This window comes from Bubalus kerabau, chromosome 20, assembly GCF_029407905.1.
Source record: "Bubalus kerabau isolate K-KA32 ecotype Philippines breed swamp buffalo chromosome 20, PCC_UOA_SB_1v2, whole genome shotgun sequence".
In the NCBI taxonomy this organism is placed as follows: domain Eukaryota; kingdom Metazoa; phylum Chordata; class Mammalia; order Artiodactyla; family Bovidae; genus Bubalus; species Bubalus kerabau.
The window spans coordinates 17,400,380-17,472,468 of NC_073643.1; the positions used below are offsets into that span (position 1 = coordinate 17,400,380).

The 72,089-nt window shown below is 45.5% G+C and overlaps 1 long non-coding RNA gene across 1 annotated transcript; it reads left to right on the top strand.

Moving 5' to 3' along the window:
* The first annotated feature begins 17,311 nt into the window (after window positions 1–17,311).
* Window positions 17,312–24,898, top strand: LOC129635259 (uncharacterized). Its single transcript, XR_008706188.1, has 3 exons — window positions 17,312–17,511; window positions 19,457–19,677; window positions 24,653–24,898. It is a non-coding gene; the product is annotated as an uncharacterized LOC129635259 (long non-coding RNA).
* The last annotated feature ends 47,191 nt before the right edge of the window (window positions 24,899–72,089 follow it).

Here is a 72,089-nt window from a genome sequence, read left to right on the forward strand (position 1 = left end):
TTTCTGTTAATTGCCAAGCTGTTTTAAGCATGCAAGAGACAGTTTCTGGCCCCTCTCCTATGATAAGAGGGGCTGTCCTTTGACTAGTGGGTACTGTGATTTGGGCCTGTGAACACTTCTTAAATGATTGTCAAAGAGGTTTTCTCTATTAGTAAAGAAGTAAAATGTTCAGTGTCCGTGAGAATGGAGGGAAATGGGCTGTCGTTCCTGGGAGGACTGTAAGGTGAACAGTCTCTAGGGGCGCTGTGGAGCATACCGCTGTACGGAGTTCCTCTTCTTGGGATCCATCCTGCATAGGTGCTCACACGTGAGCACAAAGCTGCCGGCTCTTCATCACCTCCATTTTTGGGCGATGACTCCCAGGATCCCTGGTCAGGGGATCTTTGAAGAGACATGACCGGTGGCTCTGGGGACCCACCGTTAAGTCAGCCTCTGTGTGTGTCACTCTCTGACTTCATGCATCTTCTGGATCATGTCCTGCCTCTGCCTTATGAGTCAGCCTCCACCTTCTGCTGCCAGGAACTGATGAGGTGGAAACAGTCATTGAGCCTTCGTGTTGCCCTGCTGGCCCCTGGACCAGTGCTTGCCTTGTCACTCTCCACTGAACCTAGTGGTGTGATTTTGCTTCCCTCCCTCGAGATTGCAGAATGTCTTGGATGGGTCTCATGTCCCTGCAATGGAAAGTACCGGCCAGGAGAGCGAGCTTAGTGCTTCTTGACAGCATCAAGGCCACACTGGCATTTCTGTGCATTTCAAGCTGGAACTTGGCCACACGGGACCACTGCAGGTCCCCTGAACCCAGACAGAACTCTTTCCATCCATGACCTTGAGCATTTGGTTCTTGTCATTCCCTTCAGCCTTCCCTGACCTCTCAGGGCGGGCTTGGTCCCTGCTGTGGTCTTCGTCTGTGCCCTCCTGTGCATCTGTCAGAGCTTCCAGCACCTTACCTTCTGTCAGGTATTGCTTTGCTTGTTTTCCTTTGTGATAGCGTTAATCCGCCAGCATGTGGTCAGAACTGTGTTTGTTGACGGGATGGATGAATGATGCCATGTCACTGTGGGCTTTGCCCTCAGCACTTGGCCTTCTCTTCTCTACCAGCTGAAACTTACTTAGGGCAAGTGACAAAGATGGGAGTTTGGATCCAGCTTCCCGTGGCCTCTGCTGTGGCCTCTCTGTGTCTCTTGTGTCTGCCTCCCTGCGTCACTCTCCAGCTCCCTGGCTTGGAAAATAGGTCTGAAGTCCAGTTGGAAAAGGGGCCTTGTCTTGACCAGACTGTAGGAAGTCTCTGACATTTTTCAGTCACTGTCTCACTGTCACTTCATTTGCTGCTTGTCTAGGTGACCACTTCCTCCCCCTGTGAACCAATGGATCACAGAAGATAGACAAAACTGGAGGCGTTCAACCCAGAGGAAATGTTCAAGTGTCACTTATCCCCAGTCTCTCATTTCTGCCCTTCTTGCTAAAGATAGTGCTCCCAATTCTGTGTTTCTCTTCCACAGAGTTCTCCAACCTGACACATTTCCCCCTTGCTAGTCCATAGCCTGGCCCTCCAGGAAGCCCTAGGGATGTTTGGTGGCCTACTTTTCTTTCCTCCCTTTGACTTCCCAGGACATCCAGGAGAGTGCCAACAGAGCAGAATCACAGAAGCCAGAATTAGGGGTCTTCCAAGCATTGCTCCCCACCCTTCCCCATGTAGCTGTAGGAAAGCCAGGGGGAAGCATGCATAGCTTCTGGCTTGGGTTCTGTTTTGTTTTTCTTTTTTCACCTTTACTTTTTTTAGATTTATGTATTTTTAATTGAAGGATAATTGCTTTACAATATTGCATTAGTTTCTGCCATACACCAACATGCATCAGTCATAGGTACACATATGTCCCCTCTCTCTGGAGCCTCCCTCCCATCTCCCACCCTTTCCCAACCCTCTAGGTTGTCACAGAGCCCCAGTTTGAGTTCCCTGAGTCATACAGCAAATTCCCATTGGCTATCTATTTTACATATGGCAGTGTATATGCTTCCATGCTAGTCTCTTCATTTGTCCCACCCTCTCCTTCCTTCCCTCTTCCCATGTCCATAAGTCTGCTCTCCATGTCTGCATCTCCATTGCTGCCCAGCAAATAGGTTAATCAGTACCATCTTTCTACATTCCATATAGATGCATTACTATATGATGTTTGGTTTTCTTTTTCTGACTTGTTTCACTCTGTATAATAGCCTCTAGGTTCATCCACCTCATTAAAACTGACTCAAATGCGTCACCTTTACTTTATGTTTTGATTGAAGTATAGTTAATTCACAATGTTGTGCTAGTTTCTGGTGTACAGCGAAGTAATACATCTATATATATATTCTTTTCCATTCTTTCTATTATAGTTTATTATAGAATATTAAATATAGTTATATAAGTTATATAACTATATAAATATAGTTTATAGTTAAAAAATTTTTTAATTGGATTACAGTTGATTTACAATGTCATGTTAGTTTAAGGTGTACAACATTGATTCAGCTATATATACATGTATATGTATATATATATATACATTCAGGGAACAATATCTTGTTATAAACTAAAATGGAAAAGAATCTTAAAAAATGTGTGTGTGACATTTTAATTTGTAACAAGACTTTGTTCCCTGTGCTATACACGGCTGCCTTATTTTTCGATTTCTTAAACGTTAGTTTGATTCTGCTCATCTCAAACTCCTAATTTATCCCTCCTCCCTTGAGCTATGTTTTTCACATTGGCAGGTTAGACAAGTCTTGGGCAACTTTGAAAACAAAAATAACAAGTGTAGCTGTGAAGGGAAACAGTTACTAATGCACTCCTCCTCGCTGTTGTCTGCACTACGGATCCCATTCTTTGAGATGAATGGAGAGAGGAGGCAGCCACACCAGCCTCCACGAACGTTTGATGAGTCATCATCGAGATCAGGGGTCCAGAAAGTGGGGAGGGGTGTCCACTCCACTGATGGCCTGGTTCTGGAGCCACCCCACAGGCTGCTTTGACTCCTCCCCCGATCCTGTGTTGCCCCACATACACCCACTTATTTGAGCATCCTCTGTCCCTCCCAAGGCTGACAAGAGGCAGCCCACTGGAATCAGTAGGTGGAACTTGGACGGGGACAGCACATTTTCTATCTTGATGTTCTACCAGGGTCTGTGGGAGTGATGACAAGAATTTCCTTCTGGCTGTCTGAGTTCATGGCTCTCTGAGGCCAGGGACAAGGCAGTTAATCTCCTAGAACCTCACTTAGCTCATCCATACAAGGTGGGTGTCGCAGGAGTGGCCATCTCAAAGGGCTTCTGTTGTTGTAGTTGTTCAGTCACTCAGTCGTGCCTGACTGTGGAGTCTTACTCCCCAGCGTGCCTTCTGGTGACAGCTGTTCTAGGCCGAGCAGGTGCTCCAACCCCATCTTTCCTTCGAGGTGCCTGTCTTTAGAATTTGAGTTAATTCTTTAACCAGAGTCCTCAGTTTTCTTATGGGTTCAAGGGAAGTTGTGGGTTTGCACAATGTTCTGCTTTTTTCTTGTTGTAAGGTGAGGAGTGATGTTTTCCCAGCTTTTCACATCTGAAGTGGAAGTCAGAAGTCCATCTTTACTTTTTTCATTTGGCAATGGCACCCCACTCCAGTACTTTTGCCTAGAAAATCCCATGGACGGAGGAGCCTGGTGGGCTGCAGTCCATGGGGTCGCTAGAGTCAGGCATGACTGAGCGACTTCACTTTCACTTTTCACTTTCATGCACTGGAGAAGGAAATGGCAACCCACTCCAGTGTTCTTGCCTGGAGAATCCCAGGGACGGGAAGCCTGGTGGGCTGCAGTCCATGGGGTCGCACAGAGTTGGACACGACTGAAGCGACGCAGCAGCAGCAGCATAGTTGATTTACAAAGTTGCTGGTGTTCAGCAAAGTGATTAAGTTATATGTATGTATCAGTGCAGTTCAGTTCAGTCTCTCAGTCGTGTCCAACTCTTCAACCCCATGGACCGCAGCATGCCAGGCCTCCCTGTCCATCACCAACTCCCTGAGCTTGCTCAAATTCATGTCCATTGAATTGGTGATGCCATCCAACCATCTCATCCTCTGTCGTCCCCTTCTCCTCCCACCTTCAATCTTTTCTATCATTAAGGTCTTTTCCAATGAGTCAGTTCTTCACATCAGGTGGCCAAAGTATTGAAGTTTCAGCTTCAACATCAGTCCTTCCAGTGAATATTCAGAACTGATTTCCTTTAGGATGGACTGGTTGGATCTCCTTGCTATCCAAGGGACTCTCAAGAGTCTTCTCCAACACCACAGTTCAAAAGCATCTTCTGTGCTCAGCTTTCTTTATAGTCCAACTCTCACATCCATACATGACTACTGGAAAAACCATAGCCTTGACTACATGGACCTTTGTCAGCAAAGTAATGTCTGTGCTTTTTAATGCACTGTCTAGGTTTGTCATAGCTTTTCTTCCAAGGAGCAAGCCTTTTAATTTCATGGCTGCAGTCACCATCCACAGTGATTTTGGAGCCCAAGAAAATAAAGTCTGTCACTGTTTCCATTGTTTCCCCATCTATATGCCATGAAGTGATGGGACCAGATGCCATGATCTTAGTTTTTGAATGTTGAGCCTTAAGCCAGCTTTTTCACTCTCCTCTTTCACCTTTATCAAGAGGCTTTTGAGTTCCTCTTCACTTTCTGCCATAAGGGTGGTGTCATCTGCATATCTAAAGTTATTGATATTTCTCCCAGCAATCTTGATTCCAATTTGTTCTTCATTCAGCCTGGCATTTTGCATGATATACTCTGCATATAAGTTAAACAAACAGGGTGAAAATATACAGCCTTGACATACTCCTTGCCCAGTGTTGAACAAGTCTGTTGTTCCATGTTCAGTTCCAACTGTTGCTTCTCGACCTGCATACAGGTTTCACAGGAGGCAGGTATGGTGATCTGGTAAGAAAGAGCTTCTGAGAGAACCAAAAATGATATTTATAAGAAAATACTTTATTAACCATAAATCAGACTTTTGCTTCTCCCTTTCATGCATTGGAGAAGGAAATGGCAACCCACTCCAGTGTTGTTGCCTGGAGAATCCCAGGGACGGGGGAGCCTGATGGGCTGCCATCTATGGGGTCGCACAGAGTCGGACACGACTGAAGTGACTTAGCGGCAGCAGCAGTGGACCTCGGTGTATGGTCTGTGAACACCAGTGGGCTCTGAAACCCTTGTAGAGTGTCTCAGAGGTGAAAACAATCTTTATAAGCACACTGGGACCTCATTTGCCTTTTTCACCAGGGCTGCCATTTTCACTGTTGGCGCAGATGCAGTAGTGGGTCACGCGCTGGCACTTTGGTGCGAGTCAAGTGAGTGCAGCGAACTATGGCAGCGGTGATCACATTCTTCACCACTTGAACCTGAAGAGAAAAAAAGGCCAGCTGCAGTTAAGAATATTTTTGATGAAAACAAGAATATCTTTGATGAATCAGTGAAAATATTAATTTTATTGAATTGTAATTCTTGAATACATACCTTTTTAATATTCTATATGATGGAAAGGAAACTATACATAAAGCACTTAAAGGACATTCTAAAGTTCATCTTGAGGAAAAGTGTACAGTTATTTGAGTTTTGAGATGAACTAGCCACTTCTTTTATGCAACACCATTTTTACGTAAATGATCAACTTAACATTCATAGGTATTTGGCAGATGTTTTCTCCAAGATAACGAAGTGAACCTGTCACTTCAAGAAAAATAAATCACAGTTTTTTTTTAATCAGTGATACAATCTGAGCTTTCATGCATAAACTAGAATTTTGGAAAATTTGTATTTGCCTTTGTAAGCTTGGCAGTGTCCCAATGCTTTAACATTTTCGTGATGCTGTTTTAACATACATAATGACATCTTTCAAGGTTTGAAAGATCTGCACTGAGTTCATTAAACCGATCATGTCTCAAGTGACTAATGCATGGTGCTATGGTATGTGAAAGATCCATTGGAAATGGAAGATTTCAATGAAAATGTATGATTTTACAATTACTTGTCGAGTTTTAGTATAGTATCAAAGAATAGCCAGAACTTTCTGAAAAAGCTATTTTAATACTCCTCTCTTTTTCAACTACATGTGTACCTGAACCAAAAGAACATTTTTGCAGTAGATAGAAGGCAGAAGCAGACGGGAGCTGCTACTGAGCCAGATAGTAAGAAACTGAGAAATGTAAAACAATGCCACTCTTCTCTCTATATTTTTGTTTTCAGAAATATGATCTTTTAAAAAAATATTATTTCATTTCAACATGGAATATTTTATGATATTTTAAAAGAAATTCGTAAAGTAAATATTTTAATTTATATTATGGTAAATATTTGTAGATAAAACCCATATTAAAAATGTTCTATTTGTGTCTTAGGAAATTTTAAGAGTATAGTGCTCCTGACACTAAAGGTTTGAGAACCATTGCCACAGAAAACAGTATACATTTCAGGTCTTTTTAATCATTTATCTCCCAGTTCTTAAAATGGATTTCTAATGGTGACCTCAGGCTACAGCTTCTCTTCTCAGGGAAAGAGTCACCTGCTTGCTTTCATTTTACAAAGTAAGGCTGAGGAGCTTTCCTTGAGACTGAGGGTTCCAGTAAAGTCTTCCGTAAAGGGGGCACTGTCGTGAGTTCTCCTCAGGCCACACAAAGGCAGAGGAGCCATTCAGTTTTGTAGCAGGTAAATTTCCTTAGCTGCCATCATGGGCTCAAGAGTCCATCTTCAAATAACATACAAATGTGGCCATTCCAATCCACATCTTCATTATATTTAGGCTGGGCAAACTTGGTGACCTGCTCCTCCCCCTGCCCCTACTTCTGCCTCTTCCACCAGCTGCATGATTACTATGGGGACAGCCACTTTGCAAACTGTGACCTTCCCCTGTGGCTACAGTTGTTTGGCCAATTGAAGTATATCTCTGTGATTTTTGGACACGGGATTCAGAGGGTCAAATCAGCCTCATTCCAGTTGAGTAAAGATATAGCACGTAAAACTTGAGAGCCTTTATTGTCCATGTTTGCTGCCACGGACTGAGGAGCAGAAGATGGGGACGAAAAAGATTTGCAAGGAAAAGTCAAGACAAGAGATAGCAGGAGTAATGTTCTGCATCCTAGCCTAGTTGCAGTGTTTCCTCAGACCCAGCCACATCCCTGTGAGTCACCCACCGCCCCCGCCACCACTCCCAAGCCCCAGCTTTTGTTTGCTTAAGCAGGGCTGAGTTGCTAATCAGTACCAGAGAATACTGTCTTAGTAGCCTCAGCATGGCACACACTCAGGAAACAGTAATTTGCTGTGCTAAATGGATGACAGATAACTTTGCATCCAATGGAGGCAGCAAATCAATTGTCCTTGGGTTTAAGCAGAACCTGCTGTCTGGCATGTTGTGAGCTCGTCTGAGTCCAGGGTGATGCTACCTGACTCCACACAGTAAAGTCCTTGGAGGCTGGAAAGTGCAATTATCCTAGAACTTTCCGAGGAGTCACGTGTTTCCTTGTTCTTATGAAATTCTGGCTAATGAGCGGGTAGACGAAGGTTTGTTGCCCTTACCACTTCTACCATTTCTTCATGCTTTCGGAGAAAGATTATTTTCAAACTCAGAGGCTTTACTGAGGAACACAGAGGTATTCTATCACTATACAACTGGCTGGTTCAGAGTTCTTAATCTGAGATATGAGAATAAAATTTAGGAATCTGGATATGAATGGGAAAAAAATTACTTCTACATTTTCACTAATCTCTAACTGTAAATTAGCATCATCTTCAATTATTCATGTCAGTAGCAAACCACAGCCATTTAAGCAAGATCCACCTATAATAATTAAAATGAGTCCAGACCACCTGATCTACCTCTTGAGAAATTTGTACGCAGGTCAGGAAGCAACAGTTAGAACTGGTCATGGAACAACAGACTGGTTCCAACTAGGAAAAGGAGTTCGTCAAGGCTGTATATTGTCACCCTGCTTATTTAACTTATATGCAGAGTACATCATGAGAAACACTGGACTGGAAGAAACACAAGCTGGAATCAAGATTGCTGGGAGAAATATCAATAACCTCAGATATGCAGATGACACCACCCTTATGGCAGAAAGTGAAGAGGAGCTCAAAAGCCTCTTGATGAAAGTGAAAGTGGAGAGTGAAAAAGTTGGCTTAAAGCTCAACAGTCAGAAAACAAAGATCATGGCATCCGGTCCCACCACTTCATGGGAAATAGATGGAGAAACAGTGGAAACAGTGTCAGACTTTATTTTTGGGGGCTCCAAAATCACTGCAGATGGTGACTGCAGCCATGAAATTAAAAGACGCTTACTCCTTGGAAGGAAGGTTATGACCAACCTAGATAGCATATTCAAAAGCAGAGACATTACTTTGCCAACAAAGGTCCGTCTAGTCAAGGCTATGGTTTTTCCTGTGGTCATGTATGGATGTGAGAGTTGGACTGTGAAGAAGGCTGAGTGCCAAAGAACTGATGCTTTTGAACTGTGGTGTTGGAGAAGACTCTTGAGAGTCCCTTGGACTGCAAGGAGATCCAACCAGTCCATTCTGAAGGAGATCAGCCCTGGGATTTCTTTGGAAGGAATGATGCTAAAGCTGAAACTCCAGTCCTTTGGCCACCTCATGCGAAGAGTTGACTCATTGGAAAAGACTCTGATGCTAGGAGGGATTGGGGGCAGGAGGAGAAGGGGACGACAGAGGATGAGACGGCTGCATGGCATCACTGACTCAATGGACATGAGTCTGAGTGAACTCCGGGAGTTGGTGATGGACAGGGAGGCCTGGCGTGCTGCGATTCATGGGGTCCCAAAGAGTCGGACACGACTGAGCGACTGATCTGATCTGATGGGTATGAAATGTATAGTGTATAATGTATATAACCTGTAACCATGTGATACATTTATATGGTGACATATAACTAGACTTGTTTTGCTGATCACTTTGAAATGTATAGGAATATTGAATCACTGATGGTAACATGAAGTAACATAGTGTTGCAGATCAATTATACGTCAAACAAACTCATAGTAAAGGAGATCAGATTTGTGATTACCAGAGGCAGAGTGAGGAAGGAGGAATTAGATGAAGACAGTCAAAAGGTATGTCAGCTTAAAAAATAGTCACAACCTAAAAGTTGAGAGTTATGTTTTATTCAGCAGAAATTTTTAGGACTTAAATCCAGGAGGCAGCATCTCAAGTAGCCTTGAGAGAACTGCTCCAGGGAGGCAAGGGAAGAAGCCAGGGTTATATAGAAGTCTTACAACAAAGGGCAGGTAGACAGAACATCAAAAGATTGTTGTAAATAAAAGAAACCAGTTATCCCAAGTTAAGGACTTTAGTGCTTTTCTATGTAAGGGACAATACTAGAGTCTGGGCTCACTGAAATCATTCTTTTCATATGCACCTCAGCTATCCTGGGCCAGTATCCTGAATTGTTCCTCTGTGCTCCCAATAGGGAGTGGCTGCAGCCTGATGGCTGCTGCAGCTCAGGTATTGTTCTCCTTCCTGATTGCCATTGGGGCTCAGAGATTCACATTTGGAGGGCTAAAATTTCTGATGACTGTGACATCCTTGTTTACTGATATGGCAGGAAATACTTCATTTCTCAGGCATGAAATTCCACCTGTAAAATAAGTACTAGGGATATAATGTACAGCATGATAAATATAATTAACACTACTGTATGTTTATATATGAAGTTATTAAGAGAGTAAATCCTGAGTTCTCATCACAAGGAAAAATTTATTTTTCTATTTCTTTAATTTTGTGTCTATATGAGATGACAGATACTCACTAAACTTACTGTGATCATCATTTCATGATGTGTGGAAGTCAGATCATTATGCTATACTTATACAGTGTTGGAACGCAAAGTCAAATGGGCCTTAGGAAACTTCACTTCAAACAAAGCTAGTGGAGGTGATGGAATTGCAGTTGAGCTATTTCAAATCTTAAAAGATGATGCTGTGAGAGTGCGGCAATCAATATGCCAGCAAATTTGGAAAACTCAGCAGTGGCCACAGGACTGGAAAAGGTCAGTTTTCATTCCAATCTCAAAGAAAGGCAATGCCAAAGAATGCTCAAACTACTACACAATAGCACTCATCTCACACACTAGCAAAGTAATGCTCAAAATTCTCCAAGCCAGGCTTCAACAGTTCGTGAACTGTGAACTTCCAGATGTTCAAGCTGGCTTTAGAAAAGGCAGAGGAACCAGAGATCAAATTGCCAACATCTGCTGGATCATCAAAAAAGCAAGGGAGTTCCAGAGAAACATCTACTTCTGCTTTATTGACTATGCCAAAGCCTTTGACTGTGTGAATCACAACAAACTGTGGAAAATTCTTCAAGAGATGGGAATAACCAGACCACCTGACCTGCCTCTTGAGAAACCTATATGCAGGTCAGGAAGCAGCAGTTAGAACTGGACATGGACCAACAGACTGGTTCCAAATAAGAAAAGAAGTACGTCAAGGCTGTATATTGTCACCCTGCTTATTTAACTTATATGCAGAGTACATCATGAGAAACACTGTGCTGGAAGAAGCACAAGCTGGGATCAAGATTGCTGGAAGATATATCAATAACCTCAGATATGCAGATGACATCACACTTATGGCAGAAAGCATAGAAGAACTATAGAGAGTCTTGATGAAAGTGAAGGAGAAGAGTGAAAAAGTTGGCTTAAAACTCAACATTCAGAAAGCTAAGATCATGGCATCTGGTCCCATCACTTCATGGCAAATAGATGGGGTAACAGTGGAAACAGTGACAGACATTTTTTTGGGCTCAAAAATCACTGCAGATGGTGACTGCAGCCATGAAATTAAAAGACACTTGCTCTTTGGAAGAAAAGTTATGACCAACCTAGACAGCATATTAAAAAGCAAAGACATTACTTTGTCAACAAAGGTCTGTCTAGTCAAGGCTATGGTTTTTCCTGTGTATGGATGTGAGAGTTGGACTATAAAGAAAGCTGAGCACAGAAGAATTGATGCTTTTGAACTGTGGTGTTGGAGAAGACTCTTGAGAGTCCCTTGGACAGCAAGGAGATCCAACCAGTCCATCCTAAAGAAAATCAGTCCTGAATATTCATTGGAAGGACTAATGTTGAAGCTGAAACTCCAATACTTTGGCCACCTGATGCGAAGAACTGACTCATTGGAAAAAACTCTGAGGCTGGGAAAGATTGAGGTCAGGAGGAGAAGGGAACGGAGGATGAGATGGTTGGATGGCATCACTGACTCAATGGACATGAGTTTGTGTAAACTCCGGGAGTTGGTGATAGACAGGGAGACCTGGCGTGCTGTGATCCATGGGGTTGCAAAGAGTCGGACACAACTGAGTGCTGAACTGAACCGAACTGAATACAGTGTTGTATATCAATTATATCTCAGTAAGACTAGAAGAAAAAAATAAAATCTTTTCTATAAAGGAATGCAAAGTAATAGGGGAGGTGAGTCAAGAGAAAGTTAAGATGGAATGTAATTACATTATATTCATATTTTCCCATTTTTAAACATTAAAAATGTAGGGGAAAATATTACAGATACTTCCATGTCACATTAAAATGCTGCAGATATCAGGAAATTTGCTGGTGGTTCAGTGGCTAAGTCTTTGTGCTTCCAATGCAGGGGATGCAGGTTCAATCCCTGGTCAAGGAACTAAGATCCCACATGCCACATGGCATGGCCAAAAATAAAATTTAAAAGATAAATAAATGTTGCAGATATCTGGGAAAACTGAATTCATCATACTCCAAATTTATGGCATTTATTAGACCTTCCACTAGATTCTATTATCTCACACATATATTTTTTTCATTAAACATTTTAGTATTTTGGTTGACTACATTTGTTTATTTAGTGCATTTTGTTTCATCCAGTAAAAAGCCTAATTCTAAGAATGGACTGATGGAATTCTTTCAGCTTCAAAAATAGAACAAACAAAACAGGAAAAAACCCCAATACCCTAAACTAGACACTGGTTTAATTTACCTTCTTAGAAGCAGAATAACACATAAGAAGTAGAGATATGGTAGAAATACTACAAATAAGACTTCATGACTACATAGGGTGGATTTCATTCATAGTAGTATTCTAGTTATTTAATACTGGGTAATAAACACTGAAGTTAAGTGTCTTAAATTAGCAAGAGTCATTTATTTTGCATATGAATTTTTAATCTAGGAAGACCTTGGAGGCAGTAGCTCCTCTCTGCCCCACATGGCAGCAGCTGGGGAAGCTTGACTGTGGCAGGAAGTTCCACTTCCAAGATGAGTCAGTCAACTGGCTGGCAAGTTGATCTGGCTGTTGATGGAGAGGCCAGACGGGGCCGTCAGCCAGGACCTCCGCTTCCCTCAATGGAGGTCTCTCCATTGGTCCCTCAGGCTCCCAACTGCATAATGTCTGGATGCCAAGAGATTATTTGAGACATTGAAGGCTGCTGTTGCTCAAGACCTGAGCCTGGAAATTTGAGCAGTGTCCCTTCCACTACATTTTCTTGCTAAGTAGTCAGAGGGCCCAGTCAGCTTCAAGGGGGCTGTGGGGGATGTCAAATAACTTGTAGGCAGCTTTTATCTGTCACAGATGTGAACTACGATTTCCCTTGGAACTTCTTTGTAAGCCATTTTTTTGAATTGAAGTATAGTTAATTTACAATATTGTATTAGTTTCAGGTGCACAACAAAGTGATTCAGTTATATATATGTATTATATATATGAACTCAGTTATATAATAAATTCAGTTGCATATATATTCAGTTATATATATGTATATGTACATATATATATTCTTTTTCCGATTCTTTTCCATTATAGGTTATTACAAGATATAGCTCCCTGTCTGTGCTGCATAGTAGGTCCTTGTTGTTTATTTTATACACAGTAGTATGTATATGTTAATCCCAAACTCTTAATTTATCCCCCTCCCTTTCCTTTGGTAACCATAGTTTGTTTTCTGTGTCTCTGAGTCTATTTCTGCTTTGTGAGTAAGTTCGTTTATATCTTTTTTTTAGATTTCATATATAAGTGATACCATATGATCTTTGTCTTTCTCTGTCTGATACTTCACTTAGTATGGTCATCTCTCTCTTCTGTATTGCTGCAAGTGGCATTATTTCATTCTTTTTTGTGGCTAAGTACTAATCCTTCGTATATATATACTACATCTTTTTCCATTCATCTGTTAGTGGGGAATTCCTTCCTTTATAACATAAGATTTCAACACATTTGAAAAGTGTTTAAAGTGGCTAGTTTAGTAGTCTTTGCAGATGAAATTCTCTCAGGTGGGAGTGGAGGGAGGGGGACATTTTTATTCCTTTTTTAATGGAGGTAAATGCTTTCTTGGTAAGCTCTGTTGTAGGAGGCAGGAAGCATTTGGAGAAGGGATCAGGGGAATAAACTGGGTCAGAAGCCACTTGGGTTTGGGTGGATGGTTTCTAAATACTTTTTCACCAGCTCTCCACCCAGGGGAAATGGGTTTGCGAGGTTAACAGGAAGTCCTCCCTGTTTCAGGTGGAAACGTGATGCCTTTCTTGCAATGACCAAGCTCCTGTCTTCACCCAACTGACATGATCAAGTGCAGGGCTGCCTGTTTGTTTTTAATCCTCTGCCCTACAGTCCATGGGGTCACAAAGAGTCAGACATGACTAAGTGACTAACACTTTCACCTTCTGTCCCACTTAGAGCCTGGTTTTTGCAGAGATAGAGGGTGTCCATTAATATTTTATGGAGCAACCCAAGGCCAGTGAGGGCAGATGCTGAGGATAAATACTGCCCTCTTCCATTCCACAGTCACACCAATTCTAAAGCACATTCCTCCTGTCCCATTTCCTCCTATACCTGTTCCATCTACATCATCTGATATAAACTCATTCTCTTGGGCTCCCATTTTTTAAAATATTTATTTGGCTGTGCTGGGTCTTCACTGTAGCATGCAGGATCCAGTTTTCTGAATGCGGATCGAAGCCAGGCCCCCTGCATTGGGAGCTCGGCATTGTAACCACTGGACCACCAGTCTGTAAGCTACCATTTTTAAAGAATATGGTTTGGAATTTGGGTTATTCTTTTTTTTTAATCAATGATGTGGCTTTCTTGTCTGTCCTTTTTCTCTCCATTCTTTATGTGTGGTTTGAGAGGAGAGTGGGCACACGGATGCCTCCATTTTTAAATTTTTTTTTGTTTTAAGTTTCCCCTACTTATATCTTATCTATATTTTTCTATCTGTGAGGAAGCAAATCAAGTCCTTGCTTTCCAGGTCGCTATGCTTTGGACCAGCCCGCATTGTTTTCTTTCTCTCCAGTGATGTCTCTGTGAAGTCCCTGAGTACATGAAAGCAACATTTATAAGAAATCCAGGTCATCACAAAATCACTACTTTTGAGAAGCATATATTCTTCTCTGTCTCACACTCACAGACACATATGGACACAAACACACACACATACAAAGTCAAAGTACATTAGCACACTAGCAGTCGAACGGGAAATGCAGTAACCCAGTTTCATTTATGGCCTCCCCCTGAGTCTAACCCAAGGTCACAGTCATGTCCTGAATTGTTTTACTCTTTAAAACCAGGCTTTGACTTTTCAAAACTTTTGAGTTATTTTCACATAGGTATTCATATCAGATGGTACAAAGGGCTTTTCTCCAGTCAGCGCAGACTCACCCTGGTCCCACTCTGGCCTCTCCATGAGGCAGTGTCTCTGCCCAGCAGGACCTTGGGCTCGGACCTTCCCTCACCGCAACATTGGTGAGCCAACTTCCTGGCCTGGGTTCTAGCCCCTCCAAAGGTAGAAATCACCTTATAAACATCCACTGCTCTGCAGTGAAGGAGCCTTTCCCCAGACAGGAGGAAATAGTTTAGTTTGGCACTTCCCAGGACAGGGGCAATGAGGGGCTCTTCACCCACCCAGTTTGGAAATCATCATCCCCATGTATCTAGAACATAAAGGATCCTAGGATATAAAGAGACAATTGTCCAGGGCTTTCATTTTCCACTTTAATAAACAGAAAGACTAAGGAGGCCTGTCTCTCTCTCTCTCTCTCTTTTTTGACTGTACAGCATGTGGGACCTAGTTCCCTGACTAGGGCGTCGAACCCCTGCCCCCTGCATTAGAAGCACAGAATCTTCACCACTGGACTGCCAGGGAAGTCCCGAGGAGGCTACCTTAACAGGCAGTGGTTGCTGCTCTCACTCGGTGCAGGAGCCATTTATGGGGAATGAGAAATATTCACCCAAATCCAGAAAACTCTTGGAAGATCTGGTTTTCCATCCACACCCCATCGGCCATATATCTGGGAGACAGAGTGGATAACAAGCTGCAGCTGAGACTTCCCTGAATCCATCAGGCCCTCCATACAGGCATGGTGAGGCCTGTGTCAGTGCCCAGAGTTCTTGCCCCACGTGGGGATGTATTTCTTATGTCTCCAGCACACCTGAGATTCTCTGCAGGAGCCAGGAGTACATATCAATATTACGGTGTCCCTCCTTCTGTGGGGGTAAAAACCATGCCATAGCACCAGGTGAGGACCAGGGGTAGGACTCTGTGTTGGCCCACCGGGGTCAGGGTGCTGACTCTGGCACTTACTTCCTGTGCGATGGTTAAAGCACTCTTCTCTCTGCCTGTTTCCTCCTCAGTAAAATGAGGACTGTCACAATAAGACCAGCTCATAGGATTGCTGTGATGGTTGATGGGAGCCAAGGCAACATTTCAAGGCACCTTGTCAAGACAAGACAGAGGCCGGGGGGACTTTGGGGGGAGAAACAAGGCTAGAGATGCCTGGACATGTTGGAGGAGCAGAAGGCTGCACACCTAGGCCCGTTTATCCGTTACAGCCCAAAGCATCTGCAGCGCCACCGCCTGTTTGTATGGTTCATGGTGGAAATGGTCATTTTTGCTCTGCTCTCCGCTACCTGCTCTACACACTTGTGGTTATAGTCCCAGAGCTGCATGTTGGCATGTGTTTGGGCACATCCTTGTGGAGTGAGGTTAGAAGTAGTGAGTGGATATTTTTTTTTTTTTTTCAAATAACTTTTTAAAATTAATTATTTATTGGGCTGTGCCAGGTCTTAGTTGCAGCATGCAGGATCTTAGATGATCATTGCAGCGTTGTGGGATCTTCAGCTGCAGCAGGTGAGATTTTTTTTTCTTTTATTTTCTTTTTTCAGTTGTGGCATGTGGAATCTAGTTCCCTGACCAGGGATCAAACCTGGGTCCCCTGTGTTGGGAGCATGGATTCTTTCTTAGCCGCTGAACCACCAAGGAAGTCCCAGTGAATGGATGGTTAAACAGCCCATCAAACCTCAGACAGAGCCTGCCCTCGAGGAGGCCAGGCAGGCAGGGAGAGGACAATAATAATGGGGAGTGGCGAGAAGCAAGGTGAACCTGGATTTTGGTTTTGAGACAGATGTAAACTGGAAGCGTCATAAGTCTCATCCACCCCCATACTTCTCCTGCTCGAGCAGGAGCGGGTTGAGGGACTGGCCTCTGCCTGTTGAAGAGGTGGTTCCTCAGCATTTCAGATGGCGAAGGGGTGGACACTGCTAGATTTCAAGCTGAGAACTTCCCCTGGGAGGGGAGGGAGGGGCTGGGAAAGGAACCCTGCCATGGTGGAGGAAGCTGAGTCTGTGGAGCAGCACTTGAGTGTGAAGAGTCCAGTATTGGTCTCTACTTTGATCCATCTACACTTCTCCTTATTCAGGGCATCTGGCCTTGTTCTCTCTGTAAGGTGCCACCTTGCTGGGTTTCTGGGTGCAGGCCTCAGTACTGCAGAGGCCAGTACTGAATGTCCTAGATAAGTTTCTTCCCCCTTCTCTCAACACCCAACACTGTGCCCCTGGACTTCTCCCTGAATTATTCTCCAGCCCACACACCTTCTCCTAATTATTCCCACTTATTAATCAAGTCTGAGATGAGTGATCCTTCTTCATCAAAGCCTCCCTGATGCCCAAGCCAGCTCATGGTCCTTTGCTGTAAGCTTTCTGAGAACACTGCATTCTCCTTCAGGCAAACAGGGCCTGCTTCCTCCTGGGTCGTTTCTGTCTTCTCAGGTTATTTTGGGCTGGACTGGGAGCCCTCCTTTGTGCAACAGGGCACTCTGTAGGTCCTTCCACTCCATTTTGTCATTACACTGGGTTATAATTGGCTATTCATGTTACACATTCATCTATGAGCTCCTTGATAGCAGGAACTACATCAGTCAGCTATTGCTGCAGTAATGCTGAGTAACAAACCACCCTGAAAAGTCAGTTCTTAAAACAAGTTTGGTTTTTTTTTTTTCTTTTTTAGTTTTGCAGGTCAGCTGGCTTGGGCTGCATGCTGCAGGTTGAATCCAGGTCTACTCCACGTATCTTGCATCTCCTTGAAACCAGTGGCTTGAGATCCCTGGAGCATGCTCTCCTCATAGTGAATGGCTGGAGCTCAGGAGAAAACCATCCACGAGGGCACCCAAAACTTCTGCTCACATCATACCCACTCATGTTTTTCTGACCAAGGTAAGTCACCTGGGCATGTCCCAACTCAGTGAGACAAGGAGGTATCTTGCCCCCAAGGTAGAGGAGGAGAAGAATGAGTACAAGCTATTAAGACACAATAATTAACTCATCACAGGAGCCACGAAGTAGGTGTCTTTAAATCTCCAGTATTTAGCATGGGACCCACCACAGGTGGGTATTCTGTAAAGGTTGAATGAATGAATGGAGACAAGCAGAGGGTTATGTTCTCTTTCCTGGGGGTAATAAGGATGTTGGGGCTCACAGATTCCCTCACAGAGAGATGATATCACACAGAAGTAAGAGGTCAGCCTAGAGAGTAAATTTCCTCTCTTCCTCTTATTGACTGTGGCCTTGGCAAGTTACTTACTTAACCTTTGTGAGCCTCATTTTTTTTCCCTATAAAATGGAAATGATGCTGGCGGTCTGGAAATGGTGCCTGCCTCAACAGGTTATTGCAAACATTAAATGAGATTATCTATGTCCAACACTGAGCACCATGCCTGGAGTTGCATAAACATTGTAAACGCTAGCAGATGTTATTACCAGTAGTATTATTACTGCTACCATCTTGTATTCTGCCAGTCAGCGAGAAAATCAGCTGAGTTGCTGTCAATTAAATAGAAGAGAATCTGCTGGTCTGGGCATTAACATTTCCAATGTGGCCCACGTTTGCCTTCAGTCTTGAGTAGTTCCCATAATAACCTAGACCTAGGAATTGTAGGAAAGGAAGAATATACAAAAGAATGGGTGATAGGCAAGAACCTAAATTCTCTCCCTCATGCCTGTGTATAGAAGGGTGGGGCCCAAGAAGAAGAGCTCATCTAAGGACATCATGGCAGCCCTCTGTCCAGCATGTCATGCTGTCCTGCAGGGAGCAAGAGAATGGACCTCTTAGGGGCGACTCAGTTAGAGGGCAGCTCTGGAGTGGACATGAGGATGAGGTGGTATTCCCCATCATGTCCCTGGTGCTCCAGGTTGTGGGCAGGGTGACATTTCCGAGCCCATAGCTGGGCCCCCTAAATGGTGGGGGTACTCTGTACCTGTAGCACATCCTGCCAGAAAGCAGAATCCAGGGGGGGTGGGGACCAAGGACCAAGAGGGAGCTTCGTGGCCAGCGTGGTAGAGGTATGTGGGTGCTGGCAGGCAGGTGAGCAGGGCGGTCTAGATGCTGCTGTTGCCACAACGTCCTTAGAAGACTGTGCCCCTCAACCAAGGTGCCATGACAGGTGTGGAGAGAGCGTTGAGCTAGAGGCGCTGGGGGTAGAGAAGGGGCAGGTGGGGCCGTGGAAGTGGTGAGTGGGTGGCTTTCTTCTGTCCCAGCCACGGTGCCGTGGGAGACAGGGAAAAGCAGGCGTGTGGACATGGTCCCATGCCCGCCCCTACCAGCTATGTGGTGAGGGCATGTTGTCTCCTTTGCCTGGGCTCAGCACCCTTTTCTGTCATTCAGGGAGGTTGGAGCCCACTCTTCCACTCAACAAACACTAGTGGAGCTTCCACCAGGAGCCAGGTGCTGTTCCAAGGCCTCGGAGATACACCTAGGGGAAAGATAAAGGTTGTCAGTGAAAATTAGATTTGGCCTTAGAAAGTCCAAAGAACAGCATCGTAGATGAAACAGGGGAGTCACTTATTTATGTCACTTAAATCAAGTCTAAAGACCCCAGATCAGAGCTGGCACAGTGGCCTCATAGTCACCGGGGACACAGGCTTCCTTCCCGTAAATCCTTGAAAACATTTGAGGTAATTGATGTAAAGATCTTGCTGTTAATTCCACCATCACTATCCCTCCAAGCCTATTTCCAATGAATTTTTCCCAGACTTTGGGTCACACTATCCTATTTCTTCATATATCTAGTAAGTTTCACACTGGATGTCATATATTTTGAACTTTACATTGTTGAATGCTGAATTTTGTTTAAAAAGTGATGAACCTTTCTGGACTTCCCAGGTGGCACTCAGTGGGTAAAGAATGCCTGCAGTGCAAGAGACATGGGTTTGATTCCTGGGTCAGGAAGATCCCCTGGAGGAGGGCATAGCAACCCACTCTAGTATTCTTGCCCGGAGAATCCCATGGACAGAGGAGCCTTGCGGGTTACAGTCCATAATGTTGCAAAGAGTTGGACACAACTGAAGGGACTGAGCATGCACGAACCTTTTTATGGCAGGCAGGTAAGTTACTTCCTTCTGAAGCTTGTTTTTAAGCTTTTTAATTTTCTTAGGGTGAGTCATATTGTTGTTTAGTTGCTGAGTTGTGTCTGACTGTTTTGCTATCCCGTGGACTGTAGCTTATCAGTCTCCTCTGTCCATGGGATTTTCCAGGCAAGACTACTGGAGTGAGTTGCCATTTCCTTCTCCAGGGGATCTTCCCAACCCAGGGATGGAACCTGCATCTCCTATATTGGCAGATGGATTCTTTACTACTGAGCCACCAGGGAAAACCTAAGTTGGGTCATCAGATCAGATCAGTCGCTCAGTCGTGTCTGACTGTTTGCCACCGCATGAACCGCAGCACGCCAGGCCTCCCTGTCCATCACCAACTCCCGGAGTTCACTCAGACTCACGTCCATCGAGTCAGTGATGCCATCCAGCCATCTCATCCTCTGTCGTCCCTTTCTCCTCCTGCCCCCAGTCCCTCCCAGCATCAGAGTCTTTTCCAATGAGTCAACTCTTCGCATGAGGGGCCAACGGACTGGAGTTTCAGCTTTAGCATCATTCCTTCCAAAGAAATCCCAGGGCTGATCTCCTTCAGGATGGACTGGTTGGATCTCCTTGCAGTCCAAGGGACTCTCAAGAGTCTTCTCCAACACCACAGTTCAAAAGCATCAATTCTTTGGTGCTCAGCCTTCTTCACAGTCCAACTCTCACATCCATACATGACCACAGGAAAAACCATAGCCTTGACTAGACAAACCTTTGTTGGCAAAGTAAGGTCTCTGCTTTTGAATATGCTATCTAGGTTGCTCATAACTTTCCTTCCAAGGAGTAAGCATCTTTTAATTTCATGGCTGCAGTCACCATCTGTAGTGATTTTGGAGCCCCCAAAAATAAAGTCTGACACTGTTTCCACTGTTTCTCCATCTATTTCCCATGAAGTGGTGGGACCGGATGCCATGATCTTCGTTTTCTAACTGTTGAGCTTTAAGCCAACTTTTTCACTCTCCACTTTCACTTTCATCAAGAGGCTTTTGAGTTCCTCTTCACTTTCTGCCATAAGGGTGGTGTCATCTGCATATCTGAGGTTATTGATATTTCTCCCAGCAATCTTGATTCCAGCTTGTGTTTCTTCCAGTCCAGCGTTTCTCATGATGTACTCTGCATATAAGTTAAATAAACAGGGTGACAATATACAGCCTTGACGAACTCCTTTTCCTATTTGGAACCAGTCTGTTGTTCCATGTCCAGTTCTAACTGTTGCTTCCTGACCTGCGTACAAATTTCTCAAGAGGCAGATCAGGTGGTCTGGTATTCCCATCTCTTTCAGAATTTTCCACAGTTTATTGTGATCCACACAGTCAAAGGCTTTGGCATAGTCAATAAAGCAGAAATAGATGTTTTTCTGGAACTCTCTTGCTTTTTCCATGATCCAGCGGATGTTGGCAATTTGATCTCTGGTTCCTCTGCCTTTTCTAAAACCAGCTTGAACATCAGGAAGTTCACGGTTCATGTATTGCTGAAGCCTGGCTTGGAGAATTTTGAGCATTACTTTACAAATAGCTGTGAAAAGAAGAGAAGCGAAAAGCAAAGGAGAAAAGGAAATATATAAACATCTGAATGTAGAGTTCCAAAGAATAGCAAGAAGAGATAAGAAAGCCTTCTTCAGCGATCAATGCAAAGAAATAGAGGAAAACAACAGAATGGGAAAGACTAGGGATCTCTTCAAGAAAATCAGAGATACCAAAGGAACATTTCATGCAAAGATGGGCTCGATAAAGCACAGAAATGGTATGGACCTAACAGAAGCAGAAGATATTAAGAAGAGATTGCAAGAATACACAGAAGAGCCGTACAAAAAAAGATCTTCACAACCCAGATAATCACGATGGTGTGATCACTGACCTAGAGCCAGACATCCTGGAATGTGAAGTCAAGTGGACCTTAGAAAGCATCACTACGAACAAAGCTAGTGGAGGTGATGGAATTCCAGTTGAGCTATTTCCAAACCCTGAAAGATGATGCTGTGAAAGTGCTGCACTCAATGTGCCAGCAAATTTGGAAAACTCAGCAGTGGCCACAGGACTGGAAAAGGTCAGTTTTCATTCCAATCCCAAAGAAAGGCAAGGCCAAAGAATGCTCAAACTACCGCACAATTGCACTCATCTCACACGCTAGTAAAGGTTGGGTCATAAACAGGTTTAATCCTAAGATTAGTTAGTACTGCTGCTAATATGTGACTCACTTGGAGTCTCCACACAAAGACCTGAGAATCTGAGACATTCTTTATAAAAGCGGATCAGAATTTGGTCATCTCTCAGCTCTGAAAGCTGTTTTGCTTACAGCTCCCTGATTTTTCTTTCCATAGCTTTGTGGGTCTTCAATTCTCTTTTTACATGATTTAACAATCAGCAACAGATGCAGGGGATCCCTGTACATTTTTCTGGAGCTATTTATTTAAGCAGAATCTCTCTGCCCAGTGCCATGTCTTGAATTTCCAGCTCCTTCATCTTTTCTGAATGGCAACCCCTGTCTCTTCAGCTGAGAAAGAGCGCTGCTCTGCTTGGATTCCCTTCTCTGCAGAAAGCACCTCCAGACAGAAAGCCAGGGTGATAAGAGGCTCATTTTGTTTGATCTTTTTCTCAGAGATGAGTGTTGCCTAATGTCTGAAAACTGTTGCCTTGAATATTTTGTTCGGTTTCATAGTTCTTAACAGTGAGAAGATAAGTCTGATCCCAGTTACTTCATCATGGCCAGAAATAGAACTTCGTAATATCTTTTTAACACCCATATCAATTAACATTAAACTGGCTACACAGTTTAAAATTTTGAATTAAAAAAAATGAACCAAACATCGATCTACTGAATTATTACTCATAAAAATTGCATGCATATGTACCTTCTTGACATGGTGCTAGGCCCCAAGGAAGGTGGTAGTTTATGGAACAGTCTATTCCTAAGAATTCCATCTCATTAAAATGCACGATAGATTAAAATATATTCATGAGAAGCACAAAATAAGATTAACTGTGCATACAAGTGTGGTTTTAAATGCATTTAAAACAAGTCACACTTTCACAGGCATTTAAATAAGTCTGATGGGGTCCCATAAGAGGTGAGAGAAGGGAATGGAAACAAGTCATGTTGATAGCAGAGGCGGAAACGGAGTCAAGAATTTTTACTCATTTTCATAGATTGTCATCTAGGGGATCTGGGAAAAACTAATCTGGAAAAATCAGTCTACTGTATTAAATGTTTTTTCACAGATTCTGTCAGGGCGTAGCTTTATCTGTTCTGAGAGAACTGCCATGAATACAGCATTCACAAAGAAAATCTGTTTACATGTTCCTGGAATGTTTGGAAAGTTTTTAGTTTTTGCTTTGTCTGGAAGTGAACGCACAGTATGCTAGTTTTTCAAAAGCTTTCAAAACCTCTTCTTTAAAAAAAAAAAATATTGGGGTATAGCCAATTAACAATGTGATAGTTTCAGGTGGACAGCAAAGCGACTCAGCCATACTTACACATGTATCCTTTCTCCCCCAAATTCCCCTCCCATCCAGGCTGCCACATAACATTGAACAGAGTTCCCCGTGCTGTATAGTAGGCCTTGGTTGGCTGTCCATTTTAAATATAGCAGTGTGTACATGTTGATCCCCAGTTCCCTAACTATCCCTTCCCTGGGTAACCATAACTTCATTCTCTGAGTCTGTGAGTTTTATTTTTTAACTAAGTTCATTTGTATCATTTTGTTTTAGATTTCTCATATAAGGGATATCGTATGATATTTCTCTTTCTATATCTGACTTCACTCAGTATGACAATCTCTAGGCCCATCCATGTTGCTGCGAATGGCATTATTTCATTCTTTTTAATGGCTGAGTAATATTCCATTGCATACAGGTACTATATCTTTATCCATTCCTGTGTTGATGGACAGTTAGGTTACTTCCCTTAGTTGGTTACTGTAAACAGTGCTGTAATGAATACTGAGGTGTCAAAATCTCTTTTCTGTTGAAAGCAATTGCTTGTGAATTTTTCCTTCTCTGAAACTCCAAATCACCTGGCCCAATGACATCTCCATTCTCAACTCTCCATACTCTTCCCTCTACTACCACCTACAGCTGGCCTCAGGGCCTTTGCCCATGTCTGGAAATCTCCTCCTCTCCTGACCACCCCTACTTTGCTTGAATACTTCCTTGTCATCTTTTATGTTTCAACCTAACTGCCTCAATGAGGCCTTCCACCATCATCTGCTTTAATAACGCTATCCCTTTAATTCTCCCCATGAGATCTTGTTCTTTTCCTTCAGAGAATGAGTGCTGGTTTGTTCCCCGGGGCTGTTTGTTCTCGGATCCATCCCCCCATCCTTCCTCTGACCCCACTCTTACCTCTAGGGGACTGACTCCTGTGAGTTGTACTTCCTAGACTTCCCTGCTTCCTGACTTCTGCCGAGGCTCAGCCTTTGGGAGGTACTGATGGATGTCCAAAAGGCAGGAGGAGGGGGCAAGGTTGGATTTTCTCCCTTCTCTCTTGGCATTGATTTCTCTATATGCACAACGATTGAAGTTTCCCTGTGTCTTCCATTAATACTAGGCATCTACTCATTCTATGGTCCCGGTCCTCCTTGGGCAGCTCCTGTCTCAGTTCCCCTCTCCCAAATGGCCCCGGGTTCTGGACTCTGACAACACCCCCGCCACCTTCCCTCTGACCCTTTGTTGAATGGCTTCGTGCTGCTGATAATCTTTGGGTTCCTTCTCTGTCCTAGATTTCTCGGCATTTCCATCACTCATGTGAGTAACAAGTCCCCTGCATTCAGTTGTCTCTGATCTGTTTACACTGAGTGGCTTCTCTCTTCCCTCATTGGACCCTGACTGATAAAGCATGCATCTCAAATTGTAGATACAAATGTGTTGACTGCTGTGTTTTTGTTTTGTTTAGTTTCTTTGCGTCGGGTCTTAGTTGCGGCACATGGTATCTTTTTTTGGTTTTTCAGTTGCAGCATGCGGGATCTAGATCCCTGATCAGGGATGGAACCCAGGCTCCCTGCATTGGGAGCATGGAGTCTTAGCCGCTGGACCACCAGGCAAGTCCCTCAACTGCTGTGTGTTTTTAATCCACTTTCTGAATACGTCCCCCTCCCCCTCCACATACTCTATGAAAAAAAGAACAATGTCTGTTATCTTCACTACAGGATCTCTAACACCCAGAACAGTGCTTGGTTTTGGGTGCTTGTCCAGTTAATATTTGTAGAATAAATGCTTAAAAGGGAAGGCGGCAGTGATGAGATTAAACATACCATCAACCCCAGGTGACCCAAGAATTTTCTTACCTTGGCTCAGGTCCTATGGATTGTCGAGAGCAAATCATAGTGAGCCATCCCTCATGGTTATGCAAAGAGAAAGTTTTACTGTGGGGAAACCAGAATGATGAGCCTTGCTGCTATTATTGTTTTTGCTTTTTCTTTTCTTTTTTCAAATTCCACTTTAGTGGAGAGAAAACTTTCTCATTTCCCATTTCAGCTCACTGAATTATTCATCAAAAATGTTCCGCTGGTATTTCCTCCTCTGTTAGAGTTTGGCAGTTCCAGAAACACTCTGCCCTGGAGTTGCAATCAGAGCAATTAGCAGCCCCTTACGGGACCCAGCCTGTTCATGCCCTCAGCTTCCCAGCCTGGGTGGTGTGGAAGGAGAACCAGCCCTGCCTGGAGTCGGATAGATTTTCCTGTAGGGGTGAGGCTGGCCTGAACTTGAAACCCGATTGAACCCCTGCAGGCTCCCCACTCTCCTTTGTTGGGACCAGCAGGTCAAGTAACCATCCTGCTAAGAGCTTAGGAGTTCTGCTAACACCTCCCCTTGTCTGACGAGCTGATTCCTTTGTGCCTCAGGTTCTCTGGCTCTAGAACGGGAAAGGCAACCTTTGCCTCATGGTGTTGTTGGGGCAGCATGGGGTCCACTTTGGCCCTGAGCAGTGTCCACCACAATTGTAGAAGGTTTCTCCAGAAGTCAATTTGCCTGGAAGGATGATTTCTCTCCAGTCAGCATTCCTATTTCATTACAAGCTTTTCGTATTACATGACTTCCATCCCTGCTATCTCTCATCTGCATAAATCCACCCTTGTGGATTCACATCTGTGTCCTGGTCAGAGCAGTGAAAAATGAAAGAGCCGTACAATAGCTCTTTGCACAAAACAGGAGATGGCATGCTTCCCACCATCATAGATCTCTTTGGGGGTCCTGTGTGGTACTGTCAGCAAGAGGACACCTAGGTGCCGGCATGAAGCTATGGCTCAGTGATGCTGGGCCCCACACTTCTTTGCCCTGGTGGCTCTGCCTGCAGGAGACGCTGGTTAGATCCGTGGGTCGTGAAGATCCCCGGGAGAAGGGAAAGGCAACACGCTCCAGTATTCTTGCCTGGAGAATGCCATGGACAGAGGAGCCTGGGGGGCTACAGTCCACAGGGTTGCAAACAGTTGGAGGGGACTGAGCAACTAACACTTTCCCTATTTTTGTCTCCTTTGCCACAAACTTGCAAGCCACCGTTCTACTTTGCCAGCATCCCTGATAGGCTCTGCCACCAGGGGGCACTGGAGAGACTGGAAGGTTGTAGAAAGAGGATGCTTGTCCCTGTTTTCTGCTCCCATGAGAAGCGCCTCACAATCCTGCTTCTTCTCCTCAGCACCAGCAGCTGTTTCCCAAAGCAGCCTCTAAATCCACACTGCAGTTTTCCCATTTTCCAAATCTAGCTGCGTTGCTCACTACCAGGCCAGAGACACTGCACAAGCTGTCTTGCCCTCTCAGAGTCCTGGTCTCAGCCCCAGGGGCAGGCAGCCTTTGAGCTCAGGACACCCGCTGGCTGCTCCTCCACCTCCTCCCAAGATACCAGGGTCCCAGTTCCACCAGGTACCTCCTCCAAACTCCTAAATGTTTTAATAATTCCAATCTCTTGCCTTGGTACCCCCAGCCAGAAGGGAGATAGCTGCTTCTTGCGCTTGCTACCCCTCGCTACCTTCTTAATGCTACGGTGAACAGTTCTTCCATACAATGTTTTATGTAAGTTACAGCTCAGTAAAACTGGAGGAATATGAAGATTCCCATTAAGTCATTTAAAAAAAAATTCTTCATAGTAAATTCTCTGTGTTCAAATACCTGGTGCTTCCCGACTCCTCACAGGACCCTAACTGATCCCGAAATGGGAAGCAGGGCAAGCAGTGCGCAGCCCATGAGGATGTGGGTCAGGGTGGGAGGGCAGTGGCAGACCACCGGTCAGCTCTGGGTGAGCCACGACCAAGATGCCCTCTGGGGACCGCAGAAGCACATGTGCGGGGAGTCTGGGTCTTGAAAGCACAACACGAACCTGGGAGCCACAGGCTTAGAGGCATACTTGGCCAAAGGGGCTTGGTAGCCAGGAAGCCCTCCCCACCACAGTCTATCTGAGCAAGCGGGGGAGCAAATGAATGAGTCCTCAATGGGCTGGCCTGTGGAGAGAGGAAGAGACGCCTTTTCTAAGGGTGCTCTGGTTGGACCTGTCTCCCCATGACCCTCAAAATGTCCTGTCTGCTTCCGGTCTCAGGGTTTGACAGAGTACATGGTCTAGGTGGCCCACTGTGGACCAAGCACGGGCTCATGACTTCTTCAAGGTCAAGCTTAGGTGCTGCTGCATTCATGGGGCTCCCATTATATGTATATAACACCGCATAAGCATCTCTCTCGTCTCTGCACTTACAGCAGGATGGTCGGCAGTACTTGTGGGGCCTGGGGAAAAGGTCCTGGGGAACAGAACTGTTCTCTGTGCACACTCAGTGAGGTGTCAGTGTGAAAAGAAACCCAGTAGTGACTAGCTATCTACCTGCCTATTATCTACCTACCTATCTATCTAAAGTATTGGTTCCTCGTAGGTGTTTGATAAGTAATAACTGAGTGAGTGAACGGATGAATGAATGGACATCGCCCCTAAGACTGAGAGACGGGCAGTCTGGAGCGGGGCCACCTGTCGCTGCTTCCCTCTTGCGCTCTTGATGCCCAGGGATACATGTGATGGTCACTTATCCTGGGTGAGTTTATGGCCGAGGAAATGAGGTAAGGTAGAGAGGAGGGACACCTAGAACACAGAAATGGCCCAGAGACGTGAATCCTAAGCTGCTGGCCCGCCCTGCCTCCACCTCCACGTGCCTGTGACAGGTGTTTGCAGTCTGGCCCTGGAGAAGCCTCTCCCACCTCAGGCCACCCTCCCCTGGCCTCCCGGCCTCTCTCCTTCCCTGCCACCACCCGGCCCGCACCCCTATGACTCTGCCTGCAGCCCCACATCGCATTAGCAGCTGGCTGTTGCCGTCAGAGTCTCCAGGAAGATCATCTATCCGGAAAAGTGCGTGCGAATTACTAAATCAATAAGCACTGCTAACCTCTCCGTTCACTGCCTCTCTGCAGACATCACTGCAGCCCTGCAGCATCTTGAATGAATATGAAGGAAGCAGAATAAGCTTACTGGGCATAACTCACAGGTCCAGGGAGGGGGCAGCCACACTCCCCTGTGATTCCTCGGATAAGCGCTACCCCACCTCCACTTTTGTTCTTGGCATTGTGTTTTAGCACTGACAGAGCTAAGTTGTAAGAAAGCACAGGTCTTGCTGTGTGCTCAGCCTTTGAAACCTCAGCCCAAGCCAGAGGTCACCTTAAAAGGCCCGCCTCACAATCCATCTATGTCATGTCTTTCTCTTACCAGTTCAGGGAATGGCAGTAACTTTCATTTGTTTAGGGCAGAAAGTTTTGTCTGCTCATCCAAAACCATTTTAAAGAAGAAGAAAACTATTTATAACATGAACATTCAAAATTAAAAGAGGCTATTCTTTTGGGGTTTGTTTTTTTTTTTTTTTTTTTTTTTTTGGTTGCACCAAGCAGCATGTTGTATCTTAGTTTTCTTTTGTTGTTTCACCAAGCAGCATGTTGTATCTTAGTTCCCCGATCAGGGACTGAACCTGTGCCCCCTGCATTGGAAGCAGGGAGTCTTAACCACTGGACTGCCAGGGAATCCCCCTATTCTTTCTGTTTAAGCTTTTATTGGAGTATATTTGCTTTTCAATGTTGTGTTATTTTCTGCTGTACAGCAAAGTGAATCAGCTATACTATACACATATTCCCTCTGTTTTGAATTTCCCTTCCTTTAAGGGCAGACTGTTCTGATGATTAATAATGACAGCTAGAACTTGCATTGCACTGATTGCTTATTTCAGATAGAGTGTGGTTTAAATCCTCTACATATGTTAATTCACTTGTTAATTCAACTATTCTATGAAGTGGTGATTATTATTATTGTTGTTGTTATCCCCATTTTGCAGATGATAAAACAGAGACATAGATATGTTAAATAACCAGCCTATGGTCACACAGCTAGAAAGTAGAAGAGCCAGGACTTTACTCCAGGGCTCCTGCTATAATAAGTCAGTTCAAATCTAACACATATTTGTAGCAGAAAGACTTAGAGCTATGCGTTTTCTCCTCCCTCTCCACACCTCAAGAAGGTAACCGAGCTCTCTGTGTTTCCTCTCCTGTGCCTTTTCCAGTGCAGATGAGAGAAACTGCTCAGGGACACCCATTCCTTCTGCTCCTTGGGTGAGGCTGCATTATTCTGGAGACATGACATGAAAACTTCCTTCCTGCTCCCCTCTGTGACTGCTTAGACTGGGAAAACAAAAGGTGGAGGAGGGGTGTCCTGAGTGAGGATTCTCATGAGTCCATGAGTTTGGTCCTGCTTCCAGCACCTGGTCTCTCTACCAGAGGGCCAGCTGCCTCACCATCCAGCTTAGCCACTGCATAGGGACAGGCAGGAGTGTCCCCTGGGCTGGGCCTTGGCCAGGGGCTGACAGGCAGTGGGGTTAGGGGGGTCCCTTCCCAGCCCTCCTGCTTCTACTGGGCTTCCTTCCCTTCCTAGTCTCATTTCCCCCTCCCCCCGTGGAGTTCCCGGTAGCACTTGCTAATATAGAGCATCCACTCGGATCCCCATCTCTCCCTCTGCTTCCGGGAACCCTGCCTAAGATACCACCTTCTGGGCTAATGCGCCAGAGAGGAAATGCTTCTTCTGAGTGTGGTAGTGCTTGGAGCTTGGAGGAAGGGCAGCCAGGGCAGGGTGGGAGGGGAGCAGGCACCCCCCTCCTCTCTTCTCCTGCACCCTGGTCTGCTGGTGCTGCCCATTGGCAGGAGTGGGCTTCTGTCACATTCTAGTGCCCAGAGCACCTCACACGGCCTGCCCAGATTCAAGGGGTGGGGAAGGAGACTCCAGAGAGAGGGGTGAAGTTGGGCCACTTGTATAATGCACTGTCCCATCCATGCAGAGTACCCCCAGAAAGGCCTTCTGTTCTCTGGATGTCATCCTTGGGACCAGCATGGGGCCTGCCACCAGGAAGTAGCCAGCACACAGTAAGGCCCCACACACAACTCTGAAAAAAGGAGTAAGAGGCCAAGCCTCTGAGCCCTTTCCTCCATCACTGGTCTCAGTGCTGGGCTTCTCAGCCTTTGCAGAGCAGGGGGAAACCAAGGGCTCAAGGTGCCACATCCCGCCCCAGACGGGCCTGCTGAACCGAGGGAGGTTTGACTGGCTGATAACAGGGCTGACCCTAGAGCCCTGGGAGGAAATGCAGAGAAGGCAGAGAATCCTTACTCCGGGATGGCCGGTTCTATGAGCAAGGCATCTGATCCACCCCCCTATCCTGACTCAGGGTCCCTCCCTGCTATCCGGAGTGTCTCAGGTTAGATTTTGCAGACACCACCTCTCCTAGTGATGCCGTTACTAAGCTTTCATGTCTGCAGAAGTACTCTTCCAAGAGATTTTTGTTGTCTGGTGGGACTTTTTCTTAAGGTATTTTTTGTCCCTGTCAGTTCATCTAGAGAGTTGTTGACAAGACTTTGTAAGAATAAAATTGTTTCAGAAAGAAGGAGGAGGAGAATGAGAAAGAGAGAGGGAGAGAGAATGAGGAAGGAAGGGAGGGAGAAGGGTAGGGTCCTAAACGGCTGGATCTTCAAGGCTTGAAGAAACTGTTCCAATTCTTTTTTTTTTTTTTTTTTCTTTTTGCAAAGGAATAACTAAGGCCCACAGTGAAAGAAAGTGAAAGTGTTAGTTACTCAGGTGTGTCTGACTCTTTGGGACTCCATGGACTGTAGCCCACCAGGCTCCTCTGTCCATGGAATTCTCCAGACAAGAATACTGGAATGGGTAGCCATTCCCTTCTCCAGGGCATCTTCTTGACCCAGGGCTTGAACCTGGGTCTCCTGTATTGCAGGTGGATTCTTTACCATCTAAGCCACCAGGAAAGCCCCAATAGAAAACACACACACACACACACACACAAAACTGGTTAGTTTTTCCTCAGTCAGCTAGTGACACAGCCATGGGGACACAGTGACAGAGCCCCAGCCATGGGGACACAGGAGGCAGCCTGATGCCTGCGATGGACTGATCGGGGGCAGGGGAGAGTCACGTGACCCTCGAGTCCATCCCTCCCTCTGGAGTTTTTTGCAGGTGAAGGCATGCGATGAGGTCTCCACATTCCTGTCCCCTCTCCCCAGTAACCAGGTCAGGGTCCGCAGTCCCGCCGTAAGCATGCAGTGAAAACCTTACTCCCTCTCTGCCTGCCTCCCTACTTTACACGGGTCCCCCATCACCCAGCAGACCCACCCCATGGCCCAGAGCCTGAGGTCCACCAGCTCTCTGAGAAAATAAAGAAATAAGGTTAAGAACAAAGAGCTCTCAAGCTTCAGCCAAGGTGTGGGCTGGAGTGGGAGCTGTCTTCTGCCAGGAGGTAATGGCTGTAAATCAGACCACACTGGATGGAAATTCTGCTGCGTTTTGAAGTCCATTTGGTCTTATTGCTTGTTCAGCTTCTTAATGCATTAATGATAAAACATCAGGGTGAATATGTATTCCAAAAAAAAATTGCATTTAATCAATACTGCACTTACTCCATTTGGCCACGCTGAAGTGGTAAACAGGACTTAGGCGGACTCCAGGGCACAAAGCGTTTCACCATCTCAAGGCCTTTCCCAGCACAGGGAGGATCTGAGGGGCGGCAACTCCCAGGAAGGAAGCAGCCAGCCCGGAGGCCCTATGGCCAGATAGCTGGAAACACAGACAGGCCTTCCAGGGAGAACCAGCCGCCAGGGCCAGTGCTGAAAAAGGCCAGGTCCTGCCTCAGTTGCATGCCCTCTGCCCCCTCAGCTGCATGTCCTTCCCTCTCTTCCTGCAACTCTCCTGCCTATGAAATGGGGTTATGGCATGAGCATCACTCCCCCAGTGCAGGTGTTAACAACATCTCTGGGATGAGAGAGGTGCTTGATAAACCAGGTGTCATTGTAAGAAGCAAGCAGGTTAATAGGTGTTCAGGGCTCCTGTGGCGCTGGCTGTGGGAAATGCTCCGTGAGTGTTAGTTATTGTTTACATTGGCGCCCGCTCCACCCCACGCCCACCTCTTGGGATCCCAAAGCATCGTCTTCAGCAGGAGCTACTTGCCTGGTTTCAATAAGGGCTTCGAGTCCAAGTCTAAGCTCCTTATTTTATAGAGAAGGAAATGAAAGTCCAGAGAGGCTAAGTGAGTTGCCCAAAGTCACACAGCTGGCAAGAGACAGAGTTTACTCTTGTCATCCCTGAACTCGGACTTCTGACTGTGCCTGACTTAAGTGATCTGGAATGGCAAAGAGGAGGGATCTCCATGAATAGGATACTCTATAAGTATTTATTCAATACCGATATAGAGAAGGGGCTGAGCTCTCTGGGGGGAAAGAAGCTCATAAGCAGGAACCCACTTTGCCCGTCCCACTCAGCTAAACCAGGGCCCTTCATTAAAGGAGACCCACCTGCCTTGGGAGGCAGACTAGAGACCCGTTGTAGTGTTTCTCAAGCATTTCTTCAGCAAATGCTTACTGAGTGACCTCCTGTCAGCCACCAGGCCACTGCACCGTGTCCCCAAGCGGCATACTTTCCCTCAAGCAGCTTATCAAAGGATTCCTTCCAAACACATGCTGCTCAGGGTCTCTGCTCTGAGAAAATCCTGCAAATACAATTCACCCCTTCCTGTTCCACCTCTGAGAGCCTGACTCCCCGGAGCTGCCATCATCTGCCCCTTTACCCAGCTTCACCCCCGGGCAGCAGCTCCCTGGTATATAAACAAAAGCACATGAAACAATGGCAATTTGAGCAGGCTGTTCTTGGGTCAATACCATGTATTCTGGAAAATTCAGTGAAGTCAGCAGGCCTAGGGTATGCCGATTACCAAGGTAGACACTTGATAGCTGCTCACTAAAGCTAAAACCTCTTTGCCCACAACGGTGGCCAAGGACTGGACCCACGTCCCCTCGGAGCCAGGCTTGCCCCATTTCCTGCTTCTTCCTCAGGGAATGTCCTGTGTTGTCTTTGTTCTTTTCTTCAAAACAGCCCCCAGCCAATCCACCTCCAACCAAGAGGCTTCTGTCTCCATTCTCAGTGCCGTCGACCGTGGGGGGACCGCAGTGTCACAGATCAAGTGCCCCCAGATCCTGGGCACCAGAGGCGGGTGGGTGGGTGACCATTCAGACTAGTGGGCATTCCACACCCAGGTCTGCTGTGTCCACTATACCGGCCACTTCCCCACATGCCTGCCAAGACCTGTCTCCTTGCCTGACTTCATGAGGTAGACCGTGGGGCCCAGCCACCCCAGAGCTGGTCACAAGACCAGGGTGGATTTTTTATTTTATGTTGGAGTATAGTTGATTTACAATGTTGTGTTAGTTTCTGCTGCACAGCAAAGTGATTCGGTTATACATACACGATGATGTTGTTCAGTGGCTAAGTCGTGTCCCAATCTTTTGTAACCTAATGGACTGTAGCCCGCCAGGCTCCTCTGTCCATGGGACTTTCCAGGCAAGAATACTGGAGTGGGCTGCCATTTCTCTTTCCAGGGGATTCTTCCTGATCCAGGGATTGAACCTGCGTCTCCTCAATTAGCAGGCAGATTCTTTACCACTGAGCCACCTGGGAAGCCCATACATATATGTATATATTCTTTTTCAGATTCTTTTCCATTATAGTTTATTGCAAGATATTAAATATAGTTCCCTGTGCTAGACTGTAGGACCTTGTTGTTTATCTATTCCATAAATAGTAGTGTGTATCTGGGCTTCCCAGGTGGCACCAGTGGTAAAGAACTCTCCTGTCAGTGCAGGAGACATGAGAGACACGGGTTCGATCCCTGAGTCAGGAAGATCCCCTGTAGCAGGGCACGGCAACCCACTCCAGTATTCTTGCCTGGAGAATCCCATGGACAGAGGAGCCTGGGGGGCTACAGTCCATGGGGTCACAGAGAGTCGGACCCGACTGAAGCAGCTCAGCAAGCACACATGCACGGGTGTATCTGTTAATCCCAACTCCTAATTTATTCTTTCCTCTTTGGTAACTATAAGTTTGTTTTCTATGGGCCAGGACACAGTTTGAACTGCCCACAGGCCTCGTGAGGAAGCAGTGCTCGGCATCTGGGTGCTGCCCTCAGGACTCGGCAGAGCTCTCCTCCTGGGCACACCGTCCCTCTCACAAGGGGGGCACACAGCTCAGTGCAGGGCTGAATGTTGCTCATGCTGAAAGGGCCCAGCTCAGGGCGGCCAAATCCATTTGCGGAGGAGGGGCTGTCAGAGTCCCTATTTGTCTTCTCGCTGCCCTGCAGCATCCTGCATTAAAGTCTCGGCAGCCTTCCAGCAGAGTTTTGCTTTTAACTTTATTATAGTGGTTGGGCAACTTGGGAAATCTGAATTCCACTGACACATTTACAATCGTCTTGCCTGTCAGCCCGTGGAAAAAATCCATCTCATAGATACAGGGTCCTCCTGAGCTATGGGCTTCTTAAAAGATAAAGACTCCATCCTGTTGGATGAGAAAGGGGAGGGTCAGTGGGCGAAATGGTTCTGACGATGAGCACCTATCCTGGAGCTGCTTCTCCTCTTGGCTTTTCACTGAGAGAGCCACTGTCCTTAGCACAGTCCTTTGCGTTTGCTTTTTGGGACACTTGGTTCCTTCGGTCACCACCATCAGGTTCCCAGTGGTCACCAGCATTTTTTTCACAGGGCTTTCCAAGGGCTGCAAAAAGTGTTCCAAGGGCTGGGCATGGGGGAGCGGGCGGCTGTTGGCTACACAAAGGGGAAAAAAAAGTTTATTTGAAATTAAAATTAAATAGCTACAAAATTTTACATTTTGTTGGCAAGTCAACCACCACTTAACTCATGTGGGATTGGCACATGTGAAGTCCATCTGTGTGAGGTGTGGACAGGTTGTGTGCAGCCTGGGAAGAGACCCTAAGAAAGTCAGGAGGCTGTACTACACTGTCTGCAGGGGAAACGGCTTCCCACGCGGTGTAGTGGTAAAGAGTCCTCCTGCCAATGCAGGAGATGCTAAGGATGCAGGTTCAATCGCTGTATCGGGAAGATTTCCTGGAGGAGGAAATGGCAACCCACTCCAGCATTCTTGCCTGGAGAATTCCATGGACAGAGGAGCCTGGCGGGCTGCAGTCCATGGGGTCACAAAGAGTCAGACATGACTGAGCAGGCACGCATTGTTTGGGAAACAGACCCCGGCCATGCAGTTGAAGTGAGAAGATGGATGGGGGCGGCAAAAGGGGCTAGTCACAAAGGCTGGAAAGTCCGCTGCCAAGGACACTGGAGAGAGTGAGGCAACCCAGGGTTTAAATGCAGCTGGAAGGCAGCCCCACCCCTTGGGACAGAGGGGTAGAGGGAGGAAAGGATGTTCCCAGACTGGGGTCCAGGAGCCACCTGCCAGGACCAGGGAACACAGCAGGAGGGCCAAATGGGGGCAGGGCTGGAGCAGTGAAGGGACTACAGCCGTCACCCAAAGAAGGGAGGGGAGGTGGGGAGCAGTACCCTGGCTTTCCCCTCCAGTCTTTGCCCAGGGCCTCCCTTCCCATTAGTACATCTCATCCGGAAGCTCATAAGAGCTCCTGGGACACTTATTTGTAGCATTCATCCCCCTGCCCAGTCCAGAGAAGAATAGGCAGGACAGGGATTGGAGAACAAAGAGGCAAATGGCCCTGACCACTGTTTAAGAGGGACTTTGGGCCTCCCTGGCGGTCCAGTGGTTAACACAAGGGGCGGTGTGGGTTCCATCCCTGGTCGGAGAAACTAAGATCCCACATGCTGCACAGCACAGTCAAAGGTTAAAAAAAAGGGGGGCATTAATAAATAGAGGCATCCTGTTGGAGAGTGATGGATGTCATGGGGGACTCGGATGCTGATCATAGAGAGAAAAAGAACTGTTAGTGTTAGCTGAACTTGGATCTTGAGGGCTCAGTGTAGGGAAGCCTTTTGAGAGGAGGTGGGTTGCCTTAGGTGGCAGAGAAGGGTGGTTTCGTGCCCAGGGTGTGCTGCTGGGCCGAGTGGTTTGGCTGATCTTGGCTGGGCTCAGCTGCATCTGGATGAATCAGGCTGAATTCAAGGCTTCAGGCTGGGGTCAGAGCCTATCCACAGGTCTTCATACTGAGGTTCAAGCTGAAAATCAAAGGCTTTATGAACAAGCCTTCCTGGTGGCAGAGTGTGGATGTTGCAAGAAGACTGGCAGAAATGCACCACGGCACCTGTGGCCTAGCTCAGCACGGCACTTTCCCTTCCATCCTCACCTTATCAGCCAAGGCAAGTCACATGGCCAAGGCTAGAGTCAAGGGTAGAAAATCCATCCATGGAAAAGTCATGTCAAGGGAAGGAAGGAAGGAAGAAGGAGAAATTTCAGGACAAATAACACAACCTGCCTCAGATAATGAGAATCTTTTCAGAGTGAGGTGATAGTATATAGCATGGTGGTTAAAGACACAAAACTGATATGGGTTTAAGTTCCAACTCTGCTACATCTTGGCAAATGACCCTGGGCAACCTCTCCGGGCTTCAGTTTCCTCATCCAGAAAATGGAAACAGTAATGTGCAGACCCTCCAGTGTGGGTGTGAGAGTGAGTGGGGAAGGCAGACGTGCTGGCATCTAGTAAGTCCCTGATAGGTGCTGGCTGGGATGCTGTTGGAAAGAATCTATTGAAAATTATGCCTTCTGGGGACAAGGCATGCAGCAAGATGAGGGAAGGGACATTTCAGGGAAATAATTTGAGAATCTCTGCATGGGAGGTGCATGCAGAAAGGAAGCTGCTCAGTAACTGAGTCATCCACTGAGCTCTGCAAACAGAAAGCCTGCAGGCTGGCGCTGTTCTCCACTGCAGAGCTGGCAGCTTGTTGGAGAAGGGATGGCAGTAGGCGGGGAAGGGGAAGGGGGCGATTTCCTCTCCCATTCACTCACCCGCAGCCCGGTGCACGCAGAGGTGCGATTCCTGGATCAACCTCAGCTGGCTGGGAGAAATGCTGGTTCCCAGGAACTGCCACCCTGCAATTGGAGAATGTAAATATATGCGTTTGCTTCATCTCTTCTTTTAAAGAAAGACACAAACCCCTCCCCAAATGCATGGTTCTACATCAATTTTTATTCCTGCGCCTCCCCAGATTAAGCCCTCGGCTGTTGAAAGGGGGGAAATAATACAGAGACCAACAAAACCAAACTAGCAGATCACAAGTCCCGGCAGTCGTGAGATGCCCTCTGCCAGGTGGCAGGGGAGTGGGTGTGGGTCTCTCCATGGCACAGTGGTTGGGGGACAATCAGATTGCCTGAGTGCAAATTCCCTCTCTTTGCTTCCCAGATACGTGACTCTGAGTAAAGGAGCCCTGATGATTCAGAATCCACATCAGCTAAAAGCAGTGGTGATAGTTCTTAACACGGGTTCTTGCGAGATTCACATGAAATACCCAGCTCTTGAAGCACTTGCTGGACTGTAACTACACACATTGCTTTTCTTTGTGAATATCCAACACAGTTGATAAGTACTCCATTAGCCAAGGTCAAGCATAGTTTTTATAACGATTTTCTAAATTAATTCGTTTTTGGCTGTGCTGGGTCTTGGTCGCTGTGCGAGGTCTTTCTCCAGTTGCAGCAAGCGGGGGCTACTCTTTGTTGCGGTGCGCGGGCTTCTCATTGTGGCGACTTCTCTTCGTGGGCCACGGCTCTAGGGCGCATGGGCTTTAGTAGTTGTGGTGCACGGGCTTAGTTGCTCTGTGGCAGGTGGGATCTTCCCGACCCAGAGATAGCACCCGTGTCTCCTGCATTGGTAGGTGGATTATTAACCACTGCACCACCAGGGAATTTCCAAAGCCAAGAATTTTATTCCCACGTGGAAACAGTGTTTGCTTTAAGGGGGTGCAGGGAGGGATGGGAGGTGCATGGAGCAAAACACCCCTGCAGGCCAAACTCAGCTAGGTGGCACCTGTCTGCTGACCTGCAGCTCCGGGGGCTCAGCACTTTGATTAGTTGATATATCTATCTTAGTTTGGGATCTCCCAGAGTCAACCCTGAGATGAGGATTCATATAGAAGCAACTGATTAGGGAATGATTTATTAGCTAGTGTTTTTTCCTAGAAAAACTAGTAGGGGAGTGGGAAAGTGGGACCAAGAAGCAGGGGTGTGACCCTAAGCCTGGAGGTAGTTTGGCTCAGTCCCACTGGGGACCGTGCACATCATATTTCAGAGATCTCCACTGGGGTCAAAGGAACTGGGAGGGTTCATCAATCATTGGTCAGGGATGGCCCCAAGAGGGTACAAATTCCCAGGCATTTCCAGCTGTCCACACCCGCAGAAAGAGTGGGTTTCAGCAGCCTGCAGGGTGTCTTCAGGTGCTGGCTGTTGGAGAAAAGGCAGGAGGGGTCCCAATGCACACAGACATGGAAAGGAGACTCGAGGGGTTTGGGGATAGCAGCTGGTATAACACCCAAAGGTGACTGGGTGCTGGGAACTGGCTCATGTGAAGCAAAGTCCCAACAGATGGCCACGTCTCCTGGGAGAAGCAGAAGCAGCAGGCACTCCCAGTATTCATGTCCAAGGATCAGCCCGTGTTCCCCAGTTAGGAACACCTGCCTTGAAAACAGACTGCAGGCTGAGGATGCGCTCTGCTGGAGGGTGGGCTGGACTTTATGACGGCCGAGTGCTGGCACTTCAGTGGTGATAAGAAAAGGGTACAGGGTGTGCGTGGGTCAGGATCCCACCTTGCCCTGATGGGACTGGACGCTAACACTTCTGGTTTTGTAGCAGCAGTATAGGATCATAAGAGGCATTTTGCATTTGGAAGTCAGAAGGAGCCAGGTTCGAATCCTGGCTCTTTCCTGTACCAGCTGTGTAACCCGAGGCAAAGTAACTGGCCTGTCTGAGCCTCATCTCCTAAGATCTGGCTGAAATGACTGTCCTCCCACTCTTTGTGGGGGTGGTCTCAAAACCAGCATCCCAGGTCACTTCCTTCCAGAGCCAAGGGATTACTGCTTGATCTGAGGGGACATACTCAGAAAAGAGTAGTGCTTATGGCCTGTGTCTTCCTCACGTCTGTGTGTTAGTTGCTCAGTCGTGTCCAACTCTTTGCAGCTCCATGGACTGTAGCCCTTCAGGGTCCTATGTCCATGGGATTCTCCAGGCAAGAATATTAGAGTGGGTTGCCATGCCCTTCTCCAGCGGATCTTTCTGACCCAGGGAGTGAACCCTGATCTCCTGCATTGCAGGTGGATTCTTTGCCACCAAGGAAGCCCTCCTCATATCTGTGCTTAGTCACTCAGTTGTGTACGACTCTTTGCAGCCCCATGGACTAGCCTGCTAGGCTCCTCTGTCCATGGAGATTCTCCAGGCAAGAATACTGGAGCGAGTGGCCATTTCCTCCTCCAGGGGATCTTCTCAATCCTGGGATCAAACCCAGGTCTCCTGCATAGCAGGCAGATTCTTTACTGTCTCAGCCACCAGGGAACCCTCACGTCTAGCCTCCCTGGTTTTGAGGCTCACCTTCTCCTTCATCTCAATCCACTCCTAAATGAGTCCTCCTTGAAGCCTATCCCCTGCTGCCCCAGGCCAGGCCGCTGCCTCCTGTCCTCACCCCCTCCCCCATGCACCCATCAGCCCTCTGCCTGCATTCCCCCAAATGCCACCAACAGGATGTTCCTGCATGCCAGGGAATTTTATTCAAGGCTCAGGACCGATGCGGGGATCATGATGGAACACAGCACAGGAAACAACTTTCATGTGGTCCTGGAGATCCTGGACTTGAAAGCTGTCAGTTCTCCCCCAGCTCGGCAGCTTTCACTGGCCCCTCCATCTCCCCAGGACTCTGTCCCTCAGCACTGCTAATTCCCTCTGCTTCGAGATTCCACCCCCACCCCTTCCCAGAGCACACCCCCACCTCCCACCACACTGGGCCTCCATAGCGGGCAAGTCTCAGGGCCTGTGACCCCATCGTACCCCTCCCACCCCCCCGAGGCATTGTCTTAACCCCTTTCCTCCTGGTCTGGGCCCTGGAGCTGCAGTTTTCTCAGTCATAAATAAACAAAAACACCTCCCCTAATTTTTTATTTTCTTTCTTTCACAAAAACACAGCACACCCAAGAGGCTAAGAGGGACCTTTTTCCAAGAAGTCTGGCTGAAATGTCAGCTTGTTTGTAACAAGAGCATCCTTTCCCATCCTCTGATCACTGCCACCACTCCCACCTGCCTCTGAGGTCCCCGCTTCCCCAGCTCCTGAAGCTCGCCCCACCGTAGACACACACACACACACCCACACACACACCCTGACTCTTCTTCCTCCAGCTCTTGAATTCCTCCAATCAAATCAAGTCTGGGCTGGAGCCCTCCTGCCTCTTTAAGGTGACTTGGCATTTCTCTGGGTGGATCCATTTTGCTGGCTTTATGGCTTAACTGGCAGAAGGATGGCTTATTTCCTGATTTCTGAATTCTCCCAGACACATCTCTGTGACCTATCCCTGCTCCCCTGCACGGGGTGGTGGGGGGGGCAGGGGGTGAGGCGGGCTACAGAGTTTATCCACGGTCATCGGCACCCATGCCCCCGCTCCCACTGCCCTCATGTTCTGACAGGCTGCCCCTAGGCTTTACCCCATCACCTGCCAGGCTCTGGGATATTTTAAGGTATTTTTATTACAGTAAGAATGCATGTTCATTGCAGAAGAAAAATAGAAAATATAGATAAGCAAATATAAAAATCAATCTCAATCCACCAGAATTAGAAATAGTCTCTGCTAACGTTTTGATGGGTATTCTCCCAGGTTTTGTTCCCCATGAATATACATACATATTTTGAGGACTCTTGGTTGCATGTGACAGAAATTCAAACCCCGTGGTAGGGCTCAATATTTTCTGCCCCGCCCCGACCCCCAACCCCCATTCATGTGTTGAAATTCTAACTCCCTGTATCTCAGGAGTAAGGTATTTGGAGACGGGGCCTTTGTAGAAGTCTTTAAGGTTAAAAGAGGTCCTTGGAGTGGGCCCTCACCCAATATGGCTGATGTCCCTTAAAGAAGAGATTAGGATCCAGACGACCACAGCGGGAAGCCAGGGAGGAAGCCTCAGGAGATACTAAGCCTGACACCTAGATATCAGACTTCCAGCCTCTGGAACTGGGAGAAAGTACTGTTCTGCTGTTTCAACCCCCAGCCTGGGGCTGTTTGTTAGGGAGGCCCTTGCAAACTCATGCACCTCTTGTACTAGCTGCAGCCCCAAGGGGGATTTTTTTTGGTGGGTCATACAACCGGACGAGCGAAGCTGGGGAGCAGGTGGGCCACATGGAAGGATGGGGACCCGGGATCTGAAAACCACTGGGAGCAGGGAAGGAAGCAGGCCTTTCCCTGTTCCTCCCTGGCTCTGCTCCCAGAGTCAGCTCCCTGCACCTGGCAGAAGCAGCTCCCCGGTCTCTAGTGTACAGCTTCACCCCCAAAGAGGGACAGGTCTTTGGTCTCACTGCTAGATTGCAAGTCCTAGGGACAGGTTTTAATTTGTTTTATTTTGGCCATGAGGATTGTGGGATCTCAGTTCCCCAACCAGGGATTGAACCCAGGCCCTCAGCAGTGAAACCCCAAGTCCTAACTGCTGGACCACCAGGGAGTCCCCTAGGGATAGGTTTGATTGGCCTGGCTTTGGTCATAGCCCACTCCAACGCTATTCAAAGTTGTACAGGGCAGCAGCGCCACCTTGTCAGCACTTCCACGCCAAATTCTGGTCCTGCTGGTTGAACTCTCCTCGCACATATCATTCAGGTCATGTTGCCGAGGAACCCAGCTGAAACTAGGGTGAGGCAAGCAAGGTCAAATTTACAGGGTACCAAAAAAGTCTGTAAGCACAGGATATAATCTACTCAGGCACTATTAAAAGAAAATCAAATCAGCAAAGTATGGGCCACAGGCTGTCTGCCTGTTTTACTGAGTACAGTTTTCTTAGGACACGACACTGTGGGTTCAGCCATCATGCAGTACTTTGCTGCAGTCACAACAGAGTCTGCCAAAGACAGAATGAACTTCCCCGAGACCCCCCTGACTTTGGGGCTGTGTTAGTCAGGATTCTGCAGGGGAACAGAGTGAATGGGTTGCATATATATGTAGGGAGAGAGAAAGAGATTTTAAGGGACTGGCTTATACCATTGTGAAGACTTGGCAAATTCAAAATCCACAGTGAAAGCTGGAGGCCTAGGAAGGAGTTCTAGTCCAAAGATGGCTGCTGGCAGAATTCCTTTTTCTCCCAGGGAACTCAGTCTTTTTCTGTTAAGGCCTTCAACTGATTGGATGTGGCCCACCCACATTCTGAAGGGTTATCTGCTTTACTCACAGTCTACTGATTTGAATGTTAATCTCATTTACATCTCAAATAATGTTTGATCAGATATCTGAGTATCATGGCCTAACCGAATTGACACCAAATTAACCATCTCAGATGCCTTCTATTATTATGGAATTCATGATTAGCACTTTATTTTCTCCAGGAACATATTCTTTTTCTCCACAAGAGAGTCCTACATTTGAAAGAAGAGGCTATGTTTTATGTTTCTTTGCATGCTCTGATGGTTTCTAGAATGTCTCCTTTATACAAAGGAGACATCATATGTTTGTTATTTGAGGGGGGGGGGTGTGTGCACACATGCACATGCTAAGTTGCTCAGTCATGTTCAACTCTTTGCAACCCTATGGATGATAGCCCACCAGGCTCCTCTTCCCCTGGAATTTTCCCAGCAAGAATACTGGAGTGGGTTGCTATTTCTTCCTCCAAGGAATCTTCCCAACCCAGGAATCAGACCCACGTCTCCTGCAACTCCTACAGTGCAGGCAAATTCTTTACCACTGAGCCAGCAAAGAGCAGCTTTGTTATTTGATGGATAACTATTAATTTGGCTAGTTTTTTTGAGGGGGGGGCGCCTCAAAAAAGTTTTTTGGTCAAAAATTTGTATGGCCTTAGGAAGAAATAGATTACTTTTCAAAATCCGAGTACAAAGTTTGTACTTGATACCAAAGTACCAAAAATTTGTACCAAGTTTAGGTACAAATATCAGAAGAAGAGTCTTTCCAAGAATATTTTTTCTTCTTCTTCCAACTCATGCCTTAAAAGTACATCCAGCTTTTGGCCCTTGAGAGAACTCTGTATATGAGAAGTCCAAAGCCCTGGCAGTCCCTATCCCTGGAATGTAGGAACTATTCCTCTTCCAGTTTCTTTCTCAAATCCTTAATCCTAATAATAATGAAAATGATTTATCAGATTAAGACACAAATTAATCCTGTCTGAACAACTTGATGTTATCATGTTTAATTTCAAATTTAATTATTTTGGTATTTAATTACAAAACAGTTAATTACCTTATTGTAATTATGTGTCTTTTTCAAGTAGAAAGAGGCCAGAAATCCCTGATAACGGGCCACCCTTAGGCAGAGCCATTTTCTACTTTATCTCCAACACGTATCAGCCCTACTTATCCATTTTCCTGCTTCTTAAGCACATCCTATTTGTGCCTGGTTTCTTCTTTATGCTCCCAAACCCAAATATCCAAAGCCACGTCTTGCTGCTTGTGTAGATTGTTAGAGACAGGGCCTCCAAAGCCTTGTTCTTTGACAATACCAGCTTAAACAGCATTCCTCTGCCCACCTCCACCTTCTCGGTCCAGGAGCTTGTGTGTGATCCTTTTAAGATGGGGGTTGCTAACCTCAGTCTTTTTAGTGTCTCCCTGCCTGTGGGCACCTAACACCAGAATGGGGCGCTCATCATCCGGTGCAGGTGGATGCTGCTCCTGGCTCTGCTGCAGGGCTGCAGGGATTGCCCGCTTCATCCTTTGGAATGAAGGGTCCTGGGGGAGGTGCCAGCATGGCTGCTGTGGTGGTGGTAGGGGGGCTTCTCTGGGGCCTCGGGGCACTGGCTATTTGCCCACTGGCACAGAAGAACAGCAACATTTTTCACAACTGAGACGACTCTCCCAGTGCGTCTGGGCTCAGCCCCATCCCTGCCACAGGATCAGGCAGGTTAGAATATGCCTGAAACAGATGGAGGGGCTCACATGTGGTGGGGGTGGGGGTGGGGATGGGCCTGGAGAGCCACACCCTGCATCCAGGAAACAGCATGGTGATGGCCAGGATGGGCAGTTTCTTTACAAGAGAAACCACCAAATTCAAACGTTTTTATGAGAAAATTTCAGATTTTAAAACATGGGAAGTCAACTCGTTTTTCTTTTTTCCCCCATATAGCTGTGGGCCAACCTGTGTGTAACTGGGGACTGGCGCCATCCCCTACTTGGAGTCACATCTACTCCATCCTGCATGGGGCTTCTATTTTCCCATCTTCTGTTTAAAAGTGGATGATAAACCACAAAGTCCTACTGTGTAGCACAGAGAACTATATTCAACATCTTGTTATAACCCATAATGGAGAAGAATCAAAATGAATATACATATTCATATGTGTGTGTGTGTGTGTGTGTGTATGGGTTTCCCTGCTAGTGGGAAAGAACCCACCTGCCATTGCAGGAGACAAAAGAAACATGGGTTTGATCCCTGGATAGGGAAGATCCCTTGGAGGAGGGCATGGCAACCCACTCCAGTATTCTTTTTTTAGTTAAATTTATTTATTTTTTTTTAGCTGAAGGGTAATTGCTTTACAGAATTTTCTTGGTTTCTGCCGAACATCAACATGAATCAGCCATAGGTATACATATTTCCCCTCCCTCTTGAACATCCCTCCCATCTCCCTCCCCATCCCCCAACTCCAGGTTGTTACAGAGCACTCACTCCAGTATTCTTGCCTGGAGAATCCCAAGGACAAAGGAACCTGGCAGACTATAGTTCATAGAGTTGTAAAGAGTCAGACACGACTGAAGCGACTTAGCATGCATGCATATGTGTATATATGTGTGTGTGTATACATACATTCAAATGGGTATATCTTTCCTTTTCTCCTTTGTTTTCCGCTTCTTTTCTTTTCACAACTATTTGTAAGGCCTCCCCAGGCAGCCATTTTGCTTTTTTACATTTCTTTTTCTTGGGGATGGTCTTGATCCCTGTCACCTGTACAATGTCACAAACCTCCGTCCATAGTTCATCAGGCACTCTATCAGATCTAATCCCTTGAATCTATTTCTCACTTCCATTGTATAATCATAAGGGATTTTATTTAAGTCATAGCTAAATGGTCCAGTGGTTTTCCCTACTTTTTTCAATTTAAGTCAGAATTTGGCAATAAGGAGTTCATGATCTGAGCCACAGTCAGCTCCTGGTCTTGTTTTTGCTGACTGTATAGAGCTTCTCCATCTTTGGCTGCAAAGAATATAATTAGTCTGATTTCGGTATTGACTATCTGGTGATGGGCTGTCTGGGGAGACCTTACAAATAGCTGTGAAAAGAAGAGAAGGGAAAAACAAAGGAGAAAAGGAAACATAGACCCATCTGAATGCAGTCTTCCAAAGAAAAGCAAGGAGAGACAAGAAAGCCTTCCTCAGTGATCAGTGATCAGTGCAAAGAAACAGAGGAAAACAATAGAACAGGAAAGGCTAGAGATCTCTTCAAGAAAATTAGAGACACCAAGGGAATATTTCATGCAAAGATGGGCACAATAAAGGACAGAAATTGTATGGACCTAACAGAAGCAGAAGATATTAAGAAGACGTGGCAATATACAGAAGAACTGTACAAAAAAGACCTTCATGACCCAGATAATCATGATGGTGTGATCACTCACCTAGAGCCAGACATCCTGGAATTTGAAGTCAAGTGGGCCTTAGGAAGCATCACTATGAACAAAGCTGGTGGAGGTGATGGAATTCCAGTGGAGCTATTTCAAATCCTAAAAGATAATGCTATGAAAGTACTGCACTCAATATGTCAGCAAATTTGGAAAACTCAGCAGTGGTTACAGGACTGGAAAAGGTCAGTTTTCATTCCAATCCCAAAGAAAGGAAATGCCAAAGAATGCTCAAACTACCACACAATTGCACTTATCTCACATGCTAGCAAAGGAATGCTCAAAATTCTCCAAGTGAGGGTTCAACAGTATGTGAACCATGAATCTGCAGATGTTCAAGCTGGTTTTAGAAAAAGCAGAGGAAGTACAGCCACTATGGAGAACAGTGTGGAGATTCCTTGAAAAAATGGAAATAGAACTGCCATATGACCCAGCAATCCCACTGCTGGGCATACACACCAAGGAAACCAGAATTGAAAGAGACAAGTGTACCCCCAATGTTCATCACAACACTGTTAATAATAGCCATGATATGGAAGCAACCTAGATGTCCATCAGCAGATGAATGGATAAGAAAGCTGTAGTACATATACACAATGGAATATTACTCAGCCATTAAAAAGAATACATTTGAATCAGTAGTTCTAATGAGGTGGATGAAACTGGAGCCTATTATACAGAGTGAAGTAAGCCAGAAAGAAAAACACCAATACAGTATACTAAAGCATATATATGGAATTTAGAAAGATGGTAATGATAACCCTGTATGTGAGACAGCAAAAGAGACACAGATGTATAGAACAGTCTTTTGGACTCTGTGGTAGAGGGTGAGGGCGGGATGACATGGGAGAATGGCATTGAAACATGTAAATTATCACATGTGAAACGAATCGCCAGTCCAGGTTCGATGCATGATACAGGATGCTCAGGGCTGGTGCACTGGGATGACCCAGAGGGATAGCATGGGGAGGGAGGTAGGAGGGGGGTTCAGGATGGGAAACACATGTACACCCATGGGGGATTCATATCAATGTATGGCAAAACCAATACAATATTGTAAAGTAAAAATAAATAAAACTGAGATAAAAAAAGAGAGAAAAGGCAGGGGAACCAGAGATCAAACTGTCAACATCCACTGGATCATCGAAAAAGCAAGAGAGTTCCAGAAAAACATCTATTTCTGCTTTATTGACTATGCCAAAGCCTTTGACTGTGTGAATCATGACAAACTGGAAAATTCTGAAAGAGATGGGAATACCAGACCACTTGACCTGCCTCTTGAGAAACCTATATGAAGGTCAGGAAGCAACAGTTAGAACTGGACATGGAACAACAGACTGGTTCCAAATAGGAAAAGGAGTACGTCACGGCTGTTTATTGTCACTGTGCTTATTTATCTTACATGCAGAGTACATCGTGAGAAATGCTGGGCTGGATGAAGCACAAGCTGGAATCAAGATTGTCGGGAGAAATATCAATAACCTCAGATATGCAGATGACACCACCCTTATGGCAGAAAGCAATGAAGAACTAAAGAGCTGCATGATGAAAGTGAAAAGAGGAGAGTGAAAAGTTGGCTTAAAGCTCAGCATTCAGAAAACTAAGATCATGGCATCTGGTCCCATCACTTCATGGGAAATAGATGGGGAAACTGGAAACAGTGTCAGACTTTATTTTGGGGGGCTTCAAAATCACTGCAGACGGTGACTGCAGCCATGAAATTAAAAGACACTTACTCCTTGGAATAAAAGTTATGACCAACCTAGACAACATATTAAAAGGCAGAGATTTTGCCAACAAAGGTCCATCTAGTCAAGGCTATGGTTTTTCCAGTGGTCATGTATGGATGTGAGAGTTGGACTATAAACAAAGCTGAGCGCCGAAGAATTGATGCTTTTGAACTGTGGCATTGGAGAAGACTCTTGAGAGTCCCTTGGACTGCAAGGAGATCCAACCAGTCCATCCTAAAGGAAATCAGTCTTGAATATTCATTGGAAGGACTGATGCTAAAGCTGAAACTCCAATACTTTGGCCACCTGATGCGAAGAACTGAGTCACTGGAAAAGACCCTGATGCTGGGAAAGATTGAGGGCGGGAGGAGAAGGGGACAACAGAGGACGAGATGGTTGGATGGCATCACCGACTCAGTGGACATGAGTGTGAGTAAATTCTGGGAGTTGGTGATAAACAGGGAGGCCTGGCGTGCTGTGATCCATTGGGTCACAAAGAGTCCATCACGACTAAGTAACTGAACTGAACTGCACTGATACATACCTATAACTTAATCACTTTGCTGAACACCAGCAACTTTGAAAATCAACTATACTTCAGTTAAAAATGAAAAAAGTAAAGATGGACTTCTGACTTCCACTTTGGATGTGAAATGCTGGGAAAACATCACTCCCTACCTTACAACAGGAAAAAAGCGAAACATTGTGCAAATCCACAACTTCCCTTGAACCCATAAAGAAAACTGAGGACTCTGGTTAAAGAATTAACTCAAATTCTAAAGATAGGCACCTCGAAGGACAGATGGGGTTGGAGCACCTGCTCGGCCTAGAACAGATGTCACCAGAGGGCACGCTGGGGAGTAGACTCTGCCTTGACTCCGCAGTGACCCCCACAGGCTACATGTGGCTATTGTGAGATCTTGGAAGCCCTCCTTGGGAGCCATAGACACAGGGACTCGCCCCCCTACCCCCTCACAGGCTCCTATCCTTTGTCCTGGCAGGTATTTGTAAAAAAGGTACAGGAGCAGAGAGAGAGTCCTGATAAAGTGTTCCCATGGCTCTTGGGTAGGGGAGCAGCAGCTGCTGCAGGAAAGGCCAGCAGTCTTTCCCCACCAAACAGCGTTAATTTATGTTGTGGGAAGGACAGCAAGCCCTCCTATGTTCAGATCACCCATGGCAGCAGGAGGAAGAAAAGAGAAAAACAAAAAACAAAAAAACCCCCTGCACTCCTAAGAGCCAGAGATCCATCCTGGACCCAGCTTGTGAAAGGTCTCCTACAGCCAGGGCACTGCAGAATCCCCTGGAAGACCTCACTGCCCAGGCACAATGCCCCATGCCTACCTAAGACTGAAGTCAAAACACAGCAGTGTCCATCTCCCTCCCATGTGCTATGATGAGGACAAGTGTCAAGTAACAAGTCACAGCGTCTTATTGCTAGGAGAGACGTCTTCTCTGAGGGGCAGGTGCAAAGGAAATCCTGAAGCTGAGGATGGACAAATATTGAGAAAACCCTCTGGAAACAATTCAAATGTCCTGCACCTGGGGAACTCATCAAACAAACTGTAGTACATTGTACAACGGGCTTCCCAGGTGGTGCTAGTGGTAAAGAACTCACCTCCCAATGCAGGAGACAGAAGAGACAGGGGTTCGATCCCTGGTCAGGAAGATGCCCTGGAGGAAGGCATGGAAACCGACTCCAGTATTCTTGCCTGGAGATTCCCGTGGACTACAGCTGTGGGGCTACAGTCTGTGGGGTCGCAAAGAGTCGGACATGACCGAAGCAACTTCGCATGCAGGCACATTGTACAACAGGATGCTACATGGCAACACAAAAGACTAAACCCCTGAAATATTGCATCACTTGGATGAATGTCATGTGCATTGTGCTAATTCCTACATACTATAGGATTCCATTTCCATGACTTCCTGCAAAGGCAAAACTGTAAGGATAGAAAATATATCAGGCTCCTCCCTCCATGGGATTCTCCAGGCAAGAATACCGGAGTGGGTTGCCATTCCCTTCTCTAGGGGATCTTCCCAACCCAGGGATCAAACCCACGTCTCCTGTGTCTCCTGCATTGGCAGGTGGATTCTTTACCACTGAGTCACGTAGGCTTCTTTTAGGTGTAAAAGACAGAAATTCAACTCAATCTAGCTTGGGTCCAAGAGGAATCTGTTGAGAGGGCTGTGTCTCTCACAGATTGGCAGCCTGGGCACCAGGGGTGATGGGAACCAGGGACTCATTTCTGTCTCTTGACCCCCTCCCCCTTCTGGGGACCTTCTCTCCCACTGCACACTGGCTTCCTCTGAACACGGCCACCAGCATCACATTTCACCAACAAAGAGAAACTGCATCCCTTATTCTAATTCCAGCTGAAAAGTTCCCATGAAGCACTCTGATTGGTCCAGCCGAGGCCAATCAACACTGGCCAAGGAGCAGAGTCTATGATGATTACCTTCCTTTCCATGTGGTGGGAATGGAAAACAGATGCTCCCCCCAGAAAGCGGGATGCTAAGCAGACAAGACATTAACTGGCTATTGCAGCTTCTTATCATCTTATGGCAATTAATTTTCTTCTTTGTTCTCCAAAAGAGGTTGGAGTTCTACTTGTTGATTTAGTTCATTCCAGCTTCCTGAAATAGACAGGGGGCTACTGTGAGGAATGAAAATAAGACAAGATCCTTCCTCTCAAAAACAAAACAAAACAAACAACAAAACACCCTGCATCCCAGTCTAATGAGGGAGACAAACATATAAACATTTCATTACAAAATCCCATGATAACTGCTCTGAGAGCACAGTAGAAAGCAGCCACATCGCCAAACCTGGGGTTTCGGACAAGGTTTCCTATAAGAGATGATTCCAGTGCAATTTGAAATTTGAGTAAGAAGGGGAAGGGCATTCCAAACAGAAGTGTAGGATGCATGAGTATAGGGGAATTGCTCTTACAGTGGATGGATTATGAGTCCCTCAGTGGAGGGTTGTCAGGTCTTTTTATGAAAAGGACAAAATACCTTTTTAAAAAAGCTCTTAATAGTTTTCAGAACACTTATACCCCATTTTTTTTGGCCTGTCCAGCAGCCACACCTAACATAAACATAACCAAAAATGGGGAAATAACACAATAAATGTCAGAGAAAAGGATGAAAACAGATTTTCTTCAACAGTGCTCAGCTCCCACACCACTCCCAGGTCTGGGACTGGGCTGCAGGTAGGCTGATGCTTCAGAGTTAGTGGTTGGTGAGATGGATGTGGGGGAAGCAGAAAGTGGGCAGAAATGTCCACGTTGCTAAGCAGTGCCTTACGGGACCTGAACTGGGTAGGGAATGTGAATGAGAAAGTGTAAGAAATGGGACAATCAAGGAAATGAAGTTGAAGAACCAAAACACTGGGGATAAGCTCACAAAGTATTGGAGGGGTAGAGACTGAAGTCTGAGATTGAATGATATCTGAGATTGTGCGGTTCTGAGAGGTGGGATGTGCCACAGAATGTAGTCATCGTCAGTGGTTTGCTGAAGAAGAAGGCAGAGTAGCATCACAGGCGCCATCAGAAGAGGCCCAGGATCTTTGAGACAAGATATTGTATGTATCTCAGCGTGAAAGCTGAAGCCACGAGGTATACAGATGAGTTTGGAGTAGAGAAGAAAAACAAGTGGCAGATGCCACACTTTTTTAGGAAAAGAGGGAGTGAGCAGGAGGTTGGTGTAAGATGGTGACTGGGAGGGGAAAGGAAGGTGGAGCCTGATGACAGGAACTTCAAGAAGGAGGTGTCTGCATGGGAATGGAAGATAAGTGTCCATGGGCAGCTGTGGAGTCAGGGGGAGGCAGCCGCTCCTCCACTGACTGCAAAGTCAAACAGGAGAGCTGGAGACAAAATGAGCAGCCCACACCTAGGAAGTATGGCGCAGCCTGGGCCAGGGTTGAAGGCGCCAACGCAGGGGATATTTAAAAATTAATTAATTTTTCTTGAAGTACAATTGGTTTACAATATTGCATTAGTTTCAGGTGTACAGCAGGTGATTCAGAGTGACTTTTTGCAGATTATGTTCCGTTAGAGGTTATTACAAGAGACTGAATATAACTCCTTGAACTATGTAGTAAATTCTTCTTGCTTATCTATTTTATGTAAAGGAGTTTGTATCTGTTAATCCAATACACTTGATTTGTACCTCCTACTCCTCTTTGGTAACTGCAAGTTTTTTTTTTTTTCCTCATCTGTGAGTTTGTTTCTGTTTTGTAGATAGACACATCTGTATCATTTTGTACATTCCACATATAAGTAATATCATATAGCACTTGCCTTTCTCTGACTCATCTTACTAAGTACAACATTCTCTAGGTCCATCCATGTTGTGGCAAATGGCACTATTTCATTCCTTTTATGGCCGAGTAATATTGCATTGTATATACACATGTCTTCTTAAGCCAATCATCTGCTGAAGAGCACTTGGGCTATTTCCATATCTTGGCTACTGTAAATAGTGCTGCCATGAACATTGGTTATACGTATCTCTTCAAATTAGAGTTTTCATTGTTTTTTTTTTTTTCCTGGCTATATGCCCAGGAATGGAATTGCTGGATTGTATGCTAGTTCTATTTTTAGTTTTTTAAGGACCTTCTATCCTGTTTTCCATAGTGGCTGCATGGCACCCCACTCCAGTACTCTTGCCTGGAAAATCCCATGGACGGAGGAGCCTGGTAGGCTGCAGTCCATGGGGTCGCTAAGAGTCAGACACGACTGAGCGACTTCACATTCACTTTTCACTTTCATGCATTGGAGAAGGCAATGGCAATCCACTCCAGTGTTCTTACCTGGAGAATCCCAGGGACGGGGCAGCCTGGTGGGCTGCCGTCTATGGGGTTGCACAGAGTCGGACATGACTGAAACGACTTAGCAGCAGCAGCATCCTGTTTTCCATAGTGGCTGCACCAATTTATATTCCCACCAGCAGTATAGAAGGGTTCCATTTTCTCCACATCCTGTCCAGTATTTGTAGACATTTTGCTGATGGCCATTCTGACCAGTAGGAGGTATGACGTACTCACTGTATGACCCCTCACTGTTGTTTTGATTTGCATTTCTCTAATAATTAGCGATGTGGAGCATCTTTTCATATTCCTGTTAGCCATCTATATGTCTTTAGACAAATGCCTTTTAGATCTTCTGACCTTTTTGATTGGGTTGTTTGTTGTTTAGTTTTTATATTGAGATGTATGAGCTGTTTGCATATTTTGGATATTAACCCCTTATCAAACATATTGTTTGTAAATATTTTCTCACATTCTGTAGGTTGTCTTTCTATTTTGTCAAGGTTTATGGTTTCCTTTGCTGTGCAAAAGCTTGAAAGTTTGATTAGGTCCCACCTGTTTATTTTTGCTTTTATTTTTTTTTTTTTGCCTTGGGAGACTAACCTAAGAATATATTGCTACAATTTACATCAAAGAATGTTTTGCCTATGTTCTCTTCTGGGAGTTTTATGGTGTCATATCTTACAATTAGGTCTTTAATCCATTTTGAGTTTATTTTTTAAAATATTGTGAGTGAATGTTCTAATTTCATTGATTTACACATATATGTTCAGCTTTCCCAGGACCGCTTGTTGAAGACACTGTCTTTTCTCCATCATATAATCTTGCCTCCTTCATCATAGATTAATTAGCTGTAGGTATGTGAGTTTATTTCTGGATCCTATTCTGTTCCATTGATCTGTATGTCTGTTTTTATGACAACACCATGGGATTTTGATTACTGTACCTTTGTAGTACAGTCTTTTGCACTGAAGTATTTTAGATGTTGAGCTTCCCTGGTGGCTCAGATGGTAAACAATCTGCCCGCAGTGTAGGAGACCAGGGTTTGATCCCTGGGTCAGAAAGATCCCCTGGAGAAGAAAATGGCTACCCACTCCAGTGTTCTTGCCTGGAGAATCCCATGGACAGAGGAACCTGGTGGGCTACAGTCCATGGGGTCACAAAGAATCTGAGACTAAGCACACACATTTTAGACATCGGCCTGATTTATTCTAGAAAAAAATATATATATACATATACATATATATTTAAAAAAAAAACAAACAAAAAAACAGCCTCACTGTATCAGACACCTATGTGCCTCCTCAGATTCTCATAAGTGGCCATCACCATGCCAGCCTTGGCCATGATGAGCTCTAAGAGGCAACTTGTTCTGCCACCTGAGGTCTTTGGCTGCTCCCATGACATTCAGACTCCGAGGACCCGCCATGCTGTTGGGTATGGGACCATGCTTCCACAGTGGCTCCTGAGGGAGGCAGGTGACACAACCCAAAAGCACAGGGGAATTAACTCTGTGTGGGGAGCCTTGGCCAATAAAGGACAAGAGATGGTGGAGAGCCAGAAGACAAATCCCTTCTCCATTCCTCCATCATGGACTCTTTCTAGGCACGGTGTTTCTATATCATCTGTTTGGAGACACCCTGCATATCATCAAAGGACTGGCTGTGTCTCTTCTTGAAGCAAGACCTGCTTGGGAATGAACCACCTTGTATTTTCTCCCCATCCTTCATGGAGCCTTCCTCTCCCCTCACTTTTGCTGCCGTGGGATTGCACCTTCCAATAAAGCAGTGACACTTACCTCTTGCCTCATGCTGTCTATTCAGGGGACCTGAGCTGGGTGAATCCAAGTAGGAATTTTTTTCAATTCCCATCCATAGATAGCAACTTTTAAACATATATGTATGTATGTATATATTTGTTTGTCTGCACTGGGTCTTAGCTGTGGCATGTGAGATCTAGTTGCATTCCCTGACCAGGAATTGAACCCAGGCTCCCTACATTGGGAACGCAATCTTAGCCGATGGACCACAGGTCAGTGTCCCATTGGTGAAAGCATCACATGACTGAACCCATATTACAAAGTAGAGAAATAAATGCCACCTCTTTCTTCTTAAAAAAAACAAAAACAAACAAACAAAAAAAGTTTATTCATTTATTTGACTGCACTGGGTCTTAACTGCAGCATGTGGGATCTAGTTCCCTGACCAGGGACTGAACCTGGGCCCCCTGCATTGGGAGCACAGTGTCTTAGCCACTGGACCACCAAGGGAATCCTCATGTGTAGCAACTTTAAAGGTTAATTTCAAACGCATAGTGGGCTACTCCCCTTACCTGAAAAGACTGCCCAGAGGAACAGAGCGACTCACTGGAGGAAGTTGGGAGGTGAAACACCTGAATGGGTGAAGGGGTAGAAGCAGCCACCATGCACCTGTAGATGCTCCGCATTGGGGCACAAGGTCCAGCTCGATAGCCCAGAGTCATCAAATGTGCATAGAGATGGCAGCTGAGCATGAGCAAGCCACGGTGAGCACAGAAGGCACGCGCGCCTTGCAGCCTCACCACGCCGGGGCTGTGGCTCGCCCTGCCCCTGCTTGCTGGGCTGTGGGCTAGTAGGAGGCCTCTGGAACATTCCTGCCAGGTGGAAGAGGGGCAGCACCTTGCAGAGAGGGAACTTTGAACTGGATCGTGATTGAATTCCTTGATTAGACTAACATTTTTATTGAATTAGACTGGTCTTTGCCTGAGTGGACTGAATTCAGTGTTTCTGCTGCCAAGTGGGAATGAGAGCTCATTAAAGAAAGTACATGCAATTATTATTATTTTTAAGAACAGTTGGACTCTCCCAGGCCCACTTTAATTTGGCCAAGAGCCCTGTCCTTGACTATGAACTCTGAGGAGAGCCAACCAGACTCCAGCGCTTGAATAAACAGGGTTTGTGTTTCTGTGGCTGGAATAATGAGGCCGGGGCAGACTACCAGGATGCTCTGCAGTGGCAGAGTCTACACGAGAGGCCGGCTGTGTGCTCCTGGCCACGAGGATTGTGGGGATGAATGAAATGTCAGCACATCAAGTATATTTTCATAACACACATTACTGTCTAAATTCATGTGGACACCGTCCAGATTTCACCATTTGCTGCTTGTTGGGTAAGTGGGATATGTGTGCAAGGTTTGTGTCTGTGTGTGTGTGTGTGTGTATGAGTGCATGGTGTGTACAAAGTCATGGCTGAGAGCCCTGGCTCTAACATCAGACAGATCTGGCCTGGAACCCAGCCCTGTCACTCACCAGCAACGCAAATTTGGGTAAAAACTGAACTCAGTCAGAAAGGTGCTTTTGAGGGCCGTCACGGTGAAAGTGAAAGTCGCTCAGTTGTGTCCAACCCTTTGCAACCCCATGGACTGCAGCCCACTAAGCTCTGCTGTCCATGGGGATCTCCAGGCAAGAATACTGGAGTGGCTTAGGCGTGGCTTTCTCACCTGAAAAGTGAGGATAATCATACCAAATTTACTGGTCTGTTGTGAGAATCCAAACTCCAGCCATCACGTACCTTCACAATTCCTGCCACATCCGTATCCCACTTAGGCTGGCTGTTCTCTGCTTCAGCCCTTTCCCAACCCAGATCCAGTTTCCACCAAAATCTATACCCTGTGGACTCCCCCCAGGCTCCTAGCCCACTGGCCTCAGGTGGCTCAGCCCTTGGAAGGCGCTGACAGATGAGACCTCAGAGGGAGAGAGGCTGGGGTGTTCCTCTCCTGGCCTCCTTACTTGGGTGCCTTGGCTCTGCTCTCAGCTGTGCCCCCTCAGTGGTTCCAACTCTTGGGGAGGGGGATGGTTCCCGGCTCCCTTCCTTGACTCTTCAGGCTTCGGGTGGTAACAGCCAACCCCCAGGACTGCCCTCGGAGACTTCAGCGTTCTTTAGGGTTCCTTGTACCCTGTCCTAGGAATTATGCAGATTTTCTTCAAGTTTTGCATGGAGACTGGAAAGAATTCTTTTTCCCACCTAACCCTGGGTGATAGACTCCTGGATTAGTGTTTACATGGTGTTTTCTTATCAAACTCACATTTACAAAATCTAAATAATTTTTAATGGGAATTTTTTGTCTCCATGTCAGTGTGGACTTGATGCGCTGGCTTTAACCTTTCTAATCACAGTAAAATAAACACATACCTTTAAAAATAAACATGTTCAGGGAATTCCCTGGCAGTCCACTGGTTAAGACTCCACTCATTCACTGTGGAGGGCCCCAGTTTGATCCCTGGTCAGGGACCTAAGACCCTGCAAGGTGTGTGGCACAGCCAAAAAAAAAAAAATGTGTTCACTATGTCCCACCTAAAGTCAGCTCTGGTACCCTGGTAGCCTTTGGAGGCCCCTTTGGGAAGGATTGAGTCATTCTGTGGAGTTGCTCAGCTCAGAGACACTCCCTTTTCTGTGTGAGTGTTCTGAAAATAAGAATCCACAGAGTCACACACAGCAAACACACACCAGGCAGGACCGTGTTCCTCCTCAAACTATCTCTGCTATTCGCATACAATACAACAGAATTGTCCTGTTGCTAATAAAGTCTGCATGCCTCCTGTTGTGATGGTTCTCTGTACGAGAATCATCTTCCCTCTCCTGCAGAAAGGGCAAGGAGTTCATTTTGAAAAAAAGAAACTATCCGCAAGCACCCCCAGTGCAAACAGAGTCTTTCTGAAGTCTACCTTCAAATGACAAGGATTTAAAAAATAAATCTGGTGGAATCTTGCTGGGATTTTCAGACCGAGAAGCTGAATAGTTAAGACAGAATATATCACTCTTTGTTAAAAAATAGAATATGCCCAGAAAGCTGGATTCAATCTCTTAAGCATCTTTTCTCCTTCCTCCTGCCCCCTCCTGTGTACTGTGAGTTTCTTCAGCTCCACCCACCACACCTTCTGGCCACACACACACTTGCCAACTCACACGTGCACACTCATACACGAGCATATATGAATACACACACACATTCACACCTGCACACCGCTCCCAGGCATAGTGGCAGGATGGCAGTTCCTGCCCTCTAGCATCAGGGAGCTGGCAGCTTTCTGCACAAATTGCCTCCGGAACAAAGCAAGCTGGCCTGCGAGAGGACTTCTGTCATGTCTGCCGGAGTGGTGCTACTCAGGATCAAGCAAGACTGATGACAAAACTTTTTTTTAAAGTGGTTTTTTTTTTTTTTTTTTTTTTTGCTATTTAAGTCACAGTAGATGAGGAGCTGACCGGAGATGTGCAAAGGGGTACCCTGTTGAGTGTCCTATAACTTCAGCTTGGTTATAGGAATGGAGACAGGGAAAGTGACTTTAAGAAGTGCTATGGCTGATTCATGCTGAGGTTTGACAGAAAACAGCAAAATTCTGTAAAGCAATTATCCTTCAATAAAAAATAAATTAATTAAAAAAATAACGTTCTGAAAATCACAGGAGATAATTTAGGGACTAAATAATAAAGGTAAGACTACATTTCTTTAAAAAAAAGAAGTGCAGTTTGGTCACTGGAATCTTCCTCCCTCCCTCCATCACTTCCCTCCTTCCTTTGTTGAAAGTAAGCCTCTTTCCCACCCAAATGCCAGTCCCTCCTCTTCTCCACAGAGGTGAACACAGCTCTGCAGAAGACTGTGCTAATGCAACAGAAAAACACAAAAATCTCCTATGAGCCTGATGTCAGCTGGGGTTCTCTGGCCCTGCTACGTGGAGGTAAGAGGACTGAAGACCTCCAAGTCCACAGTGAGGGGTCAAGCCCCATGTCCTCCGTAGATGTCTGTAAACTCCCAGCACTGAGTCCCCTCCTCTGGACCCCTCTGCTTCTGGAATTCAGGGTATTGTCTCATACACCCCTGGGGAACCCAGATGCAAAATACCAGCCCTTTCCCTGATTTCCATATAATAATCCACTCTTACTAAGTACAACTTCCCACAACCTACCCCCCCGACCCCCCCCCCCCACCATCCTCATATAACATCTTCACTTCACCCACCACAGGGCATAATGGGTGTTTGGCCAAAGATCCGAACTCTCTTTCAAGGGGAAACCTTGAATCTATCCATTCCACCACTCCAATAGACAGTCTGATGTTTCACATATAAAAATCCTTATCAGAGAAATCTCTAGTTATAGAGGTGAAACATAGATTTCTTATTTAAAACACCAGTCATGTATTTCAACAACCAAAGCAGCATCAAAAACAGTCTCAAAGTTTCCAGTGCACTGTGAGTTTCTCCAGTGAAGTAGAGTATTAACGTACCTTCTCTTTGAGGGTAAAAGATGCAAAAGAAGAGAAAAAAAAACCCCACAACAGTGCTATGGACTGAATGTTTATGTCCCCAGAATTCACAGGTTGAAGCCCTAATGGTATTTGGAGGTAAGGCATTCGGGAGGTGATTAGGTCATGAGGGTGGGGCCCTTAGTGGGATTAGCATCCTTCTAGGAAGAGAACTAGCCCTTTTGTCTTGGTCACGTGAGAACATAACAAGAAGTGGGTATTCATGTACAAACCAGGAAAAGAGCCCTCACCAAAAACCAAATCTGCCAAGACCTTGATCTTGTACTTCTCAACCTTCGGAATCATGTGAAAGAAATGTTTGTTGTTAAGCCACCCAATCTATGCTCATTTGTTACAGCAGCCTGAGCCAAGACAACAACAAAAATGAACGATAGAGCAAGATCTCTTGAGGGCAGGGGTAAGAGATGAAATTACAAAAATTCAAAATGGCCAATTTTATTGATTTATTTATCTTTAACTTTTTTTTTTATATTGGAGTATAGCCGATTAACAACATCGTGGTAGTTTCAGGTGCACAGCAAAGTGACTCAGCCTTGCGTAAACATGTGTCCTTTCTAAACAGCCAACTCATTGAGAACTCACTTCTCAGAACTTGCTGAGAAAAGCCAAGGAAGCTAGCGACAGGGTCAGTGGCATAGCTTCCCCACACTGGCCAGAACTTAACACGGACCAGGTGCTGTGCTCTGCATCATTTTAAAATTTAATTCAGTTTCTACCAAAGTAATAATACACATTAAAAAAAGGCAAATTGTACTCTAAGGGCAGTAAGAAAAATAGCTTTCCTCTTCCCATGCCTCCCATACCAAGTCCCAACTCTTTAGCAAATAGCTTTTTACGTATATCCATTTTCCTGAGCAAAAGGAATTATACTATTGCATTGATTTTTCCATTTTAAACATAATCCCCTGCCTTCCTGCTATGATGAGGGTTTTAGCACATATACCTTCACCTTATCTCTTTTCTCTCCTACATCCTCCCCATGGAATCATATCACATTTTTGTTAAATCAATATGCAGTGAATATATTATCTTTACTAAATAAACATTGGTCAAGCTGCTCAGGGAAGTATTACATTTCCTTTCATATATGACTTTTTGTTTTCCCTGGAGTTAATCATTGACTTTTTTTTTTTTCACTTGCATAATTCCATATACACATCACTAAATCTCCAGAAGAGATGTAAAATTCTCTTCCATATATTCAAATACATCCGTTTCATCTGTATTTTTGGAGATATCCTTCCCAGAGCTATCCTTCTTCCTGCCCCAGTTTGGATTGGTGGGTCCCCATCCTTGCTGCCCAGTGGTCATTCTAGAGCTTCACTCACCAAATGGTGAATTCCCTTCGATTCTCCTTTGTGTTAAATCCAGTTTCTGGGAAACAATGGCTTCATCTTTCTTTGCTAATTCTTTTATTTTGGTATAGCTTTACTAGGATACAGAGACTGCCTTTGGTTGCTTGGTTAGGTATAGAGTTCTAGGTTGGAAGGACATTTTCCTTGGTATTTTAAAAGTTGTGTTCCCTTTTCCTCTAGATTTCAGTGTTGCTGAGATGATATCACTCTGACCCCTAATGTGTTGCATGTGACCCTTGTTTTGTTATTTCTGTCCCTACTCTCCCAGAGGGTTTTTGTTTTTTTTTTTTTTTTTTTTGGTGTACAGTTGATTTACAATACAGGTGTATAGCAAAGTGAGTCAGTTATACATATACATATATCCACTCTTTTTAAAAGTCTTTCCCCATCTAGGTTATTACAGAATATTGAGTAGAGTTTCCTGTGCTATACAGTCGGTCCTTATTAGTTATCTATTATATATATATAGTAGTGTATATATGTTAATCGCAATCTCCTAGTTTATCCCCTTGCCTTTTCCCTTTGGTAACCATAAGTTTGTTTTCTGCATCTGTGACCCTATTTCTGTTTTGCAAATAAGTTCATTTGTCTCATATTTTACATTCCACATACAAATGATATCATATGATATCTTCGTCTGACTTCACTTAGTATGATAATCTCTAGTGATTATCTCTAGATTATCTCTGCTGCTGCTGCTAAATCACATCAGTCGTGTCCGAATCTGTGCAACCCCACAGACGGCAGCCCACCAGGCTCCCCCATCCCTGGGATTCTCCAGGCAAGAACACTGGAGTGGGTTGCCGTTTCCTTCTCCAATGCGCGAAAGTGAAGTTGCTCAGTTGTGTCCGACTCGTAGCGACCCCATGGACTGCAGCCTACCAGGCTCCTCTATCCATGGGATTTTCCGGGCAAGAGTACTGAAGTGGGGTGCCATTGCCTTCTCCTCTAGATACTCTCTAATCTCCATCCATGTTGCTGCAAATGGCATTATTTTGTGTTTTTTATGGTTGAGTGATATTCCACTGTACATATGTATTGCATCTTCTTTATCCACTCCTCTGATGAAATGTATATTGCTTCCATGTCTTGGCTATTGTAAACAGTGCTGCAGTGAGCATTAGATGCATGTATCTTTTTGAATTATGGTTTTCTCCAGATATATGCCCAGGAGTGGGATTGTTGGATCATATGGTAATTCTATATTTAGTTTTTAAAGGAACCTCCATATTGTTCTCCATATTGGTTATAAATTTATATTCCTACCAACAGTATAGGAGTGCATGTTTTTGTCTACACCCTCTTCAGCTTTTATTGTTTGTAGACTTTTTAAGTAATGGCCAGTGTGAGGTGATAGCTCATTGTAGTTTTGATTTGAGAGGATTTTTTAAAATCTGCTCTTTATCCCTTTAAAATTTCATGAAAATGTGTTTTAGATGGGTCTCCCTCCCTTTTAAAAAAGATTCATTGTGCTGGGTACTTCCTGGGCCTGTTCAATCTGGAAAAATAATATTTTTTAGTTCTGGAATATTTTAAATACTGTTTTCTTTGATAAGTTTTTCTTCCCTATTCTCTTTGTTCCCCATGGAATATCTTTTATCTTCTGTTGGACCTCTTATATTGCCCTAGTGTTCTTTATCCCACTTTTGAGACAGTACTTTGACTTTACCCCATCCTTTTTATTGCTTTTTTTTTTTTTTTTTTTTTCCTTTTCAACACCTCTACTGTCCTTTGAATACTCTTCAGGTACAATTTCTTCTCTGTCTTCAAGGGTTGAACACCATTATCGTGTTTGCTTAGCTCCTTTTCTTCTCTTGTTTGTTTTGATGTTTGCTTTCTGTGTTGAAGGTTTTTCTTGTGATCTTCACCTTTCCCTTTATTCTAGGAAGGTGGCATCCAAGGTTAATGGCGGTGGTTTGACAACTGGGGATGTGGTTTGACAACTGTGGGGGTGGGCTTGACAACTGGGGATTTGCTGAGGAAAACAGCCCTGCTGTTCCTTGGGAAGATTCTCCAAAATTCAGTATGTTGGCTTTTTGTCTGGTTCCTGGCTGGTAGATGTATGCCTGGCAAGCAGCATTCTGGGAACCTACTTGAGAAAGACTGAAATGGGGCAAAGCCTCACGATTAGACTTAACCTCACTTCTGTCCGGGGCCTCACCTCCATCCCCAGTTGTGGCCTGAGTTGGGAGCTGTTCTAGTCAGTTTCTCCAGAGGCTGGAACTCCAGCTTCTGCTGGGGTGGGGCAGGCATGCGCTCAGGCTGTGTGGGGCAGGGACGCTGCTGCTGTCAGACAGATGTATCAGCTTTACAGCTACCTTCTCTTTCATAATTACCATAAAAATGCATGCATTTCAAAAAGGGATCTCAATTCTATAACAAATTTCTTCTAAACAATGCAAAAAGAATATTAATCGGGCAAAGATTTTATGCCTTTTGAAAGTGTATATGTTACTGGAGATTTCATAAGGCAGGTGGGGGCACAGTTTGTACCACCTGTTAGGTTTATAACCCAAAAACCAGATGAGAACACCCCAGGTGTCCCACTCTCAGAAGATCCAGGGGCCACCACTTCCTGTGGCTTTATGTCCACTCAGCTGCTCTAGCCTTATTCCTGCTGAGGCTCCTTCAAAAGCAACACAAAAATCCCTCTCCTTGAATCAAAAAGAATGACCCCCCCTCTCTCCTGAAACCACCTATCTTAATGCTCCAAACACAGATCAATGCCTGTTCCCAAACAAAGACAGCACTGTTTCTTAAAGGAACTTTGATACGTTAAATATTCCTACTTCATTAGACCGTGAGGAGAAATCTGGGTTTACAAAAATAATTATGTTTTTGTGCATTTCTATGTGCTGATTAAAGCATTCCAAATGCACTCTAAGGGGTCCAAGCATTCAGGAAATTTCTGAGGCTCTAAAATGACCTTTATTTACTCATTCCACCTTCCTCCCACCCCCACCAGGCCTCTCATATTCTCACCACTTTTCTCCACCAGCAGACACGGGTATCGAATATCAAAGGCAAAGAATAGTTCAAGAGGAAGTCTGTACTGTCCTTATTTTATAAATTGGGTTTAATAATTCATCTAAAAGAGAATTTTTAGCAACAAGGTTTGCATATGAAAAGGGAACGAGTCTTCCCTAAATAGGCATCTGTTACTCTTGCTGCAATGCTGAGTGGAGAGAAAAAAGGCCAGTCAGGTCCAAAAGCATCTCTTGGATTCACTAAGGACATCGTGGCAAAAGTGATCTTAGAGCAAGCTTTGCAAAGAAAGGAATTTCAACCACACCCTAAAAGTCTTTCCTTTGTTACTGCAGAAATCCACCTAGAGGTCATTGCGACAAACATGTATATTCCAAAACCATCTGCAGACTGTGGGTATTTGCATTTCTTGGTCATAAACCACCACCTGTCCAGACTCCCACTATTGCCTCTAATACCAAACTAATGGCATCTTGTTAAGTCAGATGGTGGTGGGTTTAAGGGTCCCAAGGTTTCTAAGGGAACACACAAAGCTGTTCAGAGTGTCAAGAAACCACTCATTTACACAGCTACGCCACTCATGGGTGGCTGGCGACTTTAAATATTTGTCACTCCAACTTGCTGATTTTGGGGGGGAGGGGAAGCTGGTAGAAAGAAAGGGGTAGAAAATTAACAGAAACCTCTAACTGCCTAGGTTTGCTGCCTGGAGTATTTCTGCAGTAGCTCTGCGGCAGGCAGCACTGTCAGTGTTTTCTGACCTGACAATGGATGAAGACCCAGCAAAAGAAGCAATTAATACTTCCCTCCATCCCCATTTTATAGACAGCATCTATCTTCCTGCCTAGAAAAAAATAATGGCTTGAGAATTAACTTTCCTAGTTTCTTTTTCCAAAATGTCCCTTTTTACCTGGGGTTTCCCTGGCCTTCCCCGGTGGCTCAGCTGGTAAAGAATCCTCCCGCAATGTGGGAGACCTGGGTTTGATCCCTGGGTTGGGAAGACCCCCTGGAGAAGGTAATGGCTACCCACTCCAGTATTCTGGCCAGGAGAATTCCATGGACTGTATAGTCCATTGGGTCTCATAGAGTCTGACATGACTGAGCGACTTTCACTCACTTCACTTTGCAGCGTCCCATTTAGCCAGAGGAGCATCTGAATCAACTGAATTTCCTGAATATTTCAAAAATCTGCAATCCCATAGTCTTTTCTTGAAACCCAGCACATGCCAATGATATCACCTAGATTTTTTTTTCCCTTTAAGGATATAATTTGTTTGTTAATAAGGATTCTCTTGCAGTGACACCCAGACTTGAGAAAGTGGGCATGTTCATTCTACCTGGAGATGTGTGGACTGAGCCCACCTTTCTGGAGGGCATTTGATCCCTTTAAAAGTGTGATGCACTTTGACCCAGCATTTCCATTTGTTCTAAGGGATAGTCCCAGGTTTGTCAATGATGGACACTGCCTTCTGGTGTCCATCATTTATAATAGCAAAAATTGGGGAGCAATCTGAGTGTCAAAAATATGGTTACTGATTAGTCAAGTTATGGCAAAGTCATACAATAAAATACCGTGTAGTCATTAAAAACAATTGTAGAATATCCGATATGGGGTAATGTTCGTGATGTTAAATAAAAAAGAAAACAGAATGTACATTATGATAGCTTTTAAAATTTCTTATTGTAGGTAAATTTTATCATGAAAATAAATATGCTTAGAAAAAAATGAAAACGTTGAAAAATGATGTTTAACATCACATGGTATATAGAGGGCGGAGAAAAGGGAGGATTTTTAATTTCTTCTTTGTGTTCTGCATTTCCCCAATATATTACATCATTTGCATTCAGGAAAATAACAAATCAGAAACAAAGAATCAACTGTGCTAACAAAGTATATGTATTGTTACATTTTAAACTAAAAGATGCTACGAATCAGTTTAAAACGCAGGCGCTCTTCATTTGATCAAGCACCATCTGAGAGACTCCATTTGCCAGGCCAGAGTCAATGACTTTGATGCTTTAGATGCCCGTTGTGAGCTGTCTCGGCGTTTTAGATAAGCTGAAATGACGGTGCTTTAAATAGAGGTGAAAAGGATTCCTTAACCAATGCTTTTCAAACAGGAGTCTGGAGGCTGTCACGTTCAAGAAACTAGGAGGAGTGGGTTAAGATGTAGACAGTGGCTGAGATCGATAGCTGGGCGACTTAACCTCTCTGTGCCTCGCTTCCTCCGGAAATGGGAGGTAATAATACAGTACTTTCCTGGGTTGTTGAGGATGACCTGAGTGAACGGAGTAAACCACCGAGTAAAGTGCTCAGAACGGTGCCTTAACGGAGAGCTAAGTGTCGGCTCTCACTAGACACGGCAGCCTCACTGTCTGCCTGGCAGAGCAGACCCCTGCATGCTGTGCTCTGCGGGTGCTTGGGCGCCAGGCATCAGGACCCAGCGAAAAGCGAACGTGCTTTGACCTCAGCGCGCAGTGCAGACCCTGTGTGAAGCAAACACAATGCGCGCGCGCACGTCTGCCCCGCGCCCCACGTGCACGCCCGCGCGTCCCCGCCCACGCGCGAACACGCTGCTCCGTGGACCCGGCGCGGACCAAGCCCTGCTTGGTGCCTCCGCTTGGGCTTAACAGGCACGTATGAAACATTTCTTGCCCTCTCCAAACACTAGCCGCGGCAGAATGGAAACGAAAACTGAATGAACGAAATAAAACAGTCCTTTCCACATGCTGCCGCCTCCAACTGCACCTCGCTTCCCGAGCGCTTTTTCAGGGTCACTGCGCAGCTGAAAAAGCCAGAAGAGATGGAGGGGAGCAGGGCAGGCAGTGAGGGAGGAATGGGTTAACCAAGGGGAACGGGGGGACCAAAGTCCCCTCCCTGTATTGCCCCCTCGCCATCCCCGCCCCTCGAGGATGACCGGCGCATGAGCTCAGCCCGGGTTCCTGCGGGGTCAAAGCGCAGAGCCACCTGTCCTGCCGCTTAGCCAACTCGCTGGGCTTGTGCGTGGGGAGCTGAGGGCGAGACCGTGCTGGCGACCTTCTGGAGCAGCTGCCAGGGCGTTTGCTTCCCGCTGGTCCGCAGACACACCCTTGGGGGACCGATGGCAACCGGTACTCCAATTCCTGCCCTCTTCTGGACCGTCCAGTCAGCCGTAGGCACCATATCCTTGGTCCATCTCACCCGGTAATTCAAAACGGCCTTTTAAAAAGAAAACTGAATTCACCATTGAGAACGCTTATATGAAAAATCGAACATCGTTTTTGTTTTCATGATGAAAACATCAGGCACAAAAATCTTATGTAGGCTCAAGATTGTTTTCTTTCAGCAACCCAGAGTTGTTAAAAAAAAAAAAAAAATACAATGAAGCCAGTCTTCAAAGTTTTCTCTTAGGCATTGTAGGGAACGTGTGTTAAAATCCTGAAAGCTAAAATTCCGTTGGACTCTTGTTATTATCAGGTAAATCTGAATATTCATATTGAATATTGAACAAACTTTGAAAAAAATAAAGACAAAAGTAAAATAATCAGATAAGAATGCCAGAAGCCCACGAAGTATTCTGTAGCTCTTGGTCCCATGTTTGAAATCAATTTTTTAGCCTTTTACTTCTTCCTGGTGCTTTTTTGTTTTGTTTTTGGTGTGTTTTTAAATCCATGCATTAGAGTCTTACAGATAATGTGGTCTCTCTTTAGAGCTGATTTGACCCACTCCCCTTTTGGCAAAACTTCTCTGTTTGCATTTCTCTTGTGCTCCAAACAGGTCTGTATGTTAACAACATGCCTCAGTTTTGGCGCAGCAGCCTCATTAATTATGTCAGCAGAGAGCTGGCATTAGGACTCCTCAGCGCCTGATAATTCCGCTTCCTTCCTGTTGGCATTTTTGCCTCCAAACCACCAACCTACTATCAGCAGCCCTCATTTTTCCTGTCTTCTCAGTCCCCCTTCCCAGTCGCATGCTCCAATCTGCCCACTTCCCAAGTCAGTGAAGAACAGAACTTGAGGTCCCAGAAGAATGACACAGCAGAACTCTATGAGTATTATCATTATTATTATTATCTGGCCTGAAAGAAATTTTCTGGGCCTACAACCCAGGAGATCAAACTAGTCAATCCTAAAGGAAATTGATCCTGAATATTCATTAGAAGGACTGATGCTGAAACTGAGGCTCCAATACTTTGGCCACCTGATGTGAAGAGCTGACTCATTAGAAAAGACCCTGATTCTGGGAAAGACTGAAGGCAGGAGGAGAAGGGGATGACAGAGGATGAGATGTTTGGATAGCATCACGACTCAATAGACGTGAATTTGAGCAAGCTCTGGGAGATGGTGAAAGACAGGGACGCCTGGCATGCTGCAGTCCATGGGGTCCCAAAGAGTCGGACAGGACTGAGAGACTGAACAAACAAACAAACAACCCAGATCCTTCTGGCCCTCTTTCATAAACTTTAGATAATGATGTTGATAACAATGGTTACCGTTTATTGAGTGTTTACTGTGCTTTCAAAAAAAAAAAAAGTGGATTATCTCATTTAATCCTTAAAACAAGCCTAGAGGCAGCTATCATTATCAGTACCATTTCAGAGAAGAGAAAAACTAAGGCTCAGTGAATTAGGGGTTCCCTGATGGCTCAGCAGGTAAAGAATCTGCCTGCAAATGCAGGAGACACTGGAGACATGGGTTCGATCTCTGGGTTGGGAAGATAACCCTGGAGTAGGAAATGGCAACCCACTCCAGTATTCTTGCCCAGGAAATTCCATGGACAGAGGAGCCTGGTGGGTTACAGTCCATGGGGTCACAGAGAGTTGGACACGATTGAGTGACTGTGTTTGTTTAGGCCTAGGGGTTAGACTAGTGCACACAGCATGACATGAAGCAGCCCCATATGACACCGTTTGCAAAAGTTGCTGGAGGCTCAGAGGTGTGACATTTAGAAACCACTTCAGAAAGTCAAATAGAATAATGTGGCTGAACAAAAAGGACAGTTTTCTCTGAGAGTGTTGAGTCCACTCATGTGCATGCATGCATGTGTGCTAAGTTGCCTCAGTCATGTCCAGCTCTTTGCAACCCTTGGACTGTAGCCCACCAGGCTCCTCTGTCCATGGGATTCTCCAGGCAAGAACACTGGAATGGAGTGCCGTGCCCTCCTTCAGGGGATCTTCCAACCCAGGGGTCAAACCACCGCATTGACAGGCAAGTTCTTTACCACTAGCGCTACCTGGGAAGCCCTAATTCCACTCACACAGCCCATCAAATACTATTATCAAACAGAAAACTGAAAGCCCTGATTTTCTTTTTATTTTTGGTTATGCAAAACTTGCAGTAAAAGTGTAAGATTCTGGCCTATAATTTCCCCTTGAGGCCTAACATGCCTTGCCTAGTGACTAGGAAAATAGGGTATAAGCAGTTGTTTTCACAAATACTACTCCTAATTTTAGTATTACACCATCCTTCAGGAGGCCACAGCCTCTCCCCAACCACATCTGGCATCTGAGTGAGCAACCCAGGGAAAGTCCTTTAAAGAGTTGAGGGCTCGCTCGCCCGCCATATTGAAACAGATCAGTGGTCATGGCAGGAGTTCTTTGACTAACCTGAGGGCTCGGCCATTATTCAAAAACATTTATAACATGTCAGCTTTATACCAGGCACTGAGCCGAGGCACTGCATATCCATAGACGTGGTCTCCATTCTAATTTTACTTAAAATTAAGGTTTTAAATAAATCAGAACAGCTGACTCATGGAGCAGACAAAAACCAGGCTGGAGGGACATTTCCTTTCATGTTGGAGAAGGGTGACAGCAGGAAGGATGCAAATGCATTCCCAAGAGAGAAGAGCAGGCTGTGAGGATCAGATCTGTCGTCAGTTACCAAAGATGAAGAGACCTTCTCAGAAACAGAAAGGCCAGGAGCCTTGTCCATACCACAGGGCAAGGCTAATGGCTTGTAAATTATAAAACTTGATGTGCTTTATATGAAAAATCCAAACTCTCTAGAGCTATAAAATGTGGCAGTGCCCTTCTCCTGCGCCACCCCCGACCCCCTCCACGCACACACACCTACAATCTTACTCTCTAGGGATAGACAGTACTGTGAACAGTTTAGTGTTGAATCAAAGGAAACTAGTGCTTCTTTCCTAAATGTGACACAAAAAGAAAATATACCAAGGAACATAGCCCAGAGTATTAATAAAATGAGGCCACAGAACTTATGCTAACTGGGCTACAAGATCCTTCCTGTGGAGTAAATTATTTGGGCTTTATCCTTTCTGCTTGGAAAGAAAAGCCTAAATATTTGCTTGTCATATGGAATTCAGGACTCAGTGGCAGTCACTACATAAAGTGTCATTCCATCCTCTGGGTAAGGCATCACCAGGTTTTGGTTAGAGGCCAAATGTGTTCGCCTGGTTGCTGTCACAGTCAAGGCTTAACCAACCTAAATGTCTTTATATGAAATTAACTTATCAAACTAGTAACGTGCAGAACCTTAGAGAATGGAACCGGAACGTGTTAAGGCGAGAAGGAGAAACTTGGGCTGGTGAAGCAATGCCCAGGGTGAGACATTGTAATAAGGACTCTGGGTAGGTGGGATTCTGGGAGGAATTTGAAAAGGAAAGAAGGGAACATGGCTCAAGAGGTGGGTAAGGCTCAGGGCAGAAACTTCACTCACTTTGCACTTTTGCTTTGGTGCAGACATAGTATATAGTAGTCATTTCAGTAGCAAGTTCGATTGGGATTTTGTTGTTGTTCAGTCGCTCAGTTATGTCCAACTCTTTGTGATCCCATAGACTGCAGCATGCCAGGCTTCTCTGTCCTTCACCATCCCTTGGAGCTTGCTCAAACTCATGTCCATTGACTCGTGATGCCATCCAACCATCTCATCTTCTGTGGTCCCCTTCTCCTCCCACCTTCAATCTTTCCCAGCATCAGGGTCTTTTCTAATGAGTTGGCTCTTCGCATCAGGTGCCAAAGTATTGGAGCTTCAGCTTCAGCATCAGTCCTTCCAATGAATATTCAGGATTGATTTCTTTTAAGATTGACTGGTTTGATATCCTTGCAGTCCAAGGGACTCTCAAGAGTCTTTTCCAGCACCACAGTTTGCAAGCATCAATTCTTCGGCGCTCAGCCTTCCTCATAGTCCAACTTTCATATTCATACATGACTACTGGAAAAACCATAGCTTTGATTACACAGAGTTTTTTAGGCAAAGTAATGCCTCTGCTGTTTAATATGCTGTCTAGGTTCGTCATAGCTTTTTTTCCAAGATTGGGATTAGTTTTAATTAATTTATATCCACACAGAGTTATCATAGTCTCTGCCTCTACACATCCTGCTCCAGAACCTTGACTTTGAAGGGATCAGAACAGGTTTTGAAGGCTGAATAAGGAGGCGTGGCCACAGTTCCAGAAGCCCCACACCATCCATTCTCCCCTGCATGGTCATCACAGAAGACACTGTATGTCCCAGCCTCCCTTGCTCAGTGTAGCCCTGTGACAAGATTTTGCTCCAGGGTGATGAGTGAGAGTGATGTATGCATTCTCTCTGTAGTGCCCTGTGGTATAGGCTGCCTCCCTCAGAGGCAACCTGGCCTCTTCTGCAATCATTATACAATAGGGGAAGGTAGATACCCAGGTGGAACTGACACGCAAGGATTTTATTAGGGGAAATGTCATATGAGGCTGGGAGACATATCTGGAAATCTTCAAGCCAGGCCAGCATCAGAGGTGTCCCAGATCTCCTAGGAGCCTGTATTATAGTCCCTGCTCTCCCTGGTCATTGACTCAGGCAGCCCACAGAAAGCACAACCTTGACACAAACACAGCAATGGGCTTCAAGTATAGCAGTCAGCCCAGGTCACAGCACCCCTCAAGTTGGAGGCAAGTCTGCTATATGCATGCTTGGGCCATCACTGAGGCCAGCGAGGAAGGAGGCGTCAGGATGCTCCAGGGAGCAGTTGACCACCACGGGGAACAGCCACAGTCTTGTTGGCCCTATCTGGGAAACTAGGGAACACCCCTCTTCTCCACCTGAGGGACATGGAAGGTCGGAAGTATACTCCCGTCATCTCAAAGCTGCTGAGATGCTGGCCTTCACTGAAGCAGCTAAATGTTTGCGGTAACTAGCCCAGGTTCAAGCCCCTGAAGTTGCTAACAAACTGAACGTATAATTGATCGGAGTTTTGCTTCCTCTCTCTCCACACTCGTCTCCCACCTCCCCACTCCTCACCTGCTGGAGAATGGAGAAGTATGAAATGCCCCCAAACTGAGAAACACAGAGCAGAGGATTCTGGAGAACAAACAAGTGGAACTATCTACCCCTCCCCCAACCCAAGGGCATACTGCCAAGGCCCTGATTATAACCACCTCTCTTCTTTACAACTCTGTGTGAAAACATATGATCAAGGTGGGGAAAGTCTAGAAGGAAATATCATAGCAATAACTGAATCATAGATATTTTTTTTAATTCCTCTTGACAATTTTCCATAATGAAATGTGCCTTTTTACCTCTTTAAATGTTTATATTAAAAAAATTTTTTTCTGCTTTTCTCTATGCTTAAACACTTCCATAATAAAAATCATGTTTTAAATTTCAAAACAATTGTTCCCCTTACCCTTTCTACCTTTTTTTACTTAATATCCTCCACTTCCTTGTCTTTCCTTCCTTCTCCCTGCCATCTGAAAAAACCCCAAAAGTACCATCAGCTCTAAATCTGTGGTGGTTCATTAGGACATGTGATCTTAGGCAGATGGCAAGCCTTGGTTTCTCCTGGCTGAGCAGTTCACAGAGTCTAAGGGGAGATGGTGGTGGGGTCTCTCTTGAGGGGAAGCTGGCAGATGAAATCAGGTCTGAGTTTGTGTTCAGTCCTCTGAAAAAAATGTCACTACCTACAGCCAAACCAACTAGTTAGTTATCAACTCTAGCTCCTCTGCCCCCTGGCAACAATAGCCGGACCACATTTCCCAGATTGCCTTGAGTCTGCCACATCCACGTGATAATTGCAGTCCACTGGATCTGAGTTAGTCACTCAGTTGTGTCCGACTCTTTTCAATCCCATGGACTTGCCAGGGTCCTGGTAGCCCTCCAGGCTCCTCTGTCCATGGAATTCTCCAAGCAGGAATACTGGTGTGGGTTGCTGTTCCCTTCTCCAGGGGATCTTCCTGACTCAGGGATCAAACCCTAGTCTCCTG